The 72089-nt window shown below is 40.4% G+C and overlaps 1 protein-coding gene and 1 non-coding gene across 2 annotated transcripts; one reads left to right on the top strand and one right to left on the bottom strand.

The window, feature by feature from the left end:
• The first annotated feature begins 16394 nt into the window (after positions 1–16394).
• Positions 16395–25897, top strand: LOC120745982 (homeobox protein unc-4 homolog). Its single transcript, XM_040051236.1, has 3 exons — positions 16395–17521; positions 18185–18360; positions 20623–25897. Exons 1-3 carry the CDS (start codon positions 17257–17259, stop codon positions 21781–21783), a joined length of 1602 nt encoding a protein of 533 aa, XP_039907170.1. The 5' UTR covers positions 16395–17256; the 3' UTR covers positions 21784–25897.
• Positions 25898–42472: 16575 nt separating this feature from the next.
• Positions 42473–42554, bottom strand: trnas-uga. Its single transcript has one exon. It is a non-coding gene; the product is annotated as a tRNA-Ser (tRNA).
• Positions 42555–72089: the final 29535 nt, after the last annotated feature.

Below are 72089 nucleotides of genomic sequence, written 5' to 3'. Positions count from 1 at the left end.
AATGTTCTTTACGTTATCCAAAATTCCTTTTTAGCTTTTTGTAATGTTGTTCTGCAATTATTAAATTACTGAGATTTGTTAGATGTTGTATTATTTGTTGTAATCTCTGTTCATTAATTTATTTTTCTTTAATCTGTAATTAAATTATGTATAAAACTAGTAAAATCCCCCAAAATTAGTCTTAAATCTTTTTTTGTCAAATTGTACTTAAAATTTACAAATTTTTAAAAATCTTTTCCATTAGCACAATTGTTCCAGGACAGGGTCACAATAACTCCTCCCTTTGGTTCCAGCGGTTTTGGAATTCCAGTTCCAAAAAGAAGAGGAACTATTTATGAAGCAGGAATTGGTCTATACTAACGGGGTTGCACACAAGCCTAAAAACGATCAAAGTTTTCAATCCCTGTTTTGCACAATTGCAGTTAATTTTTTTGTGCACAATAAAAGTACAGTTGTTAGGCAGTAAATATATTTTCTGGTATTTAAAAAAAATCTACTGAAACATACTTTCAGTCATGTGCTGTGGAGGTCAGTCAGCTGATCCACAGATCTTAACAATGAATATTTGATCCCCAGTGAAGTGACTGCCTTTGGTGTTTGGACTGAATAGTCTTTGATGAGAGAAGGAACCTAGAGCGCTGCCAGCTTTACAGAGACAAAATAGCCACATGAGGAGCTGCACTGCAGCTTTTTCACTACACGAGGGCGCTGGAGATCTACAAGGCTGAGCATGGCTCACTGTTACAGCCAAAACTGAAACAGCCTATTTCAGGAGGCCCGGACTTATTCAACATTATAAACTTTGGTGAAATGAAATCAGCAGACTCTTCTTTTAAGCCTTTGTTTGTGCCAGGACAATCAATCAACATACGCTCAGTTTATAAAGATTACAAACATTAATATGTATTTGCAGATTGTGATCACATGTTTAAGCCCTGACTGCAGTGTGTTTGTTAAAGTGTGGCTTTTGGACTATTAAAAAACAATAACAGAAAAACCCTGCTACATTTGTAGATTTGCGTGTAACTCCTGGAATCCTTCATGCAGCCTGCACACGGCCTGCAAGGAATTGACTCTGACAATTACAATAATGAGATAATTGCAATCTGTCACCATACATTCAGCGTTAGCGTATCACAAAATAACCAATGCAAGTGTGATATTCCTTCCACTCACCACACAAGTCTGATCTGCATAACACACACAGCACCCCACTTTGTAATTATAAATGAATTTCACGGTGTGAGGCTTTTAATGCAAATAATGTGGATCTTCTCACCAACAGGACTGTGTGTGTGTGTGTGTGTTTGGGAGTATGTGTGTATCAGATTGTGGCCAAGCTTTGTTTGACTAGCTTTCCCTCTAAAACGAGTTAATGGGATGGAAGTTATTTGCTACCCTGAGCTGACGATCCGGGGTCGAACAGAAGGGTTGAATTAAAAAAGAAAAAACGCATCAATAATTGTGCAGAAGACAATGAACTAAACACACCAAATCAGGACAAAGAAAGACAGATGGAGACGGCAGGGGTATAGCCTTGGTTTCCGTGTGTGTGTGTTTGTGTGTGTGTGGTTAGTGACAGGGACCCCATCAGTGCAGGATCAGAGTGGGGAAATTGGAGGACAATGTTGGAAGAAGGGGGGTGTGAGGGGTTTGTGGGATAATTTAAACCGATTGGGGAGGCGGTGTCCCAGAGGTGCATAATTTACTCATTCATTAACTAGACCAAACAAGAGCCAATATTAATTAACTCGTTCCTCGTGGCGAGGCGCCCCGAGAAGCGCGTGCTTTGTTGTCAAATGACCACATAGGAAGTGAAGGCTTTAAAATGAGACAGGCCGCAGGGTGAAGATGCTTTTAATTTGAAATGTGACAAATAATCAAGGGCATTTGTTCTTAAATGAACTTTGGTGAGTGTACTTATGTGCACACATTTTTTTTTAAATTTTAGACTCTGCACTTCCAACACATTTTTCATTTTTTTAAATCTTGTATTATTATTATTATTATTATTATTTTTATTATTATTATTGGAGATAAAGATGTTTCACAAAAAAAGATATGTTTGGATCTATGAAGTGATGAATACAGCAAAGCAAATAAGCAACGCAATACAAGAAGATGCTTGCAAAGATGTTAATGTTTAATGTTCAATACTTTTTTACACTTTAGTAAATGACCTAAATAATTTTAACTCTTAAGTTCAATACTACTACTTCTACTACCATTGTTGATAATAAATACTAAGCAACATCAATTGTCATCATTGGTGGAAAATAATTAATTAGCCTCGTTTTCTGGTTTGGTTTTTAGAATTGTAGTGTACAAAGTTAGGTTTAGTTGGTTTCGGACCACAATAAAACTTCTGGTACTCTTAATATTTTTTTTATTTATTTACTCATTTTACAAGTAACTTCCCATGGAAAATGATTATATACAGTGAGTAAATGCAAATATATATTCTATTATTAAAAAATAACATAAGAATAACAGTATTTGTTTTTTAAAAAATGATTTAAAAAAAATCCACTTATTTTATGCATCTTATCCACCGGAGGGCGCTCCTTCACTGAGCCACTCAGTGCTGTCAGGCCCTGCTAACTTTGATTAAGGTTTAAATTGGCTGAATTTAATGAACGCTGCCTAATTAGGCAGGATAACAGCTTTAATTGATAAGTAATTATTTGCCACAAATTGTTATTAATTCTCCAGCTCCGTCTCATAGTGTACTGACTCTAAACCCTACCCCCCCCCCCCCCCCAAACACCCCGCCTGCTCCCCCTCCTCCCCTGCAGCATCTCTATTTATGTAACAAGCAGTGGTAAACAATTAAGCATATGTTAGGATGGGATGCTCCGGAGGGTATCATCAGGCTGTGCTTGGTGCACTGGCAGTTTATGTGAAATTATTTGCTCTCGCTGACTGATACCTCTGAGCATTAATTGCTTAAACTGTCCTGTGAATTTGGCTGAGTGCCATTGAAGGCTCAGTGTCACGTCTGACAGAAAAAAGGAAAATCAGTGACCCTTTAATCAAGAGAGCTCAGCTTTAATTTTAGGAGGAGGTGATATATTACTTATGTATAAATAATATATTGATTTTATAGCTTCTGCAACTATGTACTAAAATGCCACTGAGTTTCATCTTGATATTTTTATTACAATGAATCAAGCAAATATTATACTAATAATACTATTATTGTCATGGAATTAATTTATATCAGGCAAAGACCACAAAGGTTACAAGAAACAATCAACAAATAATATTCTGCAAATAATACATATATAAATGTGTATATGTATATGTATACATATAAACATGTATAGATGTGTATATACAGCATTGTTTTCATTCTTGTGTGAAAGCAATGCATTCATTATTGAGTCATAGTGTGTACTTCGATTTTGAGTTGAGTTTTTATTAATTAATGACACAGTGTAACAGAGTCACATGTTGTTCATCTAGGACCTGGCAAAAGCTAGATTTTATTTTTATTATGTCTTGGTACCTGAAACTGTAGACTTGATAGATACATAGATACTTTCTATTTACTATGACTGTATATGTATGTGATGTTCAGTTTGCTTCCTCTTTAGAACATATGTAGTAACTTCCTGTCTTCTACTGTACATGAAGCTGCAGGAACTTGTAGCATTGGTCTTCAGAGCATCCTACTTCTCAAGAGTCTGCAATCAAATCCAAACCTTCTCAAAAACCATCCATGTTTAACAATAGCCCGCTGAGCTTCACAAACACAAGTTTGAAGTTTATGTAAAGGCTCAAAATGTGCCTGTGCTGTGGTCACTGTAAGAAAAGCTGTATGCTGTCAGTGCTTGAATGTGGAACTGTGAATGCTAATTGAGGTAACTGGTCAACAAATTTGAAGTAAGACATGGTGCTAATTTTGCAAGGTTGAACCAAAACATTTGCAGTAATAGCTAACCAATGAGCTGGGGTCACAGGATGTGGATGTAACCACACAGCCTATACCACACCAGGAATCCCACATCTAATTTCCCAAAGTCACTACTGACTCTATCACAGAGGTAATTATGTCTGTTTTATAGACATGAGAAGTTGTAAGGCTTAACTGATGACAATAGACTGATGTGAAACCTACAGCTGTGCAAAGAAAGATGCTCAAAACAAAACAACATTAAAGTGGTATACATTGTATACATTTAGGGATTTAACATAAGGGTCATGTATTGAAATAAAGCACATGTATTCAGATTTAAATAACCGTCGCTCAGCAATATATTATCCATTTGCTGATTAGCATGGAGGAATCAATGAGGGTTGTCACAGCAACGTTGTATTCACAATAAGAGTGGCACACATAAAAATAAATCATTGAGATCATGTAAATAAAGCACATACATCTTCAGTGTAATTGTGTTTCTGAACAGCTGTGGTTAAAGACTATCATGCGCCTTCCATGCACTTTTCTGTCCAGTTATATAGCAAACAAAGTGAATCTGCCTGTCAGTGTCATGGCACTTTTGTGTCAAAATATTCGGTAAAAATTATGTTTTGATTTCTTTAAATGTGCTTATTGTCAAATCTGAGCTCATGCTAACCAAATAAATAAGTGTGCAACTGAGTCTACAGTTGTTCATGCTTTAAAATGAAGTTGTAGGGGTTAACAGACAATGAGGAGCTCAGTGAGTTGAGAAAACAAAACATGAACCGAGCGCGCCGAAGAAAAGGCCTTTGTTTCAAACAGCATCAGTCATTTCATGTCAGCGCACGGGGGCCACTCTGACGGAGCTATTCATTAAAGTGATTTAAATGAGATGCGCGTGAACTTGCTTCCTAATTAAAACATATTTCCTTGTTTACAGAGTGGCTTTAAGCTGGGCCCTTTGGGGTGGGGTGGGGGACTTTCTCCTCCCTCTTTTCTCCCTTCCACCGTTTCACTGCCAGCAGATGGTTTTGTTGGGCTCCAGTAGTTAGCCAGTGGCCGAATAGGGCCAACCATTCTTCCCCTGTATGCCCATCAGATCCCAGCATTTATTTTAATGCCTCACCCCTCCCCTCCACAAATGTGCACGTGAGAAGTAGCTCTATTGATTGGGCTGCTAAATGTATATGCAAATATTTCGAGCCCGTGCATGAAAAATTGGCGTCACCATTTCTCAAATTACTATATTTTGAAAATGTTAATTTGCATAGCGGATTTCCCTGCGGGGTAGGGGGGTTAATTAGGTCTATTTCCGTGCGGCTTGTGCCAAGACAGCCAAGGAAAAAAATAGAGGGTGGGCAGAAGAAAGAGAAAAGAGGGAGAGAGGGGGAGATGCGACTCACTGATAACAATTAAAATGGCATTTTGGACTCTTTCAAGCATGGAAAAATTTTTGGCATATTAAGCACGTTTTAGGAAAAGGTGATAAGTCAGTTTTAATTGAAATGGAATTGTTGCTCCAGAGGAAGTTTGGCATTTAATCCACTCAATTTTAAACACACAGGCAGATCTTAAAGGCATCAGGTTTAATCTATCAAACGAGAGGTGAATTAAAGAAAATAACTTTAACCACAATTTGCATTTCCTCCCAATATTCTGTCACAGGCACAATTATGTTCATAATTAGATGGAGAAAAAGTTTCCTAATTGCATGGAGAGAAGGAGCTAAAACGCACTCGCCTGGAAATGGGGTCTTTCCTTTTCTAAATTATCAAAGCTTTCATTATGTGTCAGGGAAAAGATTTGTGGGAGGAAAAAAACAAAACATCAATACATTAAATCCTTTCGCTTCTAATTGGAATGGCATCCACTTTCCTGGTTTAATGCTGCACCAAACGCACAGCAGGATCAAAAAACCGTCTCGCAACCATTAATTTAGATTAGACTCTTAATTATCAACCAATCACTAAATAATGACTGACTTCATTTCAGATAGTTAAAAATTAACTTGCAGGCAGTAATTGAGTAATTAACTCTCCACTGCTTCACCTTTACTTTGCTAATTATAAAAATTAATATGACTTGATTCTTTCTCTCAAGAGGAATATTGACGGTTTTATGGCTCAGAAGAGATTCTCATTCTTGTGTCTTGCAACCTGCATGATCACAGGGTCATCTTTTTATATATCAAGCAAAAAACAATGTTCTGGGAGGAGGTGCCCTATGGGAGCCTCCTCTTTTCGTGGATATGGCACCTACATTTGAATGTTAACAACAGGTCACGTGATTATGGGAACGATATAAGATGTTAGATGACCATTTCCTGCTCCAAATTTTTGTTCTTGATCTCAACTGGAGTAGCTTCACAGGATTTAACTGTAATCTTGCACAGAGGCATGGTGTAGACACACAGTTCATCCAGTACTTGAAACCTTCTTCTAAGCCAACTGTCTCCTGATTGGTCACCCCTCACAAACAGAAGATAACAGGAAGGTGAGGCTTCAGTGTGAACTATGTGTCTGAGATTACTATAGAGCCAAGAGGAAACTGACAGTAATTATTATCTGAAAGTTGTAAGAGGTGGCATTAATTTTGTCCTTCATACATTTTTTGTATACATGTGCAATAAGTTGTTGAACAATCATAATCATTTTCATGATGTGTTTTTTTTTCTGTTCTCAAACTGATCTCCCTGTTGGAGATCAGTCTGGAGGGAGTTTTTTTTTTTTTGTCCTTATCTTTCCTCATGTGGTGCATTTTCCATTGTTACACCTCTCTGACCTGTCTTCCCCATGTGATGTTTTTGTGTAATGTATCTATGGTCGGAGGGTAAGATGATGCCGCCAATGCGTGCAATAGGTCAGAAGCCTTAACATGAAATTTCCCACTCGTGGGACTAATAAAGGTATCTATCTATCTATCTATCTATCTATCTATCTATCTATCTATCTATCTATCTATCTATCTTTACTACGAAATTTTGACCATGACTGTACTTTCAGTTTTACTTCCTTCCTTGGTTAGTTAAAGTTTTTTCCTCTAAAGCTACGCTTGCCCTTCCAAACTAATGTACAGCTGGTGATTTAAAAATAAAATATAACTTTTACCAGTTTGGATTTTGTTAAGGCGGTTTTAGCTTGCCTCTGCTAGGCCTCACTTTTTAATTATGTTTGGATACCTTTTCAAGCATTTTTACTAATATGTCTGCTCTGGGGTGAGAATTTCATACTCCAGTTCTGGTGAAGGAAACTGTGTGTCTTTGCACTTTATAGATTCAGCTTGCAAACTAGAGTTAGTTGATAACTTCACCAGGTATCAGTCATTTACCAGTTATTACTTAAAATGCAAATTTAGAGACACAAATTGTCATGGGAAATATAATTTGCACCTATTGAGCTATGCTGACAGAGTTTAAGGTAAGTCTTTTTGGTTTTTTGCTTCATTGTCCATTTATTCTGCCATTACAGAAGCTTTCCGGCCCATATCTCTTTAATATGCGGAGTCCACCATGGCTGCCAAACTACTACATATAAGTGATACATACAAGCTGTGATCACCCATTAGCACAAGTTCCAAAAATGGATCAATTTTAGTTGTATTGAAACAAGGTTTAGGAGTCCTTTGAGTTCATCTTACAATTAATTAGATTATGATATTTATTTTTAAACATACTCAGACTACCTTGCAGATGTTTCCTTTGATGTGACTGCTTATAGGTATTTTTGAGCACTCACACACACCTTCATGCTAAATTATTTCAATTACAGGATTTTTTGGGGTTTTCTTGCATGTACTGCTCACTGCAATAACATTCTCAGTGAAGTGATAAGATAAAATGACCAGTAAATGTGGACATAATTTTGTTATCACAGACTCAGAATTAACATCCAAAAATGTTATTTGGGTTTTCTTAAGGTGCCACCTCTTAGAAACTTCCATGCATCAAAATAGTAATCTCCAGAGGCCTCAATGACAGTGTGACTTTCTGTGTCCATCAAACCTGTTGCTAGAAGTTTCTTTTCTTAATAGGCACACAAAAAATGCCCCTTCTTAACATTCAGTATTCAACTTTTACCATCATGTAGGACTGGTATATTTAAGGCAGGCTATTAATTATTGGCACAATAAAGAGTCCTATTTACAGAATCATTAAAAAGAAAATATACCCCTTTCAGTTTGAAGGTTTTGCATTTCAGGACACAATAAAAATCATACACTCCTTATCAGGTTCTCAAAGTAGTTAAATACAAATGAATAACAACACGATATTATACACTGTGCTGTTATTTATTAACAAAAACTAAACCAAAAGCTGGGTGTGAAAAAACTAAGTACACCCCGTGATTCAAGAACTTTTAGAACCACCTTAAGTAGCAATAACTATGAGTTTTCTATATGGCTTTATCAGCCTCTCACCTCATTGTGGAGGAATTGTAGACAACTCTCATTGATGTTTGGGGATGTTTGCTTATGCACAGCTCTCAGGCTGAGGTCAGGATTTTGACTAGGCTATTGCAACACTTTAAATCTTTTTTTTTTTTTATACAAGTGCTCCACTTGCCAATGATCACTTAATCACATGCATTTGATCAGCAGCGCCTTGCTGCTACTTACCTCTTCATTCCTGTGGAAGTAGTAAAGATGCACTTGTGTGCTTTTTAGCCCAATGCTTCTGCATTTACTCAATTTTTGTTAAATACATAATAACAGTGTAATATGTTATTTTTTTCATCTGAGGTTGTACTTACATAATTTTGAGATCTACTATTGACCCGATTAGTTTTTTTCTTATTATGCCCTGATATGCAAAACCTTAGAATTGAGAGATTGTACTTTCTTATTACAATGACTATACACAGTGGGATGGGACGTTTGTTCATGAATGCTGTTTCTAAGCCTGGATTACAAATGTGTTTGTATTTGAAATGTGACTGGAACAAATAATAGCTGCTTGGAGCTGTCACCCAAAGAATACCCACGACACACACACAGATATATAATAATGGACACAACTATAAGGAAACTTCATGATCAGAGCTCACTTGTACATTGAAATCCTATGTGAACGTGTTGCTGCTGTTGGTCGTTCAAGGGTGTCTTTAAAAACATTGTGAAAGTAGCAGAAAATAGACCACTCAACCAAATGATCATGTGTTTCCTTTGGTTCACAGCTATGCACCAGCCAAATGTGTAGTAGATCAGATTACATACGCAGACATATAAACAAAGTTTTCCTCCTTTAGAGATGGAATCAAAACAGCGATGTTTGCTGTTCCTAAACTGCAGCAGCCAAGTACAAACAGACATATAAATAAAAAGTGAACCTCTGCTTACTCTCCAAACTTCACTTGTAAAACTATGATGTTTTTGAGTGAATTTTGGAAAATCTACAGCGTTTTCCAAAGTAACGGCAACTGATGTCATTTTATCTCGAGCAAAATCCAAGATCCATTTATAGATTTTATGTTTTTGAAGGCCTAAGCTACCAATCAGTTTTAAGGTATAACAATAAGCTATACTTCACTGAAGTGATCGCTCTATGTTTTGATATGTATTGCACATTTTACCACAGCAGGAACACTGAATCATAGGTTTGTTTCATTATTTACCAACAAGCAAGATTCCAAACAGTACAATGCATCCAGCATAAAGTACTATAAATAAATAAGTGCACCCCATGGAAACTGATAAAGTCAATATACTTAACATGAGGAACATAAACATCTGGCCATAAACATCTGGCCTAATTCATTTAAGAAAACATCAGGAGTTATATCCTGTTGCAGTTGTTTATCATTAACACAGACTTAAAACCAAATTAAAATTGGTTGCACATGTTTCAGACTTTTATTGCATGTGTTGTCCATAAAATGGATTTCATAGTTTGTTTAGTATAGTATATACTATATACTATACTAAAAGGTCCTTTTTTGGCTCCACTTGTCACGTGGCTTCATGCTATCCTGAAAGGGTCTGGTGTGGTCGACACCAAACGTACCTACACTGTCTCCAAATAACTTAAATCAATTGTTGTGTTCAGGATGTGCTTTTCTGCCAGGCCTTTTAATTATCCTTATGTTCACTGGCAAATTTATAGATGCATGTACTTCAGTTTTAGGATTTATTTATTTATTTGGAAGTTTCATTTTTAGCAATTACTATCAACAGACTGGAAAATTTACAGAATTTTTACTCAAACATGAGGTTCTTTAAAAAGCAGCTTCTTTCTGCTGCTACCTTAGTTTTCAGGGGGTTACCACAGGAGGTAGTGCCACATTTGTTTGGTAGATTTGGTACATTTTTACACCAAATAACCATCTCCGAGGTACTTTTTCCACAAAACTGATCTCATTTTATGTCATTAAATGTCATCTGTTTGAGGATTTTAGGGCAAATATATTTTTGTCTTAAGTTGATAATGCTGATACCTTGTACCATAATAAATACACTCAGCTTGATGTTGTATGTTATGATGGTTGGACAGTAGTAACGTGGCCGTGGCTTTAATTGTAGTTTATCCAGAAAACATCTGATTTCAGGAGGGGGAATTCCCTCTAACAGTCCCGAGGCTGAAGTGTATTTTGAAATCAAATCAAAAATATTTTTTTCACTTTTTTTCATAGGCTTTTCCTTGCGTAAGTGTGGATTTAGTGGCGTGGCCTGCAAAGAGAGATGAGAGAAGGGAGGAGGGCTAGAGGCAAGGCAAGCCGAACCCTGGCCTGCATGTGAGTTGCCCATCTTATTATCAAGTTAATTAAAGCTAGCATCTGACAATGTCACTCGTGCCCAGCAAAAAGAGGAGGAGGAGGGAAGAAAAGGGAATTTAAATGCTGCAGTCTCTGAGGACCTCATGTCAAGGGCTGCTTTTCATCGAGCACTGCATGTGTTTGGCTCACACAGCCACTGGGAAAGAACAGGGGAGGGTTTGGATGGGGAGGGGGAGCTTTCAGAAAAAAAAAAAACCTTTTATAAGCAAATGACAAGAAGGCATTGGATTTTGATGTTCAAAAATGGCAGCAGGAAAATAAATACATATCAGAAAGAACAGCACAGAAATAAAAAGGAAATAGAGCAAAAGCAAGAGATAGAGAAGTGAGGGACATGAAAAGGGCCTCTCAAGCTGTTCAAAGTTGCACTAAGATTGAGGAAAGAGGGGTTTATAAGAGCCCGACGACCAGCCAACATTAAAGAGTCCATTTAAAACCTAGACATTGAAATGCAGAAAGCCTGCTCGTGTGTGGACTCGGGGTCAAGTAACGGAGGGATTATATGGTTCTTCATAATAATATTAATTAAACAATTTACATGCTAATAAGGTAACAATTATCGGAGCTTCTGGTGAAAGATTCAGGTTATTACAACACGCCAATCCCAGGGCTACGGGTCACAGGCAGAACAGCAGAGAGAAATCTCAACTCAAATTAACATTCTGTCAGCTCCAGAAATTGGATAAATAAAGTCGAATTAATTCACAGTAATGGAAGCGGGAGGGGGAGCCACTTATTCAACCAGCTCTGATTACCATTCAGTATTCACCAGCACGCGGGTGGCTTTCTGTCAAGAAATTTAACACAAAATGAAGCAGTCACTGCCGTGGGCAAGATTTGGCCCCTGCGACACCGTTTACAATTTATATGTATAATCTTGCTCTCTCTCTCCCTCTCCCTCCATCACTTCCTCGAAGATGTCCACCTGGACACCCAGTTGCTCCTGGCCTGTGCTATGATTGTAAATTTCAACACCTTTCATTTCCCATTTTCCAACGCACACATCAATTTGAGCACCATTTCCCCTCGCATTTGGCTAGACCCTTAACTTGATGGGATAACTTGAAATTTTAATTGCAGTCATCTTGCCTCTTTTTTTCTTAACCTGAGACACCAGAGACTGCTTCAGTCTGTTTGGTTGCTATTGAAATGGTGTTACTGGTCACTGGAAAAGGCTATATCTTGCTTCCAGTAAATAAATGGAAAAAAGATGCAAATTGGGTGTAAAAACGATTGAGCCTCACTTTGTCAATTTAAGGGCGTTCGAGATCTATTTTATATATATATATATATATATATATATATATATATATATATATATATATCAACATCTGCAATGTGATATATATTTATATATATCAATTTTTTTCCTGCTTAGAGCTGTGATGATTTGAAACATCTTGAAAATTAATGGGTGGATTACCATAAAATTCATGTCATCCCACAGGTCAATTTTTGCATCTTTGAACATCTTACTTACTGTTCTCTCCATCAGTCATATTTCTATTATTTTGCTATGTTTTTAATCTAATTTCAACAAAATGCATGCCATTCCCACATCCCAAGGTTTAGTTTGTACTACTAATACGGCAAATGAAGATGATCCAGCATGGAGCAACGTTTGCTGTGCTAAACATTTAAGCGTGTTAGCATGAAACCACAAACATGATCCTGAAGTCTGACAAGAGTCTGTTCTCAAAACATGTGCATACTTCCTATTTTAATCAATTGCATCACAAGGATGCTGGATTCTTGCAAAATGACCTCATAATTCATTGTACCACACTTCAAGTTATGCGCTTATTCTTGTTGTGGTTTTGACCAAAAAGTAAAGAGTCACCAGTTTCCAAAAAAAAAAAGGAAGGTACAATGAAAATACAAAAAAGAAGACAATAGATGTAAAATCTAGCTTAATAATGTATGGATATTTAAATTGACCTTATCAATTTTCCAATATGCCACTGATAAAACACATATCATTAGAATTGTGTTACATAACAGCACATTCTCATTTCAGGCATTTACAGTTAGCTCTATCATTTACTGGACAAAGATATGTTTCGGTTAGCTTTACCTCTTTACCACAGAAGATTTTAATTTGTTTAGGTATTACAGCCATTTTTGTACAGAGTTTCCCATTTCCAGGGGCTCGAAATGAGCTCAACTGGACAGTTGACTGATAAGTGTTGCATTTGCATTTTGAATCTTTTCACTAGAATTTTAAAGGTCCAAATAGATGCCAGTGCAAATGAGGGTTAGGCTGAAAAATACAAAAACAAAATAAACCTGCCAGAGGGACAGCAAAAACTTTAGGTTTGGTCAAATCAGCAATCTGGTCTGTTGTTAAAACTAATTAATGCACTGGCCAGCTCAGCAACAAAAAATCACAGAAGGCAACTGAGTGCATGATCACAGAATTATTTCCATGGTTAACAAAAACAACAAAAAACAAACACAATCTAACCAAGTCAAGGAGGGGGTGAGCGTATCACTGTCAAGGTTTACAGTAAAGGGATGCCTTAATAAATGAAAATACAGTTTACAACAAGGTACAAACTGCCCATTTTACTCAAGAACACGAAGGCCAGATGGGACAGATTATCTGTCACACATGGTGGAGACGATGTTATGGTATGGTCATGTATGGCTGCCAGTATAAGCAGGTCACTAGTGTTTATTGATGATGTGACTGATCACAGAAGTAGCAGGATGAACTGTGATGTATACAGGGCTATACATCTGCTCAGATTCAGCTAAAAGCAGCAAAACTAATTGGACAGTGCTTTACAGTAAAAATGCATAATGACCAACAGCATACTGGAAAAAGTCTCTCAACAGCCAAGTTAGCCACAACCCAATATATCATGTTTTGAATTTTTTTTTAATACAAACTTGAAGGCAGAGAGACCCACAAGTGGGCAGCAACTGAAAGTGGCTGCAGTAAAGGCCGAGCACCTTACAGCATTTGGTGATGGTTGTTGGTTCCAAACTTCAGGCAGTCATTGACTGCAAAAGATTGTCATGCAAATATTAAAAATAATCCTTACATTTAAAATTATCTTAGTTTGTCCAATTACTTTTGAGCATCTGAAATTGATGGACTGTGTGCACAAATGGCTGTAGTTCTGAACCAATTAATGGCAAAATGTTGTTAAACTTAAATTACGGTCTGCAGTTCAATCACATATTGATTGTTTGAGCTTAAATTGACTGTGATGGTGTACAGAGGGAGAAAAACAATGTCTCTTTGTCCAACAATTTATGTCCCTAACAACACTTTAGTTTAATGCTGTCTTTTTTGCTTGGTTCCATTTCTTTTAGGGTGTTGGGGGCCGGGTGTGTCTATTACAAACTTTCACTAATTAGATTATTTGGTTGTGCTCATTAGCCTGAGATGGATGATAATAGACAGATGGATTCAGCCAGTCACCTGCCAAGTATTTTGAAACTGGCTGCCTTGTCCCAAGCAGTTTCAAAGGAGGGTTATCAATCGTTTTACGTTTTTTTCCACTTTCCATTTTGGGGTTGCTGCTGGGCTGGGAAGTTATGTAAATAATAAATAAATAAAGAAGATGGGTTGTGGGTTATTGTGTGTCAAGCAATATGATGGGCTGATTCAACAAGGACTGTAAATTAGGACTATTCAAGTCAGTAACCCTTTAAACAAATAAAGTGAAATGTCATGCTTTGATATTAAAATTGTTTGCTGTATCTGTCAAAACTAAAAAACAATACTTTAAATGTTCTTTTCGGCAGCATTTTTCTTAACATGAGCGCACACACTAAATGGAAGAGCAGCAGCATTTTCTATTTCCTACCAGATTATCAGATTTCTAAGTAAATGTTTTTAAAAAAAAATCTTCCTGAGAGTTCAGAAATGTCTGTCCACCTGTCTGTGAAAAAAACATCTGTCAGGGCGATGATCTGAACATTTGGACCCATCAGCATGAATTACTTAAACATAAAGACTCTTTTAGTAAACCTTGCTTACTCTTTTCCTCCCTTTTTATTACAAACAGCATTTCTTTATTAGAGTCAGAAAAATTCTGATGTCTGTTCTGACGAAGAAGCTACACAGAGTACTGGTTGTTGCATGGTGTTTTAAAGTTTAGTTGACCAAATATAATGGCCGAATTAACAGTCAGGGCCAACTAAACCTGCTATGTTTATGTTTTTCTATTGCTGTATGTTAGCCACTATGCCAGAGGCTTTGTGTCTACAATGTAGTTTATTTCCTTTAAACATAGACACATGACGTCTATCCATATGAACATTGTTGATATAATTAGTAAGCCTGTTCTCAAATTAGGAATATATAAGACATGAAGTATGAAAGCACACACAGCTCAGGACTTAGAATAAGCCAGAATGTAAAATAATAAATTAAATCTTACATTAACTGACCTACAGTTATATACAATTTTGTGGTAAGTACAGAGGGGATCTGTTTTTACAGGTGCTGTTCAAATCAGCATGAAAATGTGGAATAAATCAACATATTTGTCAGTCGTTGAAAAATTACAGCAAATGTAAATGGAGCTAAACAGTCCTCTTTTTGCTTTTACTTGATGGAAAGCCAACACTAACTATTTACAGCTCTGTGACTGTTCCAGTTATACTTACTGAGTAGAATTTAAAAATGTAGAACTTTTCCATATTTGAGCAGTATTAAAACAGTTTATGAAATTACATTTTATTTATATGGCACCAAATTATAACAGTTACCTCAAGATGCTTTAAATTGAAAAGTATAGACCCTACAGTAATACAGAGAAAACCCCAGCAACCCCCCTATGAGCAAGCATCTGGCGACAGTGGGCAGGAAAACTCCCTTTTAAAAGGCTTAAAGCTCAGGGAGGGGCAGCTATTTGCCATCAATGTTTGATGATGACTGGAGAAAGACAGGACAGATCTTCAGTAGATACTCTTTCATACAATGTAATAAAGTTTAACTTAAAAAAAAACTACAGTGTAACTTTAACTTACATCAGAGAGGTCTACTTTTTTTTATATATTGGTGTAAGTATTACTTTTCCTTTAGAGAACAAAATGCTGGAATACCTTTTGCATTTAAAGTTCTATACTTTGTTTATTTTTCAACAATAGCCATAAGAAGTTCATTTCTGAAAAGAAAAAAACAACCCAGGCTGTCTGCCTGGGATCCCTTCTCTCAAAATTCACTGAAATTTTATGGGTTTTGATCATCTCACATTATCCAAGAGCTGAAGTTTACTTAATTCCATGTGATATGGTAGGAAGCTCCAGAACAACTAGATGATGAGGTAAAATTTCACTAGTCACCATTTCAAGAATGACAAGCAAACTTTAAAAATTAGCTTTGAAGACTACAGGAATTATTGATTACCTATGTGAACATCTGTAGACTAAGTCTCACTGCTGGACAAACACCTATCATCAGGTGAATGTCATGTGATATCATTTAAAAAAGAAAGAAAGAAAAATCTCCAGAAAAGCTAATAAAGCTTCATGGCCTAACTCAGAAAAGCATTTTATCCTAGCACGCTCAGTTAAGGCTGAACGGAGACTACTTACTGTATTGGATTCTTGGAAACATCACGTCGTGTAGGCTACAATCCACTTTACAGCTAAACACGAGTGTAAGCTGTGAGGTAAAAAATCGAAATAATGAATAGTCGACCAACACCTCGGTCATGGAGGGCTCGGTGATGTGTGTGTGTGTGTGTGTGTGGTGTGTGTGTGTGTGTGTGGGGGGGGGGGTTACAGAGATGGAGAGAGGCTTGTACTTTAAAATGCAATGTGACAGCTCAGGAAAAGGCGGGGAGGCTGATAATAAAGGCGCTGTTATTGGATCAATCTGCACCCGAATGCCCCGTAAAAGACACTTACACACCATACGGGAGCGCGCGCACATGCACGATCGCGCAATTGAAGTGAGAGTGAAGGGAAAGAGGGAGCATGGTTATTGCGTTAAAAGTTAAAATAAAAAAAATGTTTATTTCTAGAAAAAAATGCAGGGTTTATTCCTGGGGATTTCATGGAGTTGGTCTTTCAATCACTTAGTTATTTCCACACGGCAGCTTAGCCTCGTCCTCATTGTTTTGACAGGGCTGAATTAAAGGACCGTGCCAGGTGTAATTAGCGATCGATCTGAAAGGGGGGAAAGCTCGCTCTCTCTCGCTGTCTCTCTCTCTTTCTCCTCCCTTTTTGCTTTGCTTCCTTTAGCCTACTCCATTAACCGCGTCTCTGACGTCACGTGGCGATTAACGTTTCTTATTGGTCCCGCGAGCAGATGGAGGAGTCCTAATGAGCTGGCTCGCGGAGAGAGGGAGCAGGGTTGACATATCGGCTGGACCGTAAACGTGAAATACCTCCCCTAGCCTGGTCTCCGCCGTTTCACTACAGACCGCACCGTGGCCGTGGGAGACGGCTGTCTGCCTGGGATCCCTTCTCTCCCCCCCTCCCCACCTCCGCCTTCGTATCTCCTCCTCCGGTTCCTCTTCGCCGCTTCTTCCTCCTCTGCCCGACTTTTTGTTTTGACTGCATGTTCAGCCACACTGCCTCCCTCTGCATCTTCACTTCGGCCCCGCCGCAGCCCGGGCGAGCATGGACAGCCGTGTACTCGAGCATCCTCACGCCCAGTTCGGAGGCTCCTTGGGCGGGTTGGTGGGTTTCCCGTATGCGCTCGGCCCCCATCACCACCACCACCACCATCACCAGCACGTCTACGAGCTGGCGAGCGGACACCAGCTGCAGTCCGCGGCCGCCGTGCCCTTCTCTATAGACGGATTACTTAACGGCTCCTGCTCGGCCTCGGTGGTCAGCTCTAACTCGCTGCTCTCCTCCGACAGTCAGCAGTTCAAACTCTCAGGTAGGCTGGGCTATTGTTTTTGTTTTTTTAATTATTTTTTTTACTGCCTTATGAGGCACACAGAGGTGCATGAAAACAGTGTACTGTACTAGGAAGTGGGGTAAATCAAAGTTTCCTCGGCTTTTCTTGCTACATTGAAACATTTTTATTGGAAATATGCCACTTTTTATGATTCTGGGGGCCAGGTTTTACAGGAAAATCAGCCTACAGAACAAACATAGTCTTTAAAAGTTTTTAACCTAGGTTGTTTTTTTTTTGTTTGTTTTTTTAAAAGAAGAAGAAGAAGAAGACGAAACAGAGTTTTAGTAAATTTGCGGTAAAGGCTACAGAAGAGGCTAAGATAAAAACTTGTCATTGCAGGGTGCTAATTCATTTGGCCAAAATTAAACGTTAAAGGCCCAATGAACAGAAAATTGTCTCTTATATCAAATAAAACAATGCATTAATTATTTGTGTATTTATCGGGACGTGGTTTATGTCGAACAGCAAAAAGAAAAGTGATAGTTGTCAGTTTTACAACAAACTGGTTTAAATGTACAAGCTAACTTGAACCTCGTAGCATGAACGTCTCTCTCTCTCTCCCTCACTCACACGTGCGCTCACATACACACACTTCTACACACGCAAACACACACATACACACACATACTTACACGTCTTCAGATTCTGGGGACCCGGATAAGGACAGTCCCGGTTGTAAACGGAGGCGCACGAGGACGAATTTCACCGGGTGGCAGCTGGAGGAGCTCGAGAAGGCTTTCAACGAGAGTCACTATCCGGATGTGTTCATGCGGGAGGCGCTCGCGCTCAGGCTTGACCTCGTGGAGTCACGGGTTCAGGTAAAGGCACACAGCAAATTAGACACGAGATTTGGGCACACTCAGGAGCATTTTTATTTCTTTTTTCTACCCTCGAGATGGACGTAGCCCAACACCAAACCCCATATTTATTTTGCTGCTTCTCTGAATTTTCTCTACAACAATATAGTTTTGTCATGGTCCGTGGAGGCTTAGCCTGGCCAATATTCAGGTAGCTGTTTGCCAGTTATCAAAGCGTCAATAAAGAGTCTCCTTTGAATTATGCATGTAGGCAACCTATTGATTTATGGGTTAATAAAAAACATGGCTATTTACTGAGCAAACCAAGGGGGGATATAGTTAATAGAATTCTTCCTTTACCTTTCATTTTTTGTTTTAACACCCAAGCTATTATTATTATTATTATTATTATTATTATTATTATTATTATACAAAGAGTCTCATGTCAGTTTGTAAACAATTTACAGTTATTAGATTTTAGTTTAACTATATATATTTAAGAGTTATTGCGTTTTTATTAAAACTTTTAGGCTATTATTATTAGTAGTAGTAGTACTATTAAGTGCAACAATAATGAATACTGGTGAGCTATTAATAAAACGATTAATTTTACAGTATATCTGATAATAATAATAACAATAATAATAACAATAATAAAACCCTATTAACAACATTCATATAATATAAAAATACTTTAAGGTAAATGTTTATTTTTTGAGGATCTGGATCATCACTTGTTAAATTGGTGGTTTAATTTGACTTAATTATAATAACAGCAACAATAATAATAATAACTTAATACGTGATCTAGTTTGTTGCTTGTAATTAATTCGCTGTGTTCGTTTTAAAATAATATTCTGTATAATTTACCGTAGAGGCTGTTCATGTATATTTGCCATGTATAGCTCTCACATGGCTGTATGAGTGAAAGCGGCAACGAAGCACAGCTCTCCGTTGATGTTGTTTTGGGGATTTCGCTCCTAAACCGCAGATTATTGTTCCCTCAAGCTTCTTAACGCTCCTTTATCAGCAGGTTTGCGGGGGAATGATATAACCAACATTAACAATTCATAAGAAGCGCCTTTGTCGCGCGCGATGCTGGTCTCGCCTCCTTATTATGCAATATTCTCGGATCTTTTTACCACTCCAGACCTTATCAGTGCCAAACACGCGGGCACGAGCGCGCCCAGAGGCCGGGCGTGGAGCGCTCCTGGGCGGGGGAGGCTCCCTTTCTTGGCTCGCTGCGGAGGGAGGAGAGCCAGGGATTGCCGTGCAAGTGCCACAGTCCCTCCGACCTACAGAAGCGGACGGGATATGGCCGATTTAAGCCAGTGTGCAGTCAAATGTAATCGACGGAGGTGCTCATCACACACGCTCGTTCGTAATTAACACCTGCACATCTGCGCATCTGCAGGTTCCACCGCTGTGACCTATTAACCTAATGTGCTGCGCACATGTGTAAAGCTGCAGTAAACAAAGAAACACGGAGAACGAAAGCAGTGATTTCACTTGTTTCGAGGCTTTGTGGGATTTGGGTGGATTTACAGGCAGTTTTTGGTTTTGTGCTTACCTTCTGGTCAGACACTGCTTTATCAGTTTATCCTGGCAGACGAGAGGTCTGCTGTTGCCATAAGGCTATCAGACACTCTATTTAAAAAACCTTTTGTCTAATGCAGCCCCACTCAGTGAAGTCATGTAATGGTTTTTATGGCTGGGATAATTAAAAAAAAGAAGAAAAATATGAATCCTTAAAAATTAACACAGAGTTTATTCTTTTTTTCCTCCGATGCTTGTTAGAAAGGGAATCTTTCTGAATTCAGAAGATATTTTTGATTAGAGGTATCCATGTTAATTTAAGATATTCTGTAATTCACTATTTACATGGTTATTTAACAGATACGTGGATTGTATTTATTTTCTGATAGGCTGTAATATGTTAGCAAATTGATAAAAATGCAAATTGAGTCTTGGATGAGTATTTCTGTAACAACAGCAGGTAAAAAAAATTATAAGGGAAAAGGAGCAAATCCTCTCAGCATTTTTGGGAGATTTGCCTAAAAAAAAAACCTTTAATATTTGATAAACTATTAAAACAAAATTCAGTTTAATTCTGTCAAAATTCACCAAAGCAACAGGATGTATAAAATGACATTTTCTTAAAAGTCCTTTTTGTTATATGTTGTTGTGAAAAAAAGACCATTCTCCTGCAAAATCCACCTTGTGTGCTAGTGTTCCACCTGTGCATGTATTTTCATGTGTATATTTGTGTGTACATGTGCATAGGTTTGGTTCCAAAACCGACGCGCTAAATGGAGAAAAAAGGAGAACACAAAGAAAGGGCCAGGCCGACCTGCTCACAACTCCCACCCAACCACCTGCAGCGGCGAGCCCATGGACCCGGAGGAGATAGCACGAAGGGAGCGCGAGCGGGAGGAGAAGAAGAAGAGGAAACAGGAGAGGAAGCTGCTCAAGTCCCAGAATAAACTCCTCGCAGGTGACAGCTTCCACACACCCGGCGGTTCAGAGAGCGACAGCGGGGTCTCCCAGTTCACTGACAGCGAGCAGCAGTCTTCTAACCTTACTCTTCACATAGAACTGCCAGCATCGAAGAGTACGGGAGGACACCAAACTGAATCCAGCTGTGACCAAACGCGGCACGACTTCAGCCAACTACAAAACCACCAAAACCAAAGAACAACAGCAGACTCGGAGCAGGTTTCACCAGGCAGCACGCACAGCTCCAGCCCTGGAGGCCCGAGGTCCTCCGCCCTGCAGAAACGAAACCCTTTCAGCGTGGAGAGCCTCCTCTCTGACACCATGCCTCGACGGAAATCTCAGCTGGACTTCCCCTCGCTGCCTAATCAGAGGACACTGGTGGGAAAAGGTCACTTCTTGCTTTACCCAGTTACCCATCAGCCTTTGGGTTTTCTAGTGCCCCAAGCGGCCCTGAAGGCCACACCATGTCAGGACAGCATTAACAGGCTCAGCCTGGGACAGAGGTGTGTGCCAAGTGAAGGGAGCCCCGCTCCCTCTGACCTCTGCAGCTTTGGCAGCATCACCAAGCCGCTGAACTCGGATCATATACAGCACGACACGCAGCATCACCACAATCACGTTAGCAGCAGAGCGGATGGAGCCGACGTGGAGGACTGTGGTGGTGACTGCGGGGATGGAAGATTCCCCGTTTCTTCTCCACCAAACAGTTCAACTCAGACAGCTCGGGTCAGGCTGAGCTCCACGCAGTCCAGCGACAGCGGCGAGGAGAGGAGTCCCAGAGTTCAATTGGAGGCGGCGACCAATGGCTGCCAATCTGCTGAGCTGTGTGCAAAAGAGAAGGGTGCAAGAGAGGAGCAAGCGTCTCCAGACCTCTCCGAGTGTCTCAAGGCAAACACAGACTGTCAAGAAACACCCGGAACAGATGGAGAGGATGTCGATATGGACTAACACTTTCAAGGAGCAAACATAAACAAAGGACCAGGAACACCGCTCAGACTATTCAAACATTCCCAAAGCTCTGCTGAGATGCTCTAAAACATATCAGGAATCAGGAGACTTAATCCTCATCTATTTTTGAATCAGAAGGTGTGATCAATCCAGATGGCCCCCCCTCAAAGCTGTGGCTGTCCTTATATTTGGGCTTCAGGCCTCAAACACCTTTAGAAGCAGGTTCTTTCTTTTTTTTCTCTCCTTTTATTCTTTTGTTTTCTTCCCTTTTTTGGTGAACAACTTGTAACAAAAACTAGGCTACAATAAACATCTTACACACAACAAAAATCCTCAGATATTGTAAAAAACAAAAAAAACAAAAAACGAGAAAATGATATTTATATGTAAACATTTTGATAAATAAAGTTATTGTTTAAATTGAATCACTGTCTTTCCAGGGCCATATTGAAAAGGGAGGAGCAGGGGAGGGGAAGAAGGTGAGATTCGGGTGTAGGGGAGTGCTGCTGTGTGGCAGAACCTCGGATCATGGCGGCTGGAGTTTTGTCGTGTTACAGCAGATAAATCCCCCCTTTTTCCCCCCTCTGAGTAGTGAGCCGGAGCTGGGGCTCAAGTCCGTCTGGCTGTTTGTATTTATTGCTTTAACAAATTTATTCATTTGAAAGGCCGAGCTGGAATGAGGTTAGTGGCCGCGGGCTATAGGACCCTGCGCCTCCTGCTGAGTTTTGATATGAAAGTAATTATTTTCCCACTGGCTGCCGCGGGTCTCGAGGCAGTTTCCCCCACCGCCACCACCGCCGCCGCCGCCCCCTCCTTTCAGCCCAAAGGGTTATTAGACATTACCGATTTCTAGTGATACGGAATCACATAAACTTCCTACAATAATAGAATTAGCATGAAAGGCAGGGGTGTCAAATTGAAATGGGAAAATAATAGCCGCGCCAGCTGCACCGCGAATGTGTGCGTGCGTGTGCCCGTGTGTGCATGAGAGCGCATAGTCTATTGAGCGCGAGGAGGAGGAGGAGGAGATGGTGGTAGATTCGTGGGGCGGAATTTTCATGAGCTGCCGCGGTTGTCAGACGGCCCTTGTAGTCGGCTATATTAAGATAGATGTTCGATGATATCCCTCATTGTTCTGTCGCTTATATTGATGTTGCAGCGTTATCGCCCTATTGATCATGTGTCGCACATAATAGGACAGGCGCGCGCCCGCCTGCCTGCTCCTTTTTACAAAAGCGCCCGGGCCCCTCGTCATTTGTTCTAATAGGACCGCGAGTCCCTGGAGGGGAGACAGATAAAGATATAGGAGAGGGGAGAGAGAGGGGAGGCGAGTGATGTGCGGGGCTTGCATTAATAATTTTTTTTTGACCAATTGTTGTCTGAGCAGAAAGAAAAAGTGAAGGAAAGTGAAGAATGGGCGTATTAAAGATATTTAGAAGACCCCACCACCGCCACCCCTCCGTAAAAATGTGCCAGGTGTGTGCCCGCTCGCGCTCACTGGGCGTGCGCCCCGTTTAGAAAAGAGTGTGTTTAGCTTATGAAGTGTAAACGCCACCAATTCCCTGGAAACTGAAATCCCAATTATTAAAACCATCAATTCCGGAGCGCAGTGCGCAGAGGAGCCGTGTTGACAGCCCGGCTAAATATCCCTGATCCCTCCCGGTCACCTCGCCTTTATTTGCAAATAAATTGAGGAGGATCCGAGGGACGGAGCTTTACTTTGCTGCGCCGACCTAAAATGAATTTCCGTGCCTGAGTCCCTTTAATAATATTTACATAATTTTCGCTCGGTGACTCTGCTATTTGCGCGGCAGGAAGCTGGTGGTGATGGTGGGGAGGGGGGGCTTTACAGGAAAATAATTAGACAAGAGGACGAGGAGGGGAGCGAGAGTGGAAGAAACAGCAGGAGGAGGAGGATGGGTTAAGACCGAAGCCGAACACTAAATTCCCAGACAGCTAAAATCAATGAAAGTAATAACCCTATTATTTAATTCATAAGGACATTATTTTCCCATAAGGCCTCGGGAAACGTCCCCTTCGACCGAAACAATCACATTAAATTGTTCATTCCGCGTGCGCTGTGTGAAATTCCGACTTTTATACTCTCTCTCTCTCTCTTTTTCTTTTCTTTTCTTTTTTTTTTATTTGGCGGGTGAAACCGCTTTATTATAATCGGTTAGTTTCGAGAGAGCGATTAATTAGAAAATATAGGTCTGATCTCCCTTCAGCAGGGCCTTGTGTGTGTGTGGAAACTGTGCTGCAAGACATAACGAACCACAAATGAGTCTTTGGTAGACTATAAAATTGGACCCCTCCCCTCTTCCCAAATAATTAAAGGAATAAACTGAAAAATAGATTAAACCTATAAACCTATGGGTAGAAAACAGGCGTCCACAATAACCCAGGCCAACACACGTGCCTCCTCACGAGCAGCTTTGAGAGCCACAAATAAACGAACCAAAGCGTCTCGAAGTGCCCGGCCTTAACATTTTGGAAGTGATGATCTTAACCTTTATTTGCAGACGTAACAATGTAACAAGGCACAGCGGGAATCAGACATGGACCTCCATTCAGCTCCCATGTATTAGTCGATTTTTGCGTGATTTCCCACTTTTTGTGAAAAGTTTGCAAAGTCCCTATCTATCTATCTATCTATCTATCTATCTATCTATCTATCTATCTATCTATCTATCTATCTATCTATCTATCTATCTATCTATCTGTCTATCTATCTGTCTGTCTGTCTGTCTGTCTGTGTGTATGGGGTGAAACACGGGGAGAGAGGAAAAGAGAGGAAGCCAGCGAGAGGGAGAGAGAGATGTTTTGGTGGCACCGACACAAACGACCAATCGATCAAGCCGAGCCTGGACCGGGCAGGGCCTCCCGCTGTGTCCGTGCCGCTCATGCATCACACTTTATGAATTCAATTTCAACCGGGAGAAATTTTCAATTTGAACGCGCGATCATTACGGCGTGGGGGGATAGCGTAAATTGTTTTTGCTCTATTATGCATTCGGACGCCATCATTTTTCTTTCTAATTACCGAGGTGTCAGCGCGGCCTGTCACCCCGGCGCTGATTTTCAATTTAACTGATCATCATACATTCATTTTCCCATTTGATAAATCTGCTATCTAGACGCGCCCGCCATGCCCGGAATATTAAGCGGCGCTGGGGCGCAGTAATAGGGGGATGTGTATGCGGCAATGAGCGCGGATCAGCCAGCTAATTTAGCACCTTCCACATTCCCCGTCTCCATCCCCCATTTCCAATTCTCAAGAGGCAAGAAAACACACACACGCGCGCGCACCCAGGAAAGGAGAGGAAAGAGGAGAGTCCGATGGCTGCATAACCTCCACCAGTGAAGAAAAACCCTCAGGTTAGAAAGAATAACAGAAATATTGCGAGAGAAGAAGAGAGGGGCTTCCAATCCACGCGTTTTTTTCTTGTTCAATTTACGAGCAGGATAAATTAACACTAATTGAGTTCTTCAATTCTTGTTATTTTTATTTAATAGAAACAAATTTGCGCAATTAATTATGTGCGTAATTTCAAGAACCTATTACACTCCCCTCCCCTCTCCACCTATCCCTTCTCTGTCTCTCCATCACCTCCCCATGCTCCAGAACGGACTATATTAGCAGCTTTTGTCATTAGCTTTGATCCGCTCTAAATGGGCCTACAGCCAACATCTGTGACCAACTATAACCTGGTGTGGTGCCCAATATAGGTTTGAATCCCATCTAACAGGAAGCTGGTTTATATCAGTAAACAAGCAAGTTCTTAGTCTTTAATGTAGAAGATGTATGATGAAGGGAAAAAAAGTCATAGGCCTCAAGGTCTGTTTCATGTTGTCAAAGGTTTGAGTTATTCCAGACTGCTTTGTTTTGTCTTTATGCACTCATAGTGTGGTGGTTTACGGTTTTCCACGTGTCATCCTCAAGTTAAGCACTTTATAACAGAAAGTTTGCTGTGTGAATATTAACAAAGAAAGAAACTGAGATGTGATGGAGAGCAGACCAAAGTTAGAGATTTCTAGGCTTGAGTTCTGTTTCCAGGTTTAAGATCAACTTTCCTATTCAATCATGACGTAATCCCTGTGGCAGATTTGGGGGGGGGGGGGGAATCCAAAATCCAATAATTAGCATAATCAACATCACTTATCATTTTTGAATCACTCATTTTTAAAAAATATAATCACCAACCCTTTCTCAAATAAATTATCCATCCTTTATATTAAAGGAGATCTTAGTTGGGTTAATCATTATGTTTATTTTATTGTTCTACTGAATACTTATGAACAGCAGCCCCTGGACCAGAGTTCAGTAATCATTATGCTGTCTGTGGGCTTTGGATAAACAGAAAACACAGTTAACATTGGTTTTATCATTTAGATATAACCCAATTATAATTTACAACCAAATAAAAACAGCTTAAAAACATGTCTAATCTCTTCAGTGGCCAAATATGTGTTTCTCTGGTTAAATATGAACTTTTTCTTTTCTATATTTCTTAACAGAAGGCTGCTTTTTGATCAGGGTTTCCTTTCATGCCCCTCCAAATCCTAAACAGACCTAAATGTTTTAATTCTCTAAAGTGTTCAAACAGTTAACCAGGAGGCTTTACCCTTAACTTCTGCCTCTACAGTGTGGCTGAGATGGCACACTTCATTAACTGTGTCTCTAAGCTTTATAAAGCATGGCCTGTACTGTCTTTAAGTGGCGCAAGCCTTTGTGGATGCCAGAAGAAATCGGCTACAAATTTAGAATCATTCACTTTTTAAAAGGTAAGCTAAACAGGTGAAATGCTGAATTGAACATAAGCAACATCAAACAATGAAGACTCAAAGCCAGTGTCAATAAATATATGGGCTGAATTTCTGCGCGCCCCTCTTTGGAGCATCTGGATGCTGAGTGAGACGCAAACACTCCCAACAAGCCCACCTTGTTTCAGGTGCCAGTGGGTGCGGGGAGGACTGGGTGTTTGTTGCGATATAATGAACGTTTATGGGCACAGAGCAGCTTTGGTTTTGTCGTATTCTTTGTTTCATTAGCCCAGTGGTTGTAATAAATGCCAGCGAGCCAACGGGATAGATTTTAATTAAGTCAGTGAGAGATGAGTGGAGTGACACAGAAAGCGGGGCAGGGCGGGGAGATGAAAGTGGAGGGGGACAGCTTTTCAATAAATCGGTTCGCTCAGGGGTTAGTCGGTGATTTCCTCGGCAAAGTGTTGAGGCCGAGCAGGACTCGCAGTAATTTGGTTGATAAATCAGCGGCGTTAGGGGCATGAAGCTTGCCGGTCGACCGGTTGGTTCTGCGTGTGATTTATGTGTTACCCGGGGGTCGTACACAAGCCCATGACAGTCCAGGATGAATTAACCAGCAGCCAGCGCGCTCCTAATGAGCGGGTATTATTTCGCACACACCCCTCCTTAAAAAAAAAAAAAGTGTGAAGAACGAGCCTGGCATACGACCCTCCCTCCCTCACCCAGCATCCCCCCTCCACTGTGCCATCCCTGAGGTGTCGCATTGATTCAGCATCAGAGTTACCCCCACACATGCACACAGAAAGATAGTGTGTTATTTATCTGCAGTATCCAAGAGACAAATTGTTCAATAAGAGTCTGGCACCAGCTGATTGGGGTTAACTGAAGCATAGAAGTGACAGAGACTTGTCCTGACAAAAGATTTAAACACATAAAACAATTTCATCAGATATTGATCGCCAGCACTATTTTTCTTGTCTATAGCTTCCTGCCATAACCTTTAAACATGCTCTGGTGTACAGTGATGGAGGAAGTAGTTAAATCCTTGAGGAAACGTGGCAATGTCACATTGTTGGTATAGGACCAAAAATGATGTTTAAGTAAGTCGCTGACAAAATGTAGAAGGATCAGCGATGCAGAAAAGTGTTTAGGTGTTGTGTTATTCAGATCAAGAAAATCATATCTGTGAATTTGTATTTAAAAGCTTTAAAGATGCAGGAAAAAGAAATACACCTAAGGTGATCAAAGGTAGCAATTTCTTCATGGATTTTAACATTGCTCTATGTTTAAATTCTTATTGATGCATGATGCATTTTACTCTTTTAGCTCATCAATTTATCCCCTTCTGTGGTTTATTACATTACGATGATCACCTGTTTTCTATGGACAATTGGAATTTTTACTGTAACCGAGTAGCATGCATTAAAACTAGCCCTACAAAATAGTGCAGCTTTCGAGAAAATGTACTTACTTTGCAACACCGTTTATATTATTTATTGTATGAATTGTATTTTAGTTTTGCAGGGTGAAATCTATTATTTTGTTTGTTTAAACCCCGTATATCTAACCTATGACAATGGGACTGGTTTCAGTATCCCCAGTACCCTAATAACTGGTTAAGAAAATAGATGGAATGATGGACAATCAAATTTAAACAATGTTGTAAATACACTGTAGTTAGATAGGAGGCTAACTATAAAACATCCAAGAGTCTCCCAATAAAGACACACACGATATATGGACAAAATAAGATCCAGTTCTTCTCCGCTGCTGTAAACTAACAAAACGTGCAAAGCAGAAGCACAGATATAAAAAGCATTCACAGTATATAAAATACATAAATCCACAAAATACAATAAAAGCAAACTGAAAATAGACAAGCATGAAGGTATATGATGATAGAGTGGCAATAAGACAGAACAGATGACTTGAACCCAAATATGCTGACAAAATAATATGCCACTGAGTTTTATTGCTGACAGACAAATATTAATTAACCCTTTCTTTTAAGGACAGTTAATATGTGTGCAGTTGCATGGTTGCTCCCAGCAAATACTAATTCCATTGTAGTGCAGCTTTAAAAAGCAATTTACTATCACTAAAAGTTAGTTTTTTGAGTGGAAAAATGCACTCCTCTCCTGTTGTCGCTCCTGTGAAGTGCCATTGTTTCTCTGTTCATAAACTCAAAAAATGTCTAATCTTTAAATAGAAAACAGCTTTTTACCATACCAAGTTACAATTTTGAACCCCCAAGCTGTGTTTATTAATGACTTTTGTTATATTATACACATAACTATTATATACATTAGATATCGGCAAAAGGACAGGCAGATGGAAGATTATTGATAAATAATATAAACAGAGGTGGGCCCAGGGCAGAGCCTTGTGGAGCACCCAAAGACAAATGGAGAAGAGTTGATTAATTCATCTTATCCATCCCTGATAAGGATAAGCAGAAGAGAATGGAGAGATGGATGAATGGATCTTATCCAAAGAAATGAGGGGGTAAAGAAATGAGATTACTTAGATGTGAGATCCCTGTGAAACTCTGTTTCTGAAATCCAGAAACAGAGTTTTGACAACATCAACTTTACCAAACAGAAATCAGCTATTTTTTCTGTGAAGAAACAGTTGGCTGTTTAGGAGTTTCTACTACTTCAGCTTCAATATATGTTAGCTTAACCTAAAGTTTAACTTTACCTTAGAGTGCTTTTTTAATGTTTTGTGATTAAAATAAATATCTGCATGGTAACAGCTGCCAGAAAAATACACCAGTAAAAAGTTCATTATTTCCATGTGTTGGGAACCAAACAGTCAAGTACAAGGAAAACCAGAGGCTGACTATTCAAAAATGAGTCAGTTTCTCAGGATCTTTTGTGTCATTGTGCGTCTCTATATTATGAATTGCCACGCAGTCAACTTTACATTTGACTGAAAGTATAACAGCACCAACGGAAACAAACACATGAAGATCGTTTTTTCAGAGGTTATGTAGTGTCTTACAGATCAGTTCTAACCTTTATACGTTTCTAATACTTGCGTCTTTTGGTTCGTTTTAATCTTATCTGTTTAAAGAATGATGGGGAACCCTCTATATTTGCTCAGCTAAAGTGCTCTGTTTGTGATATTTACATGGCTACTTTCTGAAGACTCCTTTACTGGATGTTCTGAAGGATTATTTCTTTAACATGGAGAACTTCCTGCAAACATCTTCGACTATCATCCACTGACGTCCAATGCTTGCTGCTGAATTCACCAGTTTTATTTCTCATTCTCTTTTCTCATTTCATCATTTTTATACCATTTCTCTGATGGGTTTGTTTTGTATTGCAAATATGGCAACTTACACTTGCATTATGATCTCATCTAACTGCAAACTGTGATTTCATAGCCCCATAGCAAATGCCAATACCATGCTTGGAGTCATTTCCAGACCTTTTATCTGCTTAAAATGAGCAATAATGACAAAAATGACCCACACTTATGCCAAAAAAGTTGGATTAAATTGTCCTGCCACATTTGAGAGCCAGAAAAATGGGACTATATAAAAACAGTATATCATTCCTCAACGATTAAGTCAATATTTTTGTTCAATATGTCAAATGACAATCTGGACTAATGTTTTCAGTTGCTCCAGAATCAGGTAAATCAAACTCCAGACATCTCAGTAAATTTTAAATTACTACCTAATAAACATGTTCCTCCTCTGAGCCTGGGGGCCTCCTAATGTAGACTCCTGTATTTCTTTAAAAAACAACAATTAACACCCCCCCACAAAAAAAAAAAAATCAAGAGTTTCTGATGTCAGATTTAATATCAAAAACAGTCATCTAATTTGCTGAGTTGTACTTCAGCGGAGACGTCATTAATGTAAGCAGAGGGATCAAATATCTTAATTCAGATTGTGTGACAGAGTTGCCAAAGAGGTCTTAAATATATTATGTTCTTAGATTTTGCCTACATATGATGTAGGTTTAAAAAGAGAGCTCTACAAAACATTTATCACGCAGTTAAGATTTTATTATAAATTATACATTTTTCAGCATTTTTTATATTGTAAGAGGAAATTTAAGCACGTTAGCGAGTGACTGTGTGGCATCTACCAATATGTACGTTATTTACACAAATTTGTCCAGTAAATAAAAATAGTACCAATTTAAAAATATTTTTTAAAATAAAATCTTTTATCTTTTAGCCAAAATAAATATTTTAAATCAACAAAAAAATGTCTGTATTTGTGCACACAGTATAGTTTAAAAGAAATAAAATGAGTGTGTACATGCAAATACTCTGGTAGAAATAACTCCAAGTTCATACAAATATTTTACTATTTAAAATATGCGCAGTTACAGTAACATGACCCACAGGAAGTATTTGAATTTCAAGCAAATACAAAGGAGACTTGAAATATGGTATCGCTCTTCATTCAGTGGCTGCTGCTGTCTAACCTGCACTCCACCACAGTGGATGAGCCAATTACACTTGAAAGCCATCATGCAATTAATTGTCAAGATAATATGTGGCCTTTCATTTGCCTTTCTTGCAGTTTAAAATGAACAACATATGAATGGTACCTCCCACTGGTAGAAGTAGTAAGCATTTTAACTGCTTTACGTAGGGTGGCAGCAAAGCTATCGTCCATTTAAAGTAAAAAAGATGTTTATAGTAAAAATACTACAGTATTACAGGAAATGAACAGAGTCTCGTGCTGTTTGGTAGTTTAACCAAAAATATACGATACTGCCTGCTCCCTGTTGTTAAAACGATGTTTACAGGATGCACACTGATTTACAAGCACTGTGGTTAACAATATGGATGTGCAGTAAGGCTCAGAGAGAGTCTGAGGAATCTACTTTAACTGGGATTTATTTTTATATGACAGGATAAAGACAGGCTGACAGATTGCTCTAAACAAAAATTGCATCATTCAGTGTGTAACTACTATAATTTGAGCTAACATAACTCAAACATACTGCAAGACTAAATTAAATGAACCATCTCAGGTTTCACTCAATCATCTGACAACAATCACTGTCAGTAGAGACAGAAGCCTCACACCTGAATCCATATCTGTGTTTAAAAGCTCTGATCAAGGCTCCTTCCTTGCTTTTCACAACAAATGGCCTGTTTTGGGTGTTTTAATGTCATCAATCATAATTATAAACTTTTCTGTAAAAAGTTGCAGGAAAATTAAAGGAAAATATTTTCCTCTCAAACTGAGAATAGTACTGTAAAGTATCTAAAATTTACTCTCAAGCACTACACTAGTTCCACTCATATAACTGCTCCTTAAAGGAGGTATTTATCAGCCAATCACACGGCAGCATCTAATTGCAGTTTTCCATATAGGGATGGTGATAACGACCTGCTGAAGCTCACATCAACACCAGAATGAGGAAAAATGTGATTTAAGTGACTTTGAACCTGGCATGATTGTTAGTGCATGACAGGCTAGTCTGAGTATTTCAAAATACGCTGATCTTCTTTCAGATTTCCTCACACAGACATCGCTGGGGTCACAGAAAATAAGTCTGGAAAAGAGTAAATGTCAGGTGAGCAGCAGCTCCCTGGGTGTAAACATCTTGCTGATGCCAGAGGTCAGAGGAGAATAACTAGATTACTTCAAGGTGACAGGAAGGTAACAGTAAATCGAATAAGCAAATAAGGTATGCAGAAGAGCATCTCTGAACACAATGGGCTACAGCAGCAGAAGACCGTACTTGTCAGATAAGAAGAGGAAACTGAGGCTACAATTCACACAAGCTCAGCAAAATGAGTCAATTGAAGCCTAGAAAAAAAAATGTTACCGGGTCTCATGGGTATCAATTTCTGCCGTGACTTTCGGATGGTGGAGTGAGAATTTGATATAAACGATATAAAGGCACGGAGCCATCCTGACTTGTATGAACAATTTCAGCTGGTGATGGTTTAACGGTGTGAGGGATATTTTCTTGGCACACTTTGGGCTCCTTGGTATTCTTAAAATGTTGCAGCCTACCTGAGTATGCTGCTCTTTTTAATTTGATTTAACCGTTATCTTATACGAGTAATCCATTGAAACTCACATTTACAAGAGAAACCCATCTTTTGATGTCTCTTTCCAGCTTGATAACACAACATGTTACAAACCATCTCGCACTGGTTACTTGAACCAGTTCACTGAACTCAAACAGTCTCCACAGTCACCAGATCTCAATCCAGCAGAGCACCTTTGGGATGTGGTGGAACGGGAGGTTTGCGTCATGGTTGTGCAGCCGACAAATCTGCAGCAGCTGTGTGATGCTGTCGTGCCAATATGGACCAAACTCTCTGAGGAATGTTTCCAGCACATTGTTGAATTTGAACCACAAAGAATTAAATCAGGTCCGAAGGTAAAACCGGGTCCAACCTGTTACTGGCAAGATGTAATTAATAAAGTGACCAGTGAGTGTGTACCTACGGTACAGTTCCTGAAAAATAAACACTCTACTCATGTCTCTGATTGACCCACACCCTGTGAAAGACTGGTGACATGTGCATGGTTAAACATCCCCCACCCAAAATTATATCAGTGATCCACACCAATTTTTAGAGAATTTCAGTGATGCAGCAGAGATGTAGATGTTTGCTTCATAAAATGCTTTCTAGTACAAGATGCCATGTACCCGTTTGCTTTTTGTTGGATGTGAAGGTAGAAGTAAGCCACAGTAAATCAAAAGGAAAGTTATGAGTTCCTTATTCAATCGACCAAACTTTAAAGAGAAATGGACTCACAATAATAAAAAACAGAAATGTTTGATCTCGTGTATTTGCGCTTAAGCTCTGAGTTTAGCAAAATTAAATTCTTGTTTTTGTACGACACACAAGACATTTTTGGGGGAGTAGTGCTTTCTCTGACAGTCAGTCCCAAAGGGGAAGTAATACTTAAGTTTCTGAGGAGTTTTGAACAGGCGGCGAAAGGCGAGCGTCCAGATGCTACTGTTTGTAAATCTGTAAAGCCTTATGGACACGTATAGAAATTAGAGCGACTCAAAATCTCATCAGCAGAGAGAGCAGGACAAACAAAGAGATTTACTTGCACTTTGTGGAAAAGTGTACATGCGCTAAAGGAGCAGAGGCATTTCCACATTTCCAAGAAGCCGGAAAAATCTATTAAAGCGCAGAATTAAATAGTTCATCTGCCAGATCCCAGCGCGCACATGCCAGGAGTTTTGTATTATAAACGCACCGGTAGTTGAAACTTTTGTTTTACTCATGTGCGCTAATCTCCACCCTATCCTGCTCCCGCTATAATTCTGTTAGACTTTTTCATATTTATTTAATAAACGCTCGAAATTCAAATTGTAACTTTGTGTGTCGAGAATTAATGGGAAAAGCCCTAACTGTTAAATCGTAAAATTTGAATTAGAAAGTTCCCATGTAATGCATATCAAACATTTATTAAAGCCACGCAGAATAATTGAATTGTTCTGCTGGTCTGATTTGTTTAACTAAATTCTTTGGCTGTTGAAGTGTGATACAAGATTTCCTGCAAAATCCATTACAGACACAGGTATCTTTTGTGTATTTGTGCATCTCCAATACATTTTTATCGAATTTTATCTCTCCTTTCCTCTCTTCTCCCTATCTAAGCCCCAGCTCTGTCACTGCTTATCCACATCTCCACTGCTTATCTGCATCAAGCCCCTCAGTGAGATTTCAACCACTGTGACATGCAGTGAAAGCAGAGGCTGTCAGTCAGCTGGGCCAAAAAGATTGAAATCAGAGAGGGAAAAGGGAAGAAGGAACCAAAGGCATGAAGGGGGGAAGGAGGCAAACTTAATATAATTTCATTTTTGACCCTTCCATGACAGAAAGCTGCCTTGATATACAGTAAGCTTATAGAAAGTGAATGCATTAAATCGGCTTCTTCAGCTCATGTAAATGTCAGCTCGTGTATCCCCGCCAAAGAAAAACACAAACACATCTGGGAGAAGGTCTGCTCTCACTTATTGGGCTGATTATTAAGCAAAGCTTATAATGTCAGCCTCCCATTTACACACTATGAAAGTGTGTACACACACACACACACACACACACACACACACACACACACACACACACACACACACGCACTGAGTGAGGAGTGGGAGGGAGAGTAGCCAGGGAGAAACTTTGTGTTTTAGTAAGCTGAGTTTCACACATTGACTGGAGGTGTCCTTGCTTTCTACTGGTGTAATTATCACTCCAAGAAAAGTGTTTCATTAGGAAAGCTCCTCTCTCAGACACATTACTCACAGAGGGCTGGACACAGACACCCTGGACAACTCTCTCTCTCTCACTCACACACACACACACACACGCACACACACACACATACACAAACCGCACACAACCCATTCTCTACATCACCCTTCATTCCCGTCCTCACTTTGATGACTTATTTTTCTGGACTTCTCTTTCTGTTTGTCATATTCTGCTCATTCTTCATTGTTAACTTCTTTAACGCAAAGACCCCCTCACCCCCCGTTTTTCCTAATAAAGTTAAGTAAGATAAGTAACTCCAGATTTATGAGTGCATGGGTAAGCTACATACATACTACCACAAGGTCAGCTCAGCAACTATATGTTGTAGCTGTTCGCTGTCACCAGGGGGCAGTGTCAAAGGGTTACTTTTACTTAAATTGCTATAAGAGCTTCTGCCAACACAACAATAACAACAGCTTAAGTGATACATGCTTTTTGCTCCTTCATGTTGAACTTTGTTGTCGCACTTTTCAACCAATCAGCATTAGACCTATGCACAGCTAGCTGTACTCATAAGCACTTTTTTATTTTTATTTCCTTTTTTGATTACTGCATGCAAGCACGTCTGCTTGTAGGCTGCATGCCGAATACCTACACAAACGGACACAAACATGCCGTCCTGTTTAACAAGCTCCATCACCGGTTGTGCTGGGAGGCCCTTTGGCCCCGCCCCGACTGGTGTCTAACGTAGTAATTCAACTCTCACTTAAGCCAAGCTCGAGTGCTTCTGTGTTTAATTTTCCTTGCTTTCAGATCATTCTTCAAACGCTCCTTCAGCTTCCTGTATCCAACCCATCATCTCTCTATCTGTGCTGATTCTTCCTTCTCCTATTCCGCCTCCCCCTCCTCCTCCTCTACCGTTCACTTCCCCTGCTGCATATTCTCTTGCTTGGGAGGCCTGCAGGATTCTGCAGGTTAATGAGTCATGAAGTGTGAAAACTTCCTGAAAGTCAGCCGGGCTTAACGCTGTTTCCAGATGTGGCTGTGCAAACGTCTGGATGTCCACTTGACGTAAGTTAGAGAGGGAGCCGCGGAGCAGTTTCGGGGTGAGGTGGGGTGAACAGGAGGACAGAACGGCGATGAAAGGGCATAGTGTGAGAAATAAACAAAGGTTTGAAAAACATTCTGAAAGTCTGGAAGAGAACAGGATGGATGAATAGGGTGAGCAAGTTTTACGGCAATCGATCAAATATTGCTGCGATATTTTACTCTCATGCAGACAAGTGGAACTGCCGGTGACGTGAAAGTAAAGTGGGGTGGCACAAATATAATAGGAAAAAAAATTCAACTGTAGTATGGCTAAAGATGACTAAAAAACTTAAGGAATAAGCCTCAATACAAATGCACAGCACGAGATGAGGCCATGTTTTCTTCAAAGCAGATCTATATTCATCTAAAGGCAAATGCTGGATAAAAAGCTGATGATGACCCATTGCAAGCATATGTGTGTGAACATGTACATGCACAAAAGTGTGAGCCAGTGTGTGTGTGTGTGTGTGTGTGTGTGTGTGTGTGTGTGTGTGTGTGTGTCCATAATCTGGCGTAAATAATGACATCTCTGTCCCCCGTCTTCTGTGGTGCCAGCTCCACTAATTATTTATTCTTGGAAGCTGTGAGGGTGTCAAAGCTCCTGCATCTCAAACAGTGTTCCCCTCCCTGTTTTGGTGCTGGCTGCTTTGCTGCCAGTTAGCAGTAGTATTGTTTCCTTATAGTTGTTGTTTTCTTAGTAAAGATATTTCTGCTAACACGCCGTCTTTAATTACAAAAGCACATATTCTCAGTTAGCCAAGAATGATACATTTGGATAAGACTTTTAAATCCTTGTCCTCCACACAGTGATTCATTCTGCATCATGACATGACAAATACGGAGACAGAGTGATGAGGTCTATCATCAGAGAGAGAAAGAACAACAAGATCTAGAACAAGTGCCACTAGAGCCCTGCGAACAAAAACATGGAGTCACTCTGAGATTACATGGAGGCAAAAAGACACAGTGACCAACCAAATCCAAGGAAGACTGTGGCTAAGGAGGTGGAGTTTGTTGTGGGTACCAGTTGAAGTTGGTACCCTAAATTTCTTCCGATGCATCCGTCAGAGCAGGACAAGTGGGTAATAACTAGAAAGGGCTGAAAGGCATAAAATAAATTGCTCTGTGAATGTGTGTAAATGTCTGAATGTGGACTGTAGTGAGGAAAAGTCAGGTGCTCAGAGCAGAAAAGAAAACCAGTCAATCTGTGACTGTTACTTGGAACTATCTACCTGCGAAATGTCTTGAAGAACTGTGCAAGTATAACAGGGATATCCATTTGTTTGATCTGACATAATAGCCACCTCAAGGTCCAAATACTCACATCACAAAATGGATAAAGCAGTGAGAAACCTTCACGGGGTAAAAATGATTCAAATTCATTCAACAGTTACAATTTTGAATGGTTATTGAAGTCAGACTATGAGCTACACCCCCATAAATAGTTATGCAACTAGGGTAGGACAGTATCTAGCTCAGATTACACAAAACATAAGATGTAATCCACACTGGGGTGGGGGTGGTATTGAAAATGAAAAAAAAAAATCACATATATTGACCTGCAAAAAACCTCCTCCATCATCCTCAGTCATTTTTTTCAGTTTATTTAATAGGAAAAAAACAATATTAAACTCATAAATTCAGTGGTGTAATCTTCCAATAAACTGATACATTCTCATAAACGTAGAATTAATACATTAAAAATACACAGGAGAGGATAAAAGAGAGATTAGACAACAACCCTTCCCTCTCTCAATGAAACTAACAATACACAAGCTAATGTTAGGCTCATCTGTCCTAAAAATGTCACTTTCTGTTTGATGAACAGTTTGATTAAGTTCTTACATCATATGATGTTTATTTAATAAGTGTCGGAGTCAAACGAAGAGCCACTTCAAAGAAAAGTGCACTAATGTTGGCTAATAGTAGCTAACAGAGGCTAACTGCAGCTAACAGTAGCAAAAATAGCCGCGCTTGTTGACAGAAATGTTCAGCATATGCAACATCTCACCTCAGTATCGCTGTCTTCAGACAGAAGTGAGCTTCACACATGACTCAGCGACTCATATCGGCCTCCTTTAACAAAGTTTTCCAGCCTCCTTTAGAGTAAACAGACACGGACACAACCTCCACTCTCCGCAGATGAACGGTGGCCAGAGTTGTTTGTCCATCAGCAGCCACGGTAGCTATTATTATGCTCTTCAATCTGGAAAACAGAAGTAAAAACAGAGTGACTGCAATCTGCAGTCTACTGACATCTAGTGGTGAGATTTTACACACTGTTTCTTTAAAAAGGTAACGCCATTTAATATGTCAGAATTCTTTTTACAAGATCTACCAAAACCACAGACAATGACAAAGTCTAATGCAACCTCTTTCAAGAAAACCTTAATTAAGAAAATGATGTATAGAAAGTGGAATGAATTTAGGAAGAAAAAGAAATCATTTTTGAAACTGGATTGCTTCTGTTTCTCCTGAAAATATGCTTATTGTAAAGTTGACGTATGATGTGCAAATTTTTCCGGCTGTACAGAAATAGCCATTGATTTGGACAGTGCTGACTACATGTAGGTTTTACTGAAAATAAGGCTAAATGTTTGACTATACTCAGTTGTGGACACAGACACCAGCTTACAACTGAATTAGCTTAAGACCAAGTTTAAGCCCTGTTGGTGCAAACAAACCTGGTTGTAAAAATACATTCTTATGTTTGTTTTAATTTAAATTAAAAGTCATCTAAATACTGGCAGGGTTTTTGTGAATGCCACGCCAGCACATACTGCACAACCACCTCTGTCAACTGACACAAACACCACTGGAGTGCGTGGGATTCAAGCAGCTCAAACTTAAACCAATTAAACCCAGTCGACACGAATGCTAATCAAGGCAAAACACAATACCCGGACTCGAGAAGAGTTGCTTTAAAAATAAATAATTCAAGTGATCAGTGGATATTTTCCATCATCTATTTTTCATTTGGGTCAACAAATGACATTTACAACAGTGCTTTGTCTTTCTGTTGGCGTGTTTGCACTTATGAATAAATGCTGGTGTTTGCATGTGGGCAAGATTCAAGAGACTCTTCATTCTCGTCAGCTAGTGAGTGCGACTGAGCTCTGAGGGGTTATGAGAGAAAATAAGTTGAAAACAGGACAGAATCAATACCGTTTACCCAATAGCATCGTAGCGTGTGTGTGTGTGTGTGTGTGTGTGTGTGTGTGCACTGTGCATTTGCGAGCTTGAAAATGTGTGTGTTTACCTGAAGTGTGACTGCATTTAACGTGTCAAATTGAGGAAAAACAACCAATTGCCTCTTAGCACACATTTTATTGACCAGTGGAGCACACACACATTTACACACACACACACTGCAGGCATATCGACTGGTTGAAGGGAGAAACGGGTTTAAGGCAATTAGAGTAGTGTACTTTCCACCAGAAACCCACTATGATCTTTTCCACTGCAGTTAGCCAAATACTCCTTAAGTGTGACTAATATTACAGCAGTGGAAGAAAGTAAAAGAAGACACTTTGCTGAACCCAGATGCTGTAACCTCATTATTAAGGCTACTCTGCAACACACAGAGAATGTAACAGCTACAACTTTTTTCTATCATATCATGTCTAGTATAAAGCACTTTTTTGCATTGGTATATGTGTGCAGTATGTGTCACGCTGGTTGTACCACTTCAGACAGTTGCTTGGCAGTTGTGAAGGACCAGTGTGAAAACTTTGCATCACACTACTTTTCCGTCTTTCTTTTTTTTTTACATGATGAAAATCTAAGCTACGTCAGCAACCTCTCGCTCCCAAGCACTGTATTCAAGACTGAATGGGAACAGAGATCAATATATCTGACTTGAAACCAATAACTAATAACTGAAGACCAGCAAGACCCAATATCAGTGTATTACAACTGTATTTAAATGTTTCCTTTGTCAAATAATAGAGTTATAGCTCCATGCTGTATTATGGAAATACAAAAAACTGATCATTGAATGTGTTCAAAGCTCCGTTTGTGCTTTTTGCTGACAACTGAATCTGGAGGTCATTCAGGAGGGGCTAACAATAGATCCAATTCTCCACTATATCAAAAGGACTCAGCTAAGGTGGTTCAGACATCTGACAAGGATGCCTCCGGGACGCTTCCTTGGAAGGCTGTTTTAGAAATGTCGTGCCAGGAGGAGCCAGACCCAGGACCTGCTGGATAGATTACATCCATCCGTCCATCCATCCTGCTCTGGAAAAACAGGATGGATGGACGGACGGACGGATGGATGGATGGATAGATGGATAGATGGATGGATGTGGAAACACTACTGTAGATTTAACTCAGCGTAACGACAATTTAAAGGAGCATTACACCCCTTTCTGTTTTAAAACACCTGATTGAATTAAGTTAACAAGAAGGCAGATTTAGTTCTTGCTAATCTAGTGGAAAATATTTCAACTAAGTGTCATTTTTGAACCCTTTAAAGTCCCAGAGGTCTCACAATTGAGTGACATTGCCTGTCTAATAAGCCACTTTTAACTCTTGGTTTCCGGTGTTACTCGTCATGTTCCAAGCATCCACAATTCAACTACTTGGGGAAAGCCATCGAGCACTGCGGGGGGAAACACAAGCACTATCCTCTTCCTATTTGAGTTTCAAGGCCAAGTCTATATTTTCATAGAGATCACGTACCAGTCACAGGTCACAGGTTGAAAGTTTATAGAAGGCCAATCTCATCACCGATGGTGCTAATATTACATAACCAATACCCTGAGCAATAAAAATCAGCATAAAGATCTGTCTTGTTGCCTGTTTAAGGGGCTGTTTTTGAAATGCAGCTTTTGATTTCAAGACTTTGTGCGATTCAGCTGATATTAAGTCTGATCTGCCTTCAAAGAGGAGAATGAGTATGAGTAAGTATTAAACAATGTTCTGCTGAGAACAGGAGTTTTAGCACAAAGCAAAGATGCATCCAAGTTATGTGATCGAGGAAAAAGACATTTTTAAAAAATGACATGATGGCAATGTGGACTGTGGTGGCATTTTTCATTACATGGCTACTGAGGCCTGCAGTACTCGACCTTCACTCCCTTAGAAAGTCCTCCTAAGACCCGAACTCTTCCATGGCATGCATTTTTAATTTCTCTTTGATATTTGGGCATATTGGGACCTCATAAATATAAAAACAAAGAATTGCCAGATTTTTTTTTTTTTTACCTGATTTTTGTTTCTGACAAAAATAAGATCCACATATGAGGACATTCGTTTTAAATTTTGATAGAACAGTGACAGTAAAATGTCCTTGTAAGTAGATATCAGGCCCTTGTAGAGAAAAAAATTGTGTTTTTAGGTCTAGACAACTCCAAATGTGATGTCCACATATGTGGACGCCAGGTCCTAGGAGTTTAATCTACTTCTTAATACTTAATCTGTAGCATAAATACACCAAATACTTATCTGATTTGGTTCCTGACCACATGTTAATGCTGCAAATATCACCGCCAACAAGTCACTACAAGTCCATTAATTTCCAGTTGAGCTGAGCGACTGAAGCGTGCAAGGTCAGGAGGTTAACAAGCTTGTCAACAGAGAAAAGTTTTGTAGTCTCTGGGCCTCAGCCAGCCAGATTTCCACGCTCTGTTGTTTCTGTCACTTGATTTTAGAAATAATAGTTCTGCCTGTCTGGGTTATACAGTTAATGTTCCCCATTGTGCGTATCCACACAACATTATGACACTTAGTCTTTTACAGCTTGCTCATGAAAAGCACTGAAAAAACCCACTGAACTGTACTAGACCATCAGAGCCTCTCATACCAGCTCCAACTGGTCAGAAAAGAGTAGCCCATCAATCAGGTTGCTGACATTATGGACGTGAGGTAAGGACACAAACTTATCAAAGAGGGGTCCGTGATCAAATACAGAACTATTTGGGGCGCTCGACGTAAAGTGGTCTGGGAGCTCTTCACCTGGAGAGCAGCAAGTGGTACACAATCATTCTCTTCCTCTTTCATTTTCATCTCTCCATCTGTCAGCACGTTCAAGTGGATTTCTATTACTCAACAATGGTCGCTGCTCAGTTAGAAACACTCTGCGAGGAAGGGAGGGAGAGAAGGACACGGAGGCAGTCATAGACAGCAACAAATACAAGTGCTTGCTGCTGTAATCCTATCAGGCAGGGCATGTTGGCTTTATGCAGCGTTTGAGAGGTCAACATGAACTGCATGGACATGATGGAGAGAGGGGGGAATGCTTAGAGGAGCTCCTCAGATTCAAATAGTCAACAACAAGTACACTCACTGAGCATCACACATCCATGGACATCGTTTGCTGTGCTAGATGTGGTCGTCCCGTCACGGTTAGCCTTTAAAAAGGAACCCTTCTATGTCTAAATGTGGACAAATTGTGCAGTCTTTAACTGCTTTTTGGCCTTTTGCAAATACCTGAACATTGTAACCTTTTTAACAGTGTGTTCAGAATATATATGTGAAGGTTCTCAGTCATCCAGGTCATTGTAGTCTAAGGAGCTTGGAAAAAAAAGCATCCAGACGCTTTTCTTTACAAGCTCCTTAGACTGAGTTCAGAATACTTCAATACATAAGGAAACTATGTGTGTTACAGTTGCTCCAGTGAGGATGCTAACGCTGTGAGCAGGATTTGAACCTGCGTGGGGAAACCCCATTGGATTTCAAGTCCAACGCCTTAACCTCTCGGCCATCACAGCTGGGCATCCACCCTACTGAGCACGTTCCTGTTGATTAGAGGTAAAAATGTTAGTGCTGATTAAAGTGATCCAAGAGAGAACATTTAGCAGAGATGTAGCTCACAACTAGCCACTATTTTAACTTTACTGACATTAAGCACTGCTCAAAAAATTAAAGGAACACTTTGAAAACATGCAAGATCTTAATAACAAATAAAAACATCTATGTGTACTCATATAGTGTCCCCAGTGTGTTAGTGACAAAAGGATACCACATTGTCAGATGGAAATGAATGAGGGATGAATTCACTGTGGAAAATAATCCTAATCATGCTGCAGGTTATTTTTTTTGGACAAAAGTCACGTCACAAAGTCTGTTTGGCCAGTTAAATTCACACCAGTGTCCTGCTGAAGGTCATTTTATAGTTCTGGCAGTGCTCATTCACCCATCACCCTGCTTGCACAAAGAAGCAGATGCTGTTCTGGCTGATGGGTTGAGGACCTTCTACAGCCCTGTCCAGCTCTCCTACAGTAACTCCCTGTGTTTTGGAATCTCCTCCATCCTCTCAAGAAAGCCTTCTAGTAACGACATATATTGATGTGTCATCCTGGAGGAGTTGGAGTACTGTGCAACCTCTGTAGGGTCCAGATATGGACTCATGCTACCAGTAGTCACACTGACTCTCGCAGATGCAAAACTAGTGAAAGAACTGTTAGAGAAGATGAGGAGGGAAACATATCAGTGTCCTCCACCTGTGAAACCATTCCTGTTTTGGTGCTTGTCCCATTGTTGCCCCTCTAGTGCACCTGTTGTTAATTTCATTAACACCAAAGCAGCTGGAACTAATTAACATCCCCCTCGACTACTTAACTGAGCAGATCAATATCCCTACTTGGCTGCGTACTCCAAGTACAGAGACAAGTATTACTGAATTAACAAAAAATATATATATAAAACATCTATGAGTAGCACAGTGATATTAATACCTCCAGGGCTGGGTCCACATCTGCTTGCTGTCTGAAGAGTTTCCAGGTGTATCGAGGACAAAGTTATATAACTCTTTTCAAACAAATTTGGACATAAAGGATGTCCTTTCACCAAATGAAATGGACTGCTTTTTAGATAGAGCTTTTCTAGTCTTTCTAACCACTCTAAGCACTTAACACTACAAACCACATTCATACACCAGTTTATTTTATGCACTTAAGCCTAAAGCCAACTGAGAAATGCCAATTAATCTAACATGCATATGTTTAGACTGTGGGAGGAAACCCTCTCAGTCACTAACCTGAACGATCAAACACAGAACTGCTGTATGCCCACATTTTATGTTGTTTAATCTTCTCATCCCCGCTGATGTCATCAGTGCAGGACTTGTGGGCGTGCCCTCAAATAGCAGTCTGTACCACCGCAGTGACATTAGCGTCTAATGGTGTAACTACATGTGGTAGTTTGTGTTGCTGTATTGTTGAACTCCTGTGGTGAATGCTCATGCATTTGTCACGTCTGATAGAAGCACTGCAGGTTCAAATCCCACGTGGTGATGTAAAGCTTCCTTCTTGGCTAATGTTAACAGCTGTAGCAACATCAATATAAGCAAGAAAAAACAAAACAGCTCAGAAACCAGCAATAAGCCGACTGCAAAGTGTCACATCACCTTTTTCTTTTCTGTGTCTGAAAAGCTTTTCTCCAAACTGACAGAAACCGTAGAGGTTACAATTTTATTATTAATCCTTTATTTATCCAGGTAAAAGTCTTATTTCCAAGAGAAACCTGGCACCGACAATGCAGTTAATGAGTATGTCAATATTATACTGTATTATTAAGTTGCATTAAAGATATGGTATTGGGATGGTGGCATTAACAAACAGACAGAAGGAGGAGCTAGGGCGGCAGAGGTGAATATGTGAAGGTTTTTATTGGGAGTGACCAGAATGGACAAGATTAGAAATGACTAGATTGGAGGGACAGCTCAGGATGAGTGATCTGGAGATAAAGTTTGAGAGGCAAGGCTAAGATGGTTTCTGGGGGTGGCTGTGGCCCAGAAGGTAGAGCAGGTCATCTACTAATCGGAAAATTGGTGATCCCCTGGCCGCTGCAGTCTGTGTGCCGAAGTATTCTTGGGCAAGAACCCTGAAGGACTGTTAAAGCGTTCATGGGAGTACAAATATGTGTGAATGGTAGATAGAAAGCATTTGGAAGTCTAAAGATGTGCTTGAATAAAAGTGTGTAAATGAATGAATGAGACATGTTGCATAAAGTGTTTTTAGTACTCAAGTAGAGTAGGAAAGCACTATATATGCACCACCCCATTTACCATGATGTGGACATGTGCTGAAGAGGGATAGTGGATATATGAGGCAAAGTATGCTGAAGATGGAAGTGCCCAGGGAGGAGGAAAAGAGGAAAACCACAGTGAAGGAGGACATTCACAGTGACAAAGGAGGATGCTGGGGATGAGATGGAGGCAGATGATCCAATGTGGCGACCCCTCAAGGGAGATGGGAAAAAAAAGGATGGTCTGTAATCATTTGCACATTAAACATAATGCTGGAAATGTGTCGAACATCTCAGGGGCATAATTTCCAGGGGGTTTTAGGGGGGTTATGACCCAACCAATAATCCAATAATCAGACCCAGCCAATATAAACCCCCGAATAAAATTATGAATTATCTTGCATGAATAGGCTGCTGATTTTCTTTACTCGTTTCAGGTATTCCCAGCAAAATAGTTGCATGTTTAATCATCTGGGAATTTAATCAGATTTATTTAGACAGAGATCAGAATGCACTTGTGCTTCTTTACGCTGAGACAAAGGGGAAAGCTTGCAGGTGTTTTGTATTATCATGCAGTGGTTTTATTGGCGTGCTTACGATCACACCGATGTGGTCCAAGAACTAAAACGAGTTTGACACCCCTGATTTAGCAACTTGTGTTTTTAGAAAAAAAGGGGGGGGAAAGGAAATGGCGTCTCTCAGAATGTCAGTTCTCCTATTTCTTCTGTCTTTTCTCGTCTCTTTGCGCGTCTCCTCCTTTTCTGTGTAGTTTAACGTGTGTTCCAGTGGGAGTACTCGGTTCAGTTTGTGTTTTATAAACAGTCGAGAACGCCCACAGCTCCCATGTGTAGGTGGATCCCTGTGCCCTCACTGTGACTCTGTAGACATCTCTATATCAACACAGTGCAAACAACTCGAGAACACGCACACGCAGACACACACCAGGACGCACGGCTGTCAGCCCCGTTGGAAACTGCGCGTGCACGCTGGCGTACACTTGTTATTGCAATGTACTCGCACGCGCGCACACTAACCTGTCAGTCGTCAGGAGGAAAGAACAGTCAGCTGAGACATGCAAGTGTAGGAAAACATTTCATCCTTATTACCCTGTTATTCTCGCTCACGCACACACACGCTCGCTCTGTATTTCTGTATTTAGGCATTATCATTCTCACCTTTTCTCATATTTCTTTCTCACGAGGGGCCTCCTCCCCCCCTCCCTCACTCCCTCCTCAACTTAATCTCTCTCTCGGTCTCTCTCCCTTTTCTCTTCCTCAGTCTTTTCCCCCCCTCAAGGTGTCTAAGCTGTGAGACATTTAATCGCCGCGGTAACGGTTTCATATCTGGAACAGAAATCAAATAATGCCAGATGATTTACTCCCCCTAGCAACCAGGGAGCACAGCCCTAGCAACCGACCCAGCCAGCAGGCCAGACCTAATCAGGTTGAAAATATTTCAATTATTGTGTTGATTCTTGGAGGTGTGTGTGTATGTGTGTGTGTGTGTGTGTAAAGGTGGGTCTGCTGTATTTTAATGATGTCATCTGCTGCTGGCCTGAATATGTGAATGTGGAAGGAAAGGCAACTGCGTCGTGTCACAGAAGTGATCGAGTGCTATTAGAAGTGCTGCTGTTATGATGGAGACATTAGAAGGATACAACAACACATGGTCATTCTGGCTTGGATAGTGTAACAGTTGGCATGCTCTGTGTGTGTGTGTGTGTGTGTGTGTGTGTGTGTGTGTGTGTGTGTGTGTGTGTGTGTGTGTGTGTGTGTGTGTGTGTGTGTGTGTGTGTGTGTGTGTGCATAAGAAAGAGAACACCAGAGTTGGCGAGGCGGAAATGACCGAGGATAGCCAAAGAGTGGGGACAGGATCCAAACTCCAGGGTGCCAAAGGACCAAATCAAGCTTTTTACTCCACCACTCTATCAGACACAGTTGCACAACATTCATTTGTGTTGTAGCTTTGGAAAAAACTGGAATTGTGTGTGTTTGAGTGTGTGTGTGGAGCAGCTGTTTATGCAGTTTGTGTGTCTATGTGTTTGTTGGAGGTGTGGAAGCGCCTGCACGCGGTGGTGTGGGTGTGGGGGGGCTTTATTGAAGGTTCGCCCAGTCAATCGATAAGTTTGTGTGTGAGTGTGTCTGAGCTACACCAAGACCACATAAAGCCCGGTTTGCACCACATCTCACTTTAATTCAAGCTAATTCAAGTCGGTTGAAAGAAGCTTGATTGTCACAAAAATTTGCCAAATGATTAAATGCTTTGAGTTCTGAATCCAGATGTTGAGGTGCCAAACATTCACAAATCTTTGTGTCTGCTGATTTTCCCATTGTAGCCAGGATCTGTAAGTATTTGGACAATGACACATTTTGTGTAGTTTTGGTTCTCCACGCCACCACAGTGGATTTTAAATCAAGAAAACAAGAGCAGACTTTCAGTTTTAATTTAAGAGTTTTAAGAAAAGTACTCCGTCAGCTGTTTAGTACCCTTAAAGTTTTTGATGCTTCTCTCATAGGTTTAATATGTTTTGCAGCCTAACGACGGCCTCCCTCTTTTGTATCGACATCTCTCTGGAGCTCACACAGAAAGTGAACAGCTGCCAAATGCAAGCTCAACACTTTGAATCGTCAGATCATTTCCATGTTTAATTTGTCTCAGCATAACCAGGGAAACCCGTCTCACCTGTCGTTTGTCACTCACTTGCCAGATTCCTTTTAACCATCTCACAAAAATGCTAATTCAATACTTTTGTTAAACCCCTCGAATTTAAGCTGAGCTCTGCACTTCGATCAAATCTTGTTTGTATGATTTAAAATCCACTCTTGTTGGGTACGCAGGCAAAATTATAAAAGTGTCACCTGATCCTGAGTTTTAAGTTTATGGACAAATATTCTCCATTTTGGCTTTTAGGTTCTTTATTGTTTAAATGATCATCTTTTTGTATTTTCTTAGTATTCTGAGCCTTTAATTCATTATTTCAGTTAGGGCTTGTATTTGAATTTACTGGTTCCTAAGTGTTTCCCTCTGTGTTCTGTCTTCTCCTTGTATTAAGTTTACTTTTGTGTCTGAGTTTCTTGGTTACGATATTCTTTCCTACTTCCTGGTTTACTTTGCTAGCTACTTATCTTCTGTCTCTTGTACTCAGTTTTACTTCCTGCCCTGTGACTGTGATGATTGTGGGCACCTCTGTCTCATTTCCTTAAATAGCCCTTAGTGTGTGAGTATAAATAGTGCTGTCACCCCTCAGTATGGTGGCCCTAAGAGGAGAAATGCACTGCAACATAAAGTAATAACCAATAGAAATATTTTACAAAAACACAAGTATTTTTGCGGAGACAATAACAGGACAGAACAGCTGCTGAAGTGACCGAAACCTAAACATGGGAAAGAGTCCACTGAGGAAAAGATTCAGATAATATGTGCTATAACCTCACAACTCTGTAGACACATGTTAGCTATTAGCCATTTACTGCAACACGCCACAGTATCTGTATCCCTGTTATGCCGCCTGTTCACCCTAGTTATTTGTCCTTGTGTCACAACTACTGCTGGATTTATGTTATTTTATTTACTTAATTACTGGAAGTAAAAATCTTATTCCAAACTCATCACGTATGGTCACCTACAAACAAAATAAACAAACAAAATTTAACCATCTTTTAAAAAAAACCAAAAAACCAAAAACAAGCCAAGTAGTTCTTGGAGCCTAAACTTAAGGCATGAGCTTCCAATCGGCAACAAAGGCACTGCCTACAGCTACAACATGTCAGTGTGGGTTCTCTGTGGATCACTAATGGAGTACCAATACAGTACAATGCTTGGATCTGGAACTGTGTGCAGTCCTCCAAAAGGCCATCAGCATGTGGCCAAACAGCAACAACACAATGCACAGACCGGTTGCTGATGGGGTGAAAAGTTTTCCTGAACAGAAAAGTGAACCTCAAAAGACAAATTTAACAAGAGGAGAAATAAACCCACGCAACAGTTCTACTACCATACAAAGAAGTTCTTTATAAATTATGACTTCTGTATAAATGAACAAGAGTAGCCTACATATTCCACATATTTTTGTAGCAACAACAAGTAGACACGGGACTACAAAACTCTGCATAGCATTAATATACAACCACGGAGGGACATTTACATCAACACCACCTGTCCAACCTGCTTTTTTAAAGGAAGACTCTTATTGGCCGTCATTCAATAGTGCTACAGCAGTAGCAACACCAGCAGTATCTGACAGTATGGCAAAATTTAACATCTTAGAATGAGGATGTGCTGAATGCAGTAGCAGCAGAGGACGCCTTCAGATCACCTTGTGCTGTATCTTTTTCTGTATTGATTTATCAAATTGTTTTCTATTTAATTCCTGTCTGATACTGTGATAATGCCACAAATAAAGAGGGTGAAGCACAGAGCAGAGAAGGTTAAAAAACCTGCTTTAATCTAATCTGCTCTTTCAATCCCTTTTATTCTCTTATTGTAATTATGTGTGACAATTGGCCTTTAGGGACGAGACAAGTCTCCTTTAGTGACATTTGCTGTTTGGAAGGTGGCAGGGGAGGGTGACAGAGCAGAAAGACAGACATACAAACCACCGGGAAATCTCGGCAGGGAGAGAGAAAACGAAGTGTGTTTGAATGACGCGCAGAAATGGATGTAAAAATGGGCTTCTGAGAGATTATGAATTTACATATCTTAATAGAGAAATGCATGGTGTGGCTTCTCACCCCCAAAAAGGGAAGAAGCTGAAAAGCTCATCTTTGTCGAATGTGTTTCACCCGTGTGTATTTGTGACAAATTTAGGGTGGTGCAACGTGGACCCATGACGCTTCTGTGTTTTAATGATCACGCTACTCTTCAGTTGTTATCCGTGTTCAGAACTGTTTGGATGATTTCGCACTAAATGTCATTTTTCTGTCTAGCCTTTCTGAAGAGCTTTTCACTCAGAATTTGCAGCGGCTCACGGTGGAGGTGGGAGGGGAGGTTGCAGTTCAGCTCCGACCCAGCTTGTTTTTGCCCAAACTGAAGAGTTTTGTTCTGAAATATTCACAATTAATATTTAAAAGGTGACACACATTGTGGATTTCGAAAATATCACAATGCTTTTAGAGAGACCCGTGAGCACCTGGTTCCAGACCTCTCAACTGCCGCCTCTGCGTTTCAAATTTTGGAAGTGATTCAGAAAAGTTTGCCTTTGCTCCAGGCTGCGTCCCAGATTAGAGAAAGAATGAGCAGAACTTTAGTTTACAACTTTTTGGTAATATCACCGTGCTGTCACAAAGTCACCGAAGTTTAGATTAATTTTATTCCAGATTTCTAGTTTGCACATCAATGTGTCACGTTACCATGGTTACAAAAAAAAACAGAGGTTAAAAAAAGGAGTGAAGGAATGTTAACTTCAAAAGAATGTCTGTTAAGAAGTCTAGTCAATGATGACGTTTTACTGTACAATCTAGGTAAAATGTCCCAAAACACTGGGAGTGTGTGTTGCTTTAAAACCAGTATATACCTTCAGTATTGATGGTGCCTTTTGAGATGTGGAAGCCGACAATTCCAGTGGCACTAATGCAACCCCGTACCATCAGAGACATGCAGGTTTTTGAACTGAGTCTCCTTTCTCTTTATTTCAGAGAACAAAACATCCATTATCATTAAAAAATAATAATAATTCATTTGTCTGATCAGAGAAGAGTTTTCCTTCTCCTGGATCATCTTTATATATTTCTTATTTCCACAATAGTGCTTTAACCTGCATTTGTGGATGGCACACTGAACTGTTCAGTTTCTGGAAGTGTTCCTGAGTGGATGCAATGGCTTCCATGTTCCATCATACCTGGTTTTAATGCAATGCCCCCAAAGGACCCGAGAATCACAGACATACAGTACTGATTTTCAGCTGATGAACATTATTCCGAAATTGTTCCACAGTTTGCAGATTTATAGCTTCTGAGAAACTTTCTCTGTGATAGACATTTTCTTTTATACCCAGTCATGTAAATGACCTGTTGCCAATTAACCAAATTAGTTATAAACTGTTCCTCCAGCTGTTTCTTTCAAGTACCACTTACTTTTCCAGCCTTTTGTTACCCTCATCCCAGCTTTTTAAGATGCGTTGCTGCCATCAAACTCAAAAGGATCGAATTTCTTTCATGGAACAGTAAAATGCGTCAGTTTAAATGTTTTCTGCATTTATAAAGGGATAGATCTTTAAATCTTGTATGTAAAATATTACCACATTCTAGCAGTTCATTGTATTATTTATAGAAATTTGACAGTCATGTGACGGCTTTGACTAGGTGTTTTTTGTTTTCTTTGGAGGTGGTACTGTAGCTCAGCCTCTCTCCTGACATTTATGGTTTTGCCAGTTTTGTCTTGGTCTTTAAAATCTACTGAATCCCACTGTCACATCACGTGAGCACGAAAGAAATGTCAGGTCTGGAAATCCAAACGCTCAAAACGTCTTTTCTCTTGTATATCTCACAGTTTTTATTTACAATTCCAAATCAAAAAATTCCCTCACAAAATGATTTTGGCTCCTGTCTCTGCGGTTCGAAACAAATAAAACACAGAAAGTCAAACGTTTAATCCTATTCCTATTTTATTCTTCTTAAACTCATAATTCACTCTGAAAATAACTGCAGAACATCTAAAGATCGCATTTTTGTATCATCCAAAGCGGCTGTTACGAGGTAATTTGACATCAGAGTGACCAACCTGAATTCTTTTTACCTGAAACATTAGCATGGATAAGATCAGTGCACTTTTAACAACTTCATAAAATTCATTTTATTCTTCCACTCCTCTTTACTCTATTAATTTGGAAAATACCACAATGAGGAGAGAAAATATGGCACCAAGAGCTGCAGGAAAAAGGAAAAAAAAGCGATAAAGGGCCGTGAAGAGCCAGAGTTGAATGTCAGGAGGTTTTGGATGGATAATGGAGAAGTCAAAAGGAGAATAAAGTGTTGATGAGAAGAACAGAAAAAGACAGAGGAAAGACTCTTCTGCCAATCAGTACTATAATCACACTTTTCCAATTTCCTCTTTATGTTACAAAGTCTACCACCCAGCTATAGGTAAGACTGCCTCAGTATTTAAGTGTGTGTGTGTGAGACAGAGAGTGAGAGTGTGTGTCAGTGTGAAGGGCAGCTAGGCGTAAAATTGAGTCCAGATTCATTAGGTTCTGTGAGCTGAGCTGCAGTTGGTTTAAGTGATACATTTCCTCTGGAAGTGGAGGTGTGGAGGTGTGTGGGTGGACGGGTGTGCGGTGGTGGGGTCAGTTATACGTCATGGGTCTCTCTCTCTCTCTTTCTGTCTCACACCTGTGCACAGACAAACAGACCTGCGTATCCGCACACAGACAGTTTAGAGGCCTTTATTCTATTTTCTCCCTCCTCTGTCTCAGCGGTGAGTGACACTGTAAATCTGAGCCAATTTCCTCCTCTAATCATCATTAAAAAGCGCAAATTACTCCACTCTCCATTAAACACTCCCACATGCCTGCTGCTATTACGAGCGGTGCAGCCTTTTCCATACGTGCCAGACTGAGGCCAGCCTTCTGCGTAGCTTTGTTCTAACCTCGCTTTATTCATGAGATAAGCACACCAGCATATGTCAAACAGAAAACATGCTGTACTGTGTTTTACCAAAACAGCAGGACTGAACATTTCAATCTCCCATCCATGCAAGCAAAATAATTTTGGAATAAAGATTGTTGTGCTTCTTCTAATGCAAAATAGTCCCTTGGGGCAGATGCAAAATGGGTACAATATTATAGAAAAAGATGAGAAAAGTTGTCCTAACAACTAGAGGCACATTCGTCTGAGGTGATGCTGTGGAGAAGCTAATCTCAAGACCTAACGTGCCACACAATAGACCCTGATTCATCACAGGGCAAAATTTAAAGCAACGTGGAGCTTTGCAGTTCACGAGTGAGTCTTCTGAGTCGTATGCACACTCAAAGCTGAAAACAAACAACAAACAAAACTTTGACTTCACGAATAGTTGCATGTACAAGCTGTTAAACTGTGATATAAACAACTCTTAATTTAACTTGCACTTACTGACCATTTCATTAGGTACACATGTTCAACCGTTTGTGAATGCACGTTGTCTCAAAAAATGTCAGTCTGCTGAAATTCAAATTGAGCATCTGAAAGGCTGCTTAGATCATCCGAGCATTTCTATATATATTTTCCTATATAACTATTTCTAAGATATAATGTAGTGGCATTTTGTCAGGCATGCAAGGAGTGCTTGTTTAGTAAAATCTAAAAATAGACATCAGTAGTTTCATTCTACATGTACAATGACAATAAAGCACTATTCTATTCAATAAAAATGCACCGATCTCTTTCTCTTTAATCTCAGATAGCCTTCTATCATAAAGCGTATTATCTGCTTGCATTCATTAAATAAATTATTGCCATCTTGTGGACATAGTTGGCAACTGTCTCTGGAAGCAGGATTAACTCTGCTTGACTGAACTCTCACTGGAAATCCTAGTAGATCTCAATTTCATGGACAGGTGTTTGTCTGCCTTGAGCTTGTAAATCTGAGAGGTCAGGAGCCTCTTTCTAGTTGTTTGTGCACATTCTCTTTGGCAGGAAATTGATGGGAGACTAGCATGCTAGAAGAGCTGCAGCTGGCTCAGGTTTGAAAACTCTGAGCTCAGGAACCAGAGTTATTTTGCTCTAACGTGTTGTGTACATTAGTCAGAGTATAGTGTCAAAGTTTTTACTCCTTTAACACATTAATGAGGAGAGAAAGAAAGCCTTGATAATGGTGAGGGGAGATCGTCGCTTACAATGTGTGGATTAATAAAACATGCAAGTTGAACTTATACAGGCTGCACTGGCACTTTTAGATTAGTATCTCTGAGAAATCACTTGGTTAAATAAACATACAAAGCTCAACCAGTTGTTTTGCTAATGCACTGCCTTCACTTTGTTTTAATATACTTTTTTAAAATCAAGGTTTAGGCCTGTTTTTATGAGAACATTAAATGCTGTTTATTCAGAGCTCTGTGGTCCTTACTGAACAGCCACACTACTAACACGATACGATGCATGGCTGTAGTATAACAGTTACACTGGTTAAAAATTAAACATCAACTGCAAATTGTCCTGCAGCAGCCAGAAATTTGGTGAGAACAGACAACTGTTGGTGTGATTATTCAGAAGTAGAAGAAATATAAAATGACCATCAAGTCCCCTCAGTCTGAGCGCCATGCAAGAGCTTGCCTGAGAAAGGTGGTGATCTTTGTACAGTCCCCAAGAATAACATTGTAACATACTGCGCCTTAATGGAGTGAATGGACTAAAATTTTACAGCACCTGCAAAATCCCCCTGCTCAAGAACACACATGTAGGCCTGTCTTAAGTTTGCCAGTGAACATCTACACAATTCAGAGAAGGCTTGGGACAAAGAGCTGTGGCCAGATTAAACCAAATTTGAAACCTTTGGTATCCACTGAGTCTGCAGTGTTTTGAAGAAGAAAAATTGGACAATGGATGCACCCACGTACCATGAAATCTTGGACAAGAACTTTCTTCCCTCAGCCAGAAGACCGAAGTAGGGTCGTGGATGTGTCTTCCAGCATGACAATGACCCAAAACATACCACCAAGGCAACAAAGGGGTGGCTAGAGATTAAACACATTAAGGTCATGGAGTGGCGTAGTTAGCCTCCAGACCTCAATCCTAAAGAAAATCTGTGGGAAAAGCTGAAGCTTCCTGAAATTGACAGGATTTAGGCAGTTTACATAAAGAGTGGGCCAAAATCCCTCCTGAAATGCGAGCTACAGGACACATCTTCCTGCTGTGCTTGCCAAAAAGTGCTTCTCCATTAGGTACCAAGTCATGTTTTACTTGAGGATCAAATACTTACGTTCTAATATATATACTAATACCGTCACTCAATGACACACAAATTAATTCATTAACTGTTTTCTTGAAATTCTTTGTCCAATTAAAATTAATGTACTGTAGAAATTGGAGACTGTTCATTTCTTTGTTAGTGAGCAAACAAATTCAGCAGGGAATCAAATAATTAATTTCTTCAGCTTTTCTGTGATGGAAATTTGTAAAGAAGAACAAAAGCAAGCAAAAAAAACGTCTATATGAATGGGCAAGGTGTTTCGGTTCTTGGAAATGAGCAGTTGTATGTTGGCTTTGTCAAGGTAAACTTTCATACAACCATATGTACGAGTGTAACCTCCAAAGACACGTCAACAAGAAAGAATCACTACTGCTGCTAACAGCCAAATTCAGGAAATTAACCTGATGCTTCTGTACAAAACAAAAAATATTTCACACTTTCTATTTTTTGAGTGTATATTTGGCCCTGTAATTATCATTTGTGTTTCCAAAAGCTTGTTTTCACTTGACGTGTCAAAAGGTCAAGGAGGAATTTAACAAGCAAGCCCTCACATGCTCTGAGTAGCAGTCACAACAAGATTATTAAAGTTTTGCTTAAAACTTCTAACATTTAACAGACCATGCAATCTAATTTGCCCCAGTGGTATATCAGACTGATCTTCCAGTGGTTGAAGGGCAATGCGTTACCTGCAGGGATCACATAGCAAAGTGTGCAAATTTTTCCCTTAATGAGAAAAATGTGTTGCATGTGGAGAAGAAATTTGCACTGTTTTAGATCACTTTTTCTTTTAGAAGATAAATACATGTTTTTTGTGCTATTTTGCAAATATGAAAACACGCTGGAAATAACTTGGATAATATTTGATCCCAAGCAGAGCACTACTGAGACTTCACTTCTGCAAATAATTTCTTCAACTCCAGGAAGTGCCGGTATCTCACTGGCATAGTTTTAGGGATAGCCTGCAGCTGAGGATGATGGGATTTCGTTATTGAATATTGTATGTATGACAGTCTCATTTCTTGCCTGTGGCCTGAGTACAGCGCTTGCAATATTCTCGCCCACAAAATTCATTTTAGTCTGACGTTTTAGGCCCAAATATAGCTTCTGTATTTTATTGGTGATCCTAGACTGAAATATTAATGTGCTAAAGGGTGTGCTGTTTTTGGACCATTAATAGAGGAAAAGGCGGCCCAGTGCAGGCGGTCTCTGTTTATATAAACCACAAGTGTGTTATAATCAACTCCTCTCTCCTGATTCTGAACTGTGGGCTGTGGGCTCACTGTGCCACGGCCAAATGGCTTCTTTGGTCATGCTCTTCTGCTACAGGGGGGATTCAGTTCTGAGTTAGCCGGTGGCTGCAGACCTGTGCAGAATAACATGCATATCGTTCTCTAAATGATTCAGTGTTTATTAAAAGCAGCAGGGAAAAGGAATCAAAATAACAGACTTCATTTTTTGCAAGTGCATACTGGTTAACAACTGTGCACTCTGTGTGCTTTTCCTTCTTTATGTGCAGGGCTAAATGAGTGAATCTATGGCCCTCTTGAAAACAGATGACTCTGACATGTGCCATATTGAAGACTGAGGTGTTAAAGACACACCTCCACTCACCCCCTGACACATTAACTCCTCTCGGAGAGCCATAAAGGAGCATTTAACCCTTAATGGAGAGAACCCTGGTGAGCAGAGTCCAGCTGTCCCGTCATTAGCCCGTGTTTGTTTTCACAGTTTGTTTGTTTGTTTATTGGCGTGTTTTTGCACCTGCAGCACAGCGGTGCAGGGTCGTGAGAAAGGCTCACGGTGTCAGGAGAGTACACGGTCACGATGATGTGAAACAGGAGACTTTAGAGTCACCACTGACTAGATAACCTAGCATTTCAATCAGCGTCTTCTTGATTTTGCAATCTATGATGTGGACCACGGATCTCCGTATATTGGTATCTGCATTGTTCTGTTATAACAGTACAAAAAATGAAATAAAACATATTAAATCAACACAATATCGTGGGAAAAACACAGCTCGGAAATGTGAAACAATACACTAAAGAAGGAATTTAGTTAAATAGAAAAAACAAGCACAAAAAAGTCAAGAGCTCAGTAATATGAATGAGGTTAAATGAAATGAATCGAATGCACGCATTGTGGCGTGAGGGTCCAATTGTTTTTGTTGTCGCTTCTTGAGGCAGCGGATGTTCAACAGATGTTAGATGTTAGTACGCCGGGTGGTCAGGATCTATTAATTATCCACTGAACACAGTCACAGTCATTCTGAGGACCTCTGCACCAGCTGATGGAGGGATCCAAATGGTGCATTGAGTCAAACTGCAGCCACAGCAACAAATCCCCTCAGTAAGTAATACTCAGGCAAAAGAAATCTTCCTTCCCAGTACCAAGTTTAAGATTACACCACTTCACAACTAGTGAAATCCTGTTGTGTTTTCTCATATTGGTTGGATTAAAGTCTCTGTTCGCCTAACCCACGTGATCTGGGAACTGAGTATGTTCACGTCTCACGACAACGCCGCATCGCTTCATGAAGTCTGTCAAATTGTACTCGCTGTGTTCTCTCATGTCTTCATCAGATCCACACTCGTCCATATTATTGTCCAAACACATCACATACCCGATGGTGAAAAGTGTGAGAGAAGAGCTACACAGCAACTTCAACTTTATGTCAAAAAAAAGGAAAAAACAAGATGAACGACATAGTGACCGCTCTACATGAATCAGGGGAGATTATACATTTGAGTGTAGTTATTTTACAAGCAGTGTTACTGTATGTGCTTTAATTATTCCTGTTCTCTGAGTTAAACAACCTCACAAGAGACAGAGAGGTCTGTCTTTTGAGACTTACAAAACAAACTTGATGCTTTAGTCAGTATGACCCCGCATCAGTGTCAGATTCCTGTAGACTCTGTAGGAGGAGTTGACCCCTGCTGGCCATTTCAAACAACGCAAAGTTTAAGGCACTCCTGCACTGGTTTCACTTTTCAGACCTGGAAACTATGGTTATCTAAGATTCTCTCTCATCTCTCCATTGGGCACGATGCCTGTTTGGGCGTAATCCTGGCCATAGCTAACAGTGACATAAGTTATGAATAAAACTGTAGAAGAGCTTTATAAAGTCCATAACCTACTGCGAAGCTGTACTTATATTAACAATATTGCACAGCCACTAACATCAACATGCAAACTTCTCATTAGCACACGTATGCTGTGTGTGTGGATTTAATACTTTACATGCGTTCTAAGACTGTTAAATTGATAACATTTGATAGTTAATACAATACAGGACACAGCTGAGACTGACAGTGAAGGTACGTGGTCAAAAACCCAAATACCTAATATAATGTTAGGATCCCACTATCCCGAGGGAAACATGAATCTACAAACTTCATAGTAACCCATCCAATGATTACTAGTTAGATATTTAGCCTTCAGACAAAAATCAGAGGAAATCATAAGAAGTCCTGTTATATATTATGTTAGTCCTTCCTGAAGCGTGAAGATGTTTCTAAGACTTAAGGATGTCTACAGGGTATCCACACTGCTCGCCTATCGTTTTTGTGTTGACAGTATGATTATTAGCTCATTTTTACCGCCCCGGTTTGCACTCGCTCACTTCAAAACTGAGAAAATCTTAATTTGAGATCGTCCCACGTTGCGTTGCTTGTTGTTATCTCACCCGTCATCACTTGAAGCTTCTGAGATTCACTGACTTTCGGTGGTCTCATAAATCACCTCTACTGTGGATGTCCCTTTAAGGCATTGATCACCATTAGATTGCTGTTGACCAGTTTGTTAGCATGTGTAATACTAACCGTGTGGTGGCTTGCCTGCATTTAGGTTTTCTTGCACTCAAGTAAGAAGCGCTTAACTTTGTCAAATCCAAGAGGCAAAAGAACAAATAAACACTGCAGTGTGTAACCCTCCAGGTTGCAGGTCACGATGGTGCTTTGAGGGTCTCCCATTAAGAAACAGTACGTTCAGTGTGTGTGTGTGTGCATGTGTTTGTGCAACACAGGGAGGTTAGGTTAGAGAGAAGATTAAGAAGTTCTAATCTCTTCTAGGTTGGTGGCAAGGCACAGTGTGTGTGTGTGTGTGTGTGTGTGTGCATTGATAACAGCTACTACTGGATAAGGAGAAGCTCGTCCCTCTGGTATGTCTTGATGGGCTACGTGCATGTGTGAGTACTATAGCTAGCATCTGAAGCGCAGAACCGCAGGCTGACGCCGTGACAGAGAAGCAACATGACACGACAATAACGCGACGAGCAAAGGATGACTTGTTTCTCCCCTCTCCTCCCCAGCTCGCTCCCTGTCCTTACTCCTTACTCCCCTCCTCCCCCTGTAATCACTCCCCTCTGTATCCTCCGTATATAATTTAGTAGCAATTCTGCTCTTCTATTCCCTCTGTCGCCCCTCCTCATGGAGAGACACAATGAGATATGACATTTCATTTGAGTTTCCCACCCGCCCGGCACCCTCGCTCCAAGAAATAAATAAATATTTCATTAGCAGCCTGAGCGAGAGAGGAAATAAAGATGCGCATGCACGTGCGCAACGCGGGACAACACAAACACGCGGGCGGACAAAAAAAAACGGGGGAGGGAGAAAAGCAATATAAACGCATTTGCACATTCATGCTCACATACAGGCCTCGGTCATTACACAAGCGGCACCTCGACACCCCACTTGCACACACGTACGCACAAGCACATGGCGTTTGGTTCGTGGAGGACCAGTGCAAACATGCTTTATGTGGACTGCGATAATGCAATCTCTGGCTTGAAATAGACAAGATAGATAAGTAATGAAGATAATGTATCTCCCTCTGTACCTCCTATCATCCCGCCTCTCTCGTTAGACTTCTTTATCATCTCCCTCCCTCGCCCGCGTTCTCTCTCAATCTCTCTCAGGTCTTACCTAGAGACTCTTGGCTTTATTGTCTTAATTAAAACAGAGCCTGTTTAATTATTTTAATCCACACTACTGCACAACAGGGACTCCTGAGGAGAGGGAGTGCTGCAGAGAAGAAGGAGGTGGTGGAAAAAAAGGAGGGGAGGGGGTAGCCCTGACATTTCAAATTAAGCTCTTCAAGTTCAAAAGCAAGAGTTCTTATCACTTTTCCTCTCATTCATTTTCCCATTTCTGCCCTCCTCTCCCTCCATCTCTCCACGAGTCTGGCCTGTTCTTACTGATCTCCTCGTCCACCGCCACCGCTCTCCATCCTCCTCCTCTTTCCCTCTCTCTCTCTCCGTTGCCTTCCTTGTTCCTTTCGTCGTCCTCCTCCTCTTCACTACCTTTGAGAGATTAGCAGTTTGAAGAACAGCCTTGTTGAGAACCGTTTTCAAGTCCAGGACTTCAAACGAATCTGTGATTATTACAATACTGCGTGGAGTCACGTGTGCATCTTAAAAAAAAAAACGCTTTTCTTATCTTAATACACACCCACACGCATGCAGATACCCTCACATACCAAAACCATAATTCACACTCGAGGGTGCAATCACACTGAGTGTGTTTTAAGTGGTTTATTTGAGCTCTCGAAGGTTTATGTGCCTACTTTGGTTTGCTTGGGTAAGTGAGAACAATACTGCATGAGACCTGGGTCAAAACATGACAGCACTGTGGTCACAGTCATGTAAGCACATTTAAAGGGACACTTCACCTCAGAGTGAAATCAGTTTTTTCTGGCCAGCAAAACTGTTTAGGTGTGACTCGCCCAGTTTGCCGTTATCAGTAGATGTCGACCTTCCAAGCCCAGTCACGGCATGGCTGCCTCTCCCTGAGCTCGGCTCTGCTGGAGGAGGGAGTTTTTCCTTCCCACTGTCACCAAGAGCTTGCTCATGTGAGGGGTCGCTTGGTTGTTGGTGTTTCTTTGTAGTATTGTAGAGCATTATGGGATTTATGGATTAAAAGGAACTTAAGAAATAATTCAATTCATGTGAAAAACCAAATGAACTTCAAGTATCACATTTGATTTGATGTGTAAGTAATGAAGTCGCTAACCTCATTCTGAACAACACCTCATGATACCTCATCTGCAGCTACAACATGCTCTTCATTTTCTTATTTACATGTTTTATCGGCTGTTTGCTTTGTATGGACAGCAAAGGAAGACTTTACCTGGCTTCCTCTTTTTGCCGTCCCAATCAGAAGCCTTTCTTGAGGCTGAAGATTTTGATGTTCAACTGATCAATATCCACACAACAGTTTTCTTGTCAAGTGGAAAAGATGTTTCACTGATTTCCGGAGAGTGGAATCATTGGTCACCTGATTCATTTCATTATTAGAGTTATGTCATTATGATTGAAGGACACTGATTGGCTAAATTTAGTTGCACCTCAACATTGACTACAATTTTTTACTGAATTGTTATGTATGGTGGATATTTAAGATAAATATAAATAAGTAGCCATTACCTAGTTATTAGACAACTTATAGCTAACAACTTGCAATTAGCTATATAATAAATTAGCTATATAATAAATTAGCTATATAATAAAAAAGCTAATAACCTCAGAGTAAAGCGTTGCATTATTGTTAATCTCTGAATCTCTTCCACAGCCTGTCTCCCTCCCCTCACCCACAAGGCTGCCCCTGCCTGAGCCTGGTTCTGCCAGAGGTTTCTTCCTGTTAAAAGGGAGTTTTCTTTCCCACTTTTGCCAAGCGGTCACCTGATTCTTGGGGTTTTCTCTCCATTGTTGTAGGACCTTTACCTTGCAATAATATGTTTCTTAAGGAAACTGTTGTTGTGATTTGTTGATATATAAAAAAGACTGAAAAACTCAACTAAATTACATGCAAAGTCAGCGGCCATGTACATCTTTTAAATACAGTCTATGGTTTCACTGAGGCTTGGTTAGATTTATGTTAACAATCTCTCTTTGCTAGTAATTACAGGGGAATGCATTGGAACATTTCATCCTTATTTCAGGAAAGTAGTTTCTGGCAGGGAACTAGCTGCTTCATTCATGCTTCACCCTCACTATTCATCAGCTGTCTGCCTACCAGCTGGCTGGTCGTACAGCAGGGATTTTACTGTATAAGCATTAACTGTTATGACACAGTCATGCCAACTTCATTTGCTGCCACAGCTCAAAGCTGCTGCTCTCGCTGATTTCTAGTAATGTTCCCGTGTGTGTTTATACAAGACTGAATGTCTTCTGCCATTTACCATAATTCTGTGATGTAACAATCTGTCTCAGACTGAACTGTGGCTGTTATTCTGGGAATTTCCAATCAATTCGATAACTCAAATGTCAGTTAGACGACGTCCCAGGCAGTATGGTGAGCACATACTTTTTTCCTTTTGGCTTTGCCCCAATAAAGAGGGTTTTTTTCGCAGTATTACCTAATGTCTCGGAGAAACTGAGGATGTCCATGCACAGATATACAAACAAGCTTCATTATACTAAGCCGACTTTGTCAGTCTCCATCAGAGAGTGTGGGAGACAGTCTGAAGAGTTTTGTTCCCCGTGGACCGCAGAAAAGAGGGAGATGGAGAGGGTTGGGGGTTGGAGCGGTGATGAAAACCAGCGACAAATAGGAAATGGCAAGGATGGAGGGGCAAGTGCAACGGAGAGGGTACATTACATAATTTGTGTTCCCTCTTCTGTCTTTCTCCCTATTCGCTGTCTGATTAGTGTGACCTTGGTGCAGCCGCAGCTCACCTGCTCCTGTTGAACTCTGGGTAATGAAGCCAGCGTTTACAAATTGAGAAATAAACACCTGGCTCCCTGGGAATGGTAATAAGCTCTCTCTCTTGCTCTCTATCTTTATCTCTGCTCCATGCCCATTCACATTTCTGTCCTCCTCCCTTTATCCTCCTCCTTTATCTCGCTCTCTCACTTACATTTCTCTCCCCTTTTCTCTTCCATTTCCTCTCCGCCTTCCTCCTCCTCCTCCCTCTCTCTATCTGATTCAGCAAGGAGTCTAAACTACCCAGATTTCCAGTTTACCTTCTGATTAAGGAGTGAGTTGAGCGTTTCTATTCCCTCTGTCTCCCTCCTCCGTTCCATCCCTCATTCATGTGCTGCCACGGTAACTAGCCTATTATCTGACAGTTCCACTCCACTGACCTGCCCAATAACAGCTTTCACATCCCTATAAATGCCCTGGAGAGAGCAGGAGAGAGAGAGGAAGACACAAGAAGGGGGAAAAGGTTGTGTGTGTGTGTGTGTGTGTGTGTGTGTGTGTGTGTGTGTGTGTGTGTGTGTGTGTGTGTGTGTGTGTGTGTGTGTGTGTGTGTGTGTGTGCATCAACGTATAAACCCTGGAGATTGCTCCGTGTTATAAACATTTACACCGGGCTAACAGATCATCTCCGAGATCCGGGATTGGTCCAACTCCCCCCGCCCGCCCCCCTGGCGAATTGAAAGCCCAAGATTAGCGAGATGATAGCTTTTCAGATTGGTGAGGAAACAGAGAAATGAGTTTCACCGACTGAGTTTACGGAGGATAGATTGGGACAGTTAAACGGTGGATAAATTGATGGTTCCCTCATTGTCTCTCCGACAGTATAGTGGCTAAATCTATTAACCATCAGCAACCCATCTTGGCGGCGATAGAAAGGAGATACAACAGACGAGGAGAGCAGGGGACCATGAAGGAAAGGTTTGAACAGGAAAAGTAAAAATACTTGAGGAGGGATAAGGAAGGTTAGAATAATAGAAGGCATGCTGTTAAAAGATATTTGACACTATTATTTACTGTATTTTTTTAATGCACATATAAATACAAATATATTCATGACACATATACACATTAAAATGTGTATGGCTCTGTGAGGCTGTACTACAGTTATTTTGGGGCTAAATATTACAGGTTATATAATTTAATACCTAAACAAATGTTCAAATACCTCAGATTTGTGGGAGATTTGTTGCATTACATACATAAAAACTACACAACTACTGCATCACAAATACAATGGGTGAAAGAGAGATTTTTCCCACCTCTGCATATCCCTAGTCTCTTGATGACTATGAAGCAGAAACTTCTGAGTTAAACCATACGGTGGCCCTGAAAGGTCAAATGCACTGTAACTTAAGAAAACGCTAGCAAATAGCACAAAACACAAGTGAAGTTGAATAAAACAGAAGAGAAATAGAAACAACAATACACCAAAAGGGCACAAAAACACAACAGAAGTCATTATGCTACCAAATTTATGAACTACAATTCCCAGCACCACAGTGAACTGGATCACCAGCTTATGTGCGTGTACTCACCCACTACTTCATGTTACCTTCAGAACGGGCTCCATTCTTCACGGCACAGATTCAACAAGGTGCTGGAAACATTATTCCGAGATTTTGGTCCATACTGAGGTCATAGCATCACACAGTTGCTGTGTTACAGTTAGCTTGAACTCATTCTCATGTTCAAGAAACCTGTTTGAAATTATTTGAGCTTTGTGGCATGTTGTAATGCTGGAAACAGCCATCAGAAGATTAGTACACAGTGGACATGGTCAGCAACAACACTCAGGTAGGTTGTGGTCTTTAAACGATGCTCAGTTGGTAATAAAGGGCTAAAATTGTCCAGAGAAACTGTCCCCCACACCATTACACCACACTGATATAAAGCACGACGGATCCCTGCTTTTGTTTGTTTTTTCCTCCAATTTTGATCCTACCATCCAAATGTCAGAGGAGAAATCTCATGAGACTAGAGAACATTTCCAGTTTTCTTTTGTCCAGTTTTGGTGAGCTCTAAGCTGATTGTAAAGGAGCGTGTAGGAACTCTGATAAGGTCTTTTTCTCAGTAGCTAGAGTATGCTGTGATGTAATGGATTTCTGTTTGATAACAGTTATCTTTTAATTTAGGTTTATATTAAAAGTATTGTTATCCTACACTTATATATCACACAGTTTATTTTTTTTACTAGCAGAGAGTAGAAAACAAGAGTTTGTCTTACACACTACTGCACATACAGTACTGTACTATTCAAACCCAACACGCGCAACTAATCCTTCTTAGAAAATTAACTACATCAAGTCCTTGTCACATTAGAAAGCTGATAAATTACATTTGATAAAAGTCTTTTCTTTAGACTGGGTCAATACGCTGTCTGTGTATTTGAGTGTGTGTGTTTCTGTGCAACACATCAAAGTCAGGGAGTTTGAAAGGAAACACTAGAGGATGAATTTAATGAGTCCATTAAACAGAGTGATTAAACAGAGTGACAGTCAAATGATGAGGATGGTTTTAATAAAAGTTATCTTCCTAATCCCACAATCTGTAACTATCTGCTCCAACTTGCTTAAGTCCACATAAGGTCTGGATTTATAGTTTTACTATGAATCTGCAGTAACGTGAAAGAAGCCCCATCATGACTACCCCCACTGCCCAACCTATAAAGACACCGTGGAAAAACCAGAACTAGAACTACTGCCTTGCAGTCTCGTGACAACCAGTCAAACACAACTATCTGGATTTTAAAGGGGATTTAATAGGTGGTCACAAAAGATTAGTGTCACCGATTCAAAATCCAACCAAATATGGTCACAATTTCCCATTTTCTTACTGAGATATGGCATTTTTTTCACACCTATATGTTTTTTTTTTTACTTTTTATGTTTCCTATAATTTCTAAATTTATGATTAAAATGCCAAACACACATTTCATTTCATCTCTCTGTGCCCTCTGTTATTAGATAACATTATGCATAAACATAATGGGACTGATTCGTTTTATCATTTTTAATGTAACTATTATTTAACAAAAGAGTACCCTGAGATTAGGATGTCTTTTTCAAGGGAGACCTGCAACACCATTACAATGTTGCAAGATAAAAATCAATGATGTAAATGTACATGTACATGTACATTGTAAATGGATGGAAAATCCTACCCACTCCATTGCAGTATCACTTTCTCCTGAGGGTTTCTGAAGACAGTGGTGTGTGTGTGTGTGTGTGTGTGTGTGTGTGTGTGTGTGTGTGTGTGTGTGTGTGTGTGTGTGTGTGTGTGTGTGTTAGTGTGGACCCGAGGAAGAGAAGGAGAGCAGAGATCACGATGTCTGGGATGTTTTTGAGACGCTCTGAGATGAAAAAGGTGAGAAGGGCCACAGGAATGGTTTCCCATGATCCCGCCTGACCTGACCTGGGCCGGCTGGTGGTGATGGTGCGTGCGTGAGTGTGTGAGCATGTTGGGTGGTGCTAGCTTTTCGTCTGGCTCACTACTGTAAACAGCGTTACTTCTGGGCAGAGGGTAGAATCCACTTTAAAAATAAAGTGTCTTTTCCCACATCTGCACACATTATGTGGACACCGCTGAGGCGACGTCTGTTTTCAGCTTCAGAGCATTAGAGCATCATCAGTCAAACACCAAAACATTCACAGTTCAGGAGCGCCCAATCTAATCTGTGACCGTGTGCATGTGTGCGCATTTGAGTGTGTTAAAGAGGCAATGATAGCTCAGCGAGGATAATAAACCCTGAACCAATCACATATCAGTTTCATCAGGGGAGTTTCCAACATCCCTCGCTCTAATTGGTTATCATGTAATCCAGTGTCCCTAAAGACCTGCCTGTCTTTCTAGCCATCCTTTGCTCCCTCTTTCTCACTCTCACCATCTCTCCTTCTGCTGAGCTGTCGGTGCAGCTCACTTCATCCCACTTTTCTAAACCATCCTCCACATTTCCCCAATTTCAGTTAAACTTTTACAGCGATTTCATTTCTCTTCCCCCATTCCTACCTTCTCGAGAGCGTGAGAGGAAAAAAACGGCACCCTTCACTGTTCTTTCCCATTTTTCTCCTCCTTGATGTCTCACACTTTCCATGCATTGATCTGCTCCCATCAATGTTTCTCCCCCATCTTTTCCATATATCACACTTCCTCACTCCCCCCCCCCCCCCCCCCCTTCTCTTTAGGGGGAGTCATTGAGTGTGTAATCGCTTGGTTACGGTGTGTCAGTCTGCGTCTGAACCCACCATCTGTCCTCTGGGCTTGCGTCTGGGGCTGCAGACACACACTCTCTCTCTCTCACACACACACGCACACATACACACAAACAGTGCAAATATACAGACTCACACCGTCGAGCCAAGCTCATTCACACCACAATATGATGACAGCTGTATCACCCACCTATTGACATGAGCTGTCAGAGGGGCAGTGAGTAACATAACACATTATGACATATCCCACACACCCAGGTGGCGACTCCAGTGTACACACATTGTGATGGGTTAGAATTGTTCTTCAGTTATGGCCTAACCTCATTTTGGTACATGGCTATAATTTGATTAAAGGATTAGGACATGTGAGGCATGAGGCCAGAAATATTTACATGTTCCCTGTTCTGAATAGGTGGTGTCCACCGTTTGCTGACTTGCAGGTTAGTATATGAACACCATTAAAGTCAGCAGTGACCTTGGAAGCTATAGTTAAGCTAGAAGCTTACATTTTTAAGACAGATTTTTTTTTAGTTACAGTTGTATTATTTGGGCTGATCATTCAATGAGAGGGGGTTTCACTTCCATCCAGACTGTAAAAGTGCTCGAGCTTTGACGTAATAGCGGCAATAAAGATATGAATAATAATAACAACAGTTATAACAATAATGTGTTTTTAAGTTGTCTCTTCTTATGAACATTCAAAAAACTTCAGAATAAAAGCAAAGAGAGACTTATCATCACAAGTTAGAAGCTGTTAGTTATTGTTCATCAATGTTTTATGTGTGGTGTGTGTGTCTTCATGTCTACATGGAAAAGAAGTACCAGGGGAATAAAGAAATGAAAGATGAAAAATTGATGAGCAAACTAAAATCAGTAGAAATCCACCTGCAGCTGCAATCAAGCTGTATAAAAGAAGCAGTAGTACCAGTAAGCAGAGCTACAGAGGCGTCCTCCTTAAACGATGCCATAGACAGCCTAGCGCTAAAAAAACAGATGGCCAAGCAGTTTGGATTTGGCCCAGTGTTTATCAATGGAAATCAGAGTATCTGTGAGAGCTCAGACGGTGTGAAGGACGTCGTGTAAGTGTAGCAACACTGACTGGCAGTTTACTTTATGCATCTCCATACAAATCCTTGCATGGACCAGTAACCACTAACATACTGAGTCAGAGTCAGCCACAACACCACTCAAAGCTAATTCATAATTAGCTTATATTGTCTTATCTTGCTTCTCTGAACAGGAAGCCTGTTTTGTGGAGCAATTTATACTTCACCCAAACATTATTGTGAAACCTCCACCAGTTGTTGAGGCTACTATAATTAGTTACCTGGATGGTATATAAGGAGTTAGATAATTATTGATTTTTTTTTGTTTTATTTTGAAAAGAAACACAAACATTTCGCCCCACATAGCAAGACGTATAACCTTTGGTTAGGACATCATCAACTTAGCTCAAAACTATGACATTTTGCAACAAATGATTTTATTTTGCAACAGGTCAGTAACATGATTCGGGTATAAAAAAGAGCATCTTAGAGAGTTTCAGACTGGCAGGGATTCACCATTAACAGGCAGAAGGAATACTTTTAGGAGTTTAGGGATGACTCGCTCATCACTGGGGCAAAGGTTACAGAGGTACTGAGAAAACTCTTCAGTGGTCCGTCCCCTGGGGTGGATAAGATTTGCCCCAGGCTGTGGATGTCGTAGGGCTGTTTTTGTTGACCCGCCTGTGCAACATTGTGTGGAAGTCATGGACAGCATCAAAAATGTATTTTGGTCTCAAACTATTCATTGATTTGTAAACCAACAGAGGAATTCAGGTAGGGAAAGCCAGGTCACTCAACACACTGGAAACTCATGTAAAGGTAAAGTGATCCAACTTCTGGTCTTCGTTACTCTACAGATGAAAAAAATCAGGCTGATTTAAGTATGCACAATGTGTCTGTGTGATCCTCACTCATTATTTGCAGTCATTTCAATCGCTTTTTGAATAAGTGAGGCATTACCAGGCTGTGGATTCCATCCTTTTGTGCATTTTCTGCCACTTATTCCTGCAGCTGATCCCAGGGCGAGAGGTGGTGTAGAGCCTGGACTGATCGACAGTCAGATGTTGGACAAGCATTCGTACTCACATCCAATTCAAGATCATAAACATTCTTGTCCTTGGATTGCAGGAGGCATCTAGAGTACTTAGGAAGAACCCACACAGGGCCAGCCAGAGCATGCACAGAAGGGCACCAGCCAGCAGATTTGAACCCAGGACGTTCTTGCTGTGAGGCAACAGTGCCAACCGCTGTGCTCTCTGCCTGCTAGAGCCATCAGCAGAAACCCCAGAGACATCATCTCACCGAACGTGTGCGTGTGCTGACTTTGTGTTTCAGATTAGAAAAGGCTTGTCAGTATGTACTAGCGTGGTTGTAGATATAGTGTTAAAGAAGTGGGCCAACACGGCTGTTTCAAAAACAAAAACAGTGAAAGAACAAAAGAGAAGAAAAGATGAGAGAAAACACTATAAATTTCCATCCACTGCACAGTGAGGCAAGCTGAGAATATGTGCATAACAAACCAATTATACCTCATCACAGCTGCATGGAAGTAAAAAGGCATCAGTGCATGAAATAGTCTGTTATGATAAGAATTAAAATAGTTTATCACCATCAGATCTGGAATAGTGTGGTGTGATAAGAACTAAACAGCCAGAATATGAATGCGGTACACAACTGCATCCTTTGATACATGCCGCAGGTTTCACATCAGTGGAAACACCAGCCAGCGAGGCCCATTTAGAACACTTAAAACAGCGCTTTGATCACATTAGTTCAGAAGAAAAAGGCACAACTTTTACTGTTTAGTTTCCAAACTAATATCTCAGGCTGAAATTTGTCAGTGTTTAATTCAGCATTCAGCCCGAGTCCCTTTTTTAGTTGCACCAGAAAAGCAGCAGAAACAGGAAACAGCGCGGGGACAGTGTGAACAATAAATCCTCATTCTCTGCAGGGTTTTCTAAATTTGACCCTCGTGGCAGTTCAAACGAGGTTTTTAGTATCACATACTCACTTTGGCTCACATTTAGAGTCCACTGAAGCCACTGTTAGTCCGGTCTGATCAGAGCGGCCATTTGCTTTGGAGGTGAAAGCTACAACAACAACACAATTTTCCAGAGCCAAAATTCAAGCAGTTAAAGTCATATTTTAGAGACAGATAATAAACCCTCAGCGTTATATTAAATAAATATATTTAATGTGAGGTACGTAGCTTTGCTTTTTACAACAGATAGTTTGATTTTAGTTGCTTGTTACTTATATTCAGAGTAATTGATACAAAATCTGACAAAAGAAGAATACTTGGAGTGATTTTAATCAACCTGTGAAGAAATTACACAGAACAAAGGTCAAACGATCCACAGCGAAACTTGAAGTATATTCACAACCCCACTACTTTTCTTATTTTTTATACTGGGACTTTCTGTTTTAGCTTCTTGTTCTTGTTCACCTTCTTTTTCTGACTTTCTTCTGATTGGCTGCCCCTCCTAGCAAAAAGCAGGTGGGCGGGGCTTCTGCACTCACAGAACAGCAATATACTCACATCAATCTACAATCTACAGTTAGACACTTCTGACACTTTAGGAACTTCATCTTTCTTTGGCATAAGCTGCTTGAACAGAAGACAAATAGTGACATCTTTCCTGAGAGGGCCGCCTCGTACAGGAGGTGCAAGAAGCACAGCGGTACAGAGGAGAGGGTGCTGGGTAATTTATGCTGACATCGAATCGCCGTCATACTGAAAATCAGTGTGAGAGACACATTAGATGTGTGTGTTTGTGTGCGACTGTGCGTGATAGATGGCTCCTCTCGTCCTGACAGATGCTGTAGAATCACTCAGCCACGCCAGCCCGGCTGGTTACTGGGGGCAACCCTGTAAATCTGACATTATGGGCTGTTGACAGGAGAAACGGTTGTTATCATAACCCGTAGTGAGTTACAGAAAGCACACATCCCTCAAGTTTTCAGTATGGTCGGGATATAGCATTACGCACGCTCAAAGAGTCTGAAAATGAGAGAACGATGGAGAAATCGTTTGAGTTTATGGCTCAGTAGCATATAAAGGTGCGCGAGGTTCAACAAGGTGTGCAAATGTGTGCGTGGAGGGGTTTGAAAGAAATTATGTCTGTATGTTTTATATCTAAGCAAGACGGCTTTGATAGAGTGAAGTGATGAGTGTGGGAAACCTTGAGACGAGCAGGTCACAGGAAACAAGATATCTTACCTGCCCCTCGCTAATCCTCACCATGAAATTACCTATACACACACTCATACATGCACACACACTCGTACATGCACACACACACACACACACACACAACAATCTCATCTGTTATGGATCTGGATTAATTTCACGATTACGCTTCTTTTAACTCAAATACTGTCTGCACGTTCGTCATTGTCTTTCTTTCGTTGAGTCCTGCCTCCCTTTCCTCCTCAGTCTGGGTGTTCCAGTAGTAATGGGGTGTGCTGTGGGAGCAGCAGGAATGGCCATTACCATCCACGGATCACTGGCAGAGGCCTGCACACAGCGGACTCAGAAGAGAAAAGGGAGAGGGAGGTCAAAAAGGTGCCACGAATGGGGAAGGGAGGGCAGAAGAAGGGAAGGAAGGGAAAAGATGGCTTCAGGAGCAGGATATAATTTCATGCAGTTATTATAATGAAGTCATTTCCAGTCGTCGCAGTGATGGAGGATTTCTAAGTAGTAGATAGATTAAACCACTTGATGGATTCGATGCAAATATAATCACACGGGCTAGCGTACTTTGTGCTGCATTTTTCTTGTTGTGACAGGATTTTGGAAGGAAATCGCGTTCAAACGCGCCTCGAACCCAAAGAATTACGAGAGCGAAAACAAGGAAAGATTTATCCCTCTCGGTAATTTTACATGTAATGTATCATATTTTATCTGTTCATCGCGTGACTGATGAAATCAGCAGATGGATGGAGGAAACATTTATAACAAGAGATAATAAAGAGTTATAAGAATTTCGCTCCAGACCGAGGGATGTTAGTGAATGATTAATAAAAGGCTCTTCCTCCACAATATTACGGTATTATCAAGCCTGCACAAGCAGATCTTTTTTTTTGTTTTCTTTTTTTCTACAGTGTAACATGGATACATTTATATTCTGTGTGCTATGAATATAGTTCCTATATTTATTCTGCAATGATGGCTGCAGACAAAATAAAGCACGGTGAAGATTTTGTGGGAATTGTTTTGGTGCTTCAATGCAGTTAAAAAAAAAACCCTCTGTGGATGTGGGGAAAATGACAAAAATGTCACAATCAGTAACAAAAACCACAGTTCACTTGTACTCAGAGATGAATTGGTTATATTTTGGAGGTCAAAGGTCATGGACCCAAGACATGTTTTTGGTCACAACCTAAAAAATACAGGAGTAGAAATCATAATCACAAAGAAGATGGACAAGAGAGTGGCTCTAG

Source organism: Simochromis diagramma, unplaced genomic scaffold, assembly GCF_900408965.1.
Source record: "Simochromis diagramma unplaced genomic scaffold, fSimDia1.1 OVJJ01000798.1, whole genome shotgun sequence".
Classification (NCBI taxonomy): Eukaryota; Metazoa; Chordata; class Actinopteri; order Cichliformes; family Cichlidae; genus Simochromis; species Simochromis diagramma.
The sequence above is the reverse complement of the archived record's forward strand: the minus strand, read 5'-3'. Positions and strand labels throughout refer to the sequence as shown.

Coding starts and splice junctions, on each gene's coding strand:
- LOC120745982 (XM_040051236.1), top strand. CDS start 17,257: ATGGACAGCCGTGTACTCGAGCATCCTCACGCCCAGTTCGGAGGCTCC. Junction 17,522..18,184: donor TCAGCAGTTCAAACTCTCAG/GTAGGCTGGGCT, acceptor ACACGTCTTCAG/ATTCTGGGGACCCGGATAAG. Junction 18,361..20,622: donor TCGTGGAGTCACGGGTTCAG/GTAAAGGCACAC, acceptor ACATGTGCATAG/GTTTGGTTCCAAAACCGACG.